At 27.9% G+C, this 72089-nt stretch overlaps 1 protein-coding gene across 1 annotated transcript; it reads right to left on the bottom strand.

The window, feature by feature from the left end:
* Nucleotides 1-20228: 20228 nt before the first annotated feature.
* Nucleotides 20229-41363, bottom strand: LOC107449765 (solute carrier family 25 member 16). Its single transcript, XM_071186899.1, has 9 exons — nucleotides 41078-41363; nucleotides 39017-39109; nucleotides 37085-37332; nucleotides 35884-35944; nucleotides 31172-31293; nucleotides 30965-31031; nucleotides 29135-29297; nucleotides 27072-27140; nucleotides 20229-20403 (listed from the first exon to the last, which is right to left on the bottom strand). The coding sequence occupies exons 1-9, from the start codon at nucleotides 41157-41159 to the stop codon at nucleotides 20229-20231; spliced, it is 1080 nt and encodes a 359-aa protein (XP_071043000.1). The 5' UTR covers nucleotides 41160-41363.
* Between the last annotated feature and the right edge of the window lie 30726 nt (nucleotides 41364-72089).

Consider the following 72089-nt stretch of genomic DNA (forward strand, 5'->3'; position numbering starts at 1 on the left):
TCCGATATTTAAATCAAAGGTTATTTATAGAGTTTTTCTTTTTAAACTCTGAATTATATTAACTCTTTACCTCTCATTCCAGTCAAAATCACGGTTTGAGCTTACGTCTCCTATTTTGCGTACCCGTGATATTTCTGGGCTAGAACATTCAAAGTTCATACACCCAAAAGGTTGAAATATATCTCTTGTGTCCGGAATTTTTAATATTACTTATTTAACACACTAGATAGCTGCACCTGACTATGTTTAATGTAGCTGTAGATAGTTTGTTTATTTATATGCATCTCATATGAGTTGAAATTTATTATGAAAGAAAAAAATTTAATGTTTATTAATATTATAAGTTAGTTTAATAAAAGTCAGTTTTAATGTTTAAAACAATTTTTTTTTTTAATTTTCTTTGTTTACTAGAAAACCAACATTCAAACTCACTAGCCCTGACTGTTGGCTGCCTTAAAAAAAAATATTGTTTCATATTTTAAGCCAAAAAAAATCTAAAACTCAAGAATGAATACATATATTATACATGCACCTTATTAAAGATAATTTTCTTGATTAAAAAATAGGTACTTTTATGACCGTTTTCTTCAAGATAGTCGTTAAGGTGTTAAATTACCGATCAAAATTCGCTAAATGCATATTTTAATTGATATAATCTTCGAGAAAAAAATCTATGAAATTTTTAAAAGTCATGAAGAGCTATTAAGACAAATTTTCTTATCTGTATCTTTTTTTTTCAAAAATACTGCGCTGCGAAATGATCATGCGATGATTCATCAAAAGTCTGCTAAGAAAAAGAAAGTCAAAAACTTTTAACCTAAAATCCAAAAAGGCAAGGGAAAAGGACTTAAATATAATTTAATAAAAAAAATTGACTCTTTTGATACTTTAAAATATTAACTTACTTAAATCAATGTTTTGCATCTATCATTAGCTGATAAATGGGATTTACTTTAAATCGCTTCAAGATAATGTTTTTAATAAAAATCCCTACTTAACGTTAAAAATTTACTTCTCTCATTAAAGTAGCAATATTAATTCATTTTTTATGCGAGAATCCTAAGGGAGATATTAATATCTCTTTTGAAATTTATTCCAGATATTTATCACCAGAAAAAAAAAATATAACGAAAATTTACATTTCGTTAAAAGGGAAAAAAATAGATAAGTAAAGGTTTTTAATAGATATTTAATTGCTATGGTAGATAAAAGTACTTAGGATATAAGGATAATGGAAAGATTTCTAGTTTAAGTCCCTCTAAAGCGTAACCTATAAAATTTTATGCGTTTTTTCACAACAAAAATAAAAGTGATTTTAAAGTTCATAAAATGTGTTTTATTTTAATCTGGGGATTATTTTTAATTTCAGATGAATATCTTTGAAGAAAAGGCTGTTTTTATCCTCCATAGAGATTGTCCTTTAAACTAAATGGAAGAAAAAGCTAAAACAAAGCGATTTTATATTAAAAAAAAGAACTTTAAAAGAAGTGTAGTGATGAAATTATTTTTAAAAGTTGTTTTTCATAAAATTGCTTCAGACATTTGTGATTTTAAAAAAAATTCTGTAGTATTTGTTTCACGCGCCTTCGAGTAAGTATTATAACTATTAGACTTCATGAAGTAAAAATCAATTAAATAAATAGCTTTGGAAAACGCATTCTTATAAAAACGATGCAGATAGATAAAAATGACCATAAAATAGATTTTTAGAGTGTTTGTTAAAAATTAAGACTAAAATTACACAAATCAGGTTTTGTAAATTTATCTTTTAGAAACGCTATCGAAATCTAACAAATCACTACCGTACAAGGCGAGACTTTAAGAAAAAATCTGGATTGCCGGTGCTGCTAATAATTATCTACCAATTCCTTTGCGTTTCTTCTCAGCATATTTTGTAATATTTGACCGGCACGCGACGTTTAAAAAAGTTCGAAATGCGTAGTAGTTTACACCTCAATGTGTCAATGTGTAGAGCTACCTGCTTCAAAACTAGAAGCATTTTCCTTACGTTATTGAAACGTATCGTAAACGTCGCAAACGCATTTCTATTTTTTCAAAGTATTCTGACGTGTAAGTTATAGTGCTGCCACCTATATAATAGAGATAAAACTAACCTACAACTTAAAAAAAATACAATAATATGTGTATTGATCTTGATTAAATTTGTGCCGCTTAAAAGTTCTAGTTCATTAATGAAAGATTACAGTATAATTACCGGCACTTTGAGTGCGTAAATCCGTAAAATTCCTTTTACCATAATTCAATTTTTACCGTAATATATAATACCGTAATTTTTACAGTAATATTTATTTAATTAGAGTGATTCTGAGATTTTAGGGCAATTAATACTGTAAAACTTACGGTATATCAGATTATTGTTCCTTGACTTGATTCGGTTACTTTTTACAGTTTTTCAGGAACTTTTTACAGTGCATTCTACCCCTTGTGTCATTTGATTCTATAGTCAGAATTCGAGCTAGTCAATGAGTGAAACTAGTCTTTAGTCTCAAGCTTACACACATTGTACTGGATGAAAAGCATAGATTCTTTAAATTCCCGAAATTTTCTTCGTTATTGTTCTTAGGCTTGATACATTTTCATGCATTTTCGAAGCATATTTTTTTCTTAAATCACTCCCTTACTTTTTCAAACGAGCAAATTACTTCAAAAGATTAAGCTTAATCGAACTATTGAAAATTTAATTGACAAGTAAGTACAAGAATCACTGCACCATCACGGCAAACGAAGCAGGTTCATAAAATAAGAGAGAACTTACTCTATATGATTGAGATTTTACTTTATGTTTGTGAATGTTAAAGAACTTATTCTAAGATGAAAGATGAGGGAGGAAATATTTCGTCATATATTTAAGAGTTAAAGTTACGTAAGACATCATGCAATTTCGTGATGGTGTGACTGTGAAAAAAGACGAAATTTAGTTCAAGGATTGCTGAATAGTCAATCGTTTTATTTCTAATAGCTTTATTTCTGCAGGAAATATTGTGATGACAAATTTACTAGAGAGCGGGCTTAGTAAGGACACGTTGAATTTTTTATTTTTATTTATTTATTAGCCAAATTTCATCTGTGAAGTATCGTAGATTAGCAGCACTGGTGTACACTTTTGAGTGCAGTTGCACGGTCACACTGCGAATACTTCAATAGAAATTTGTTAAAGAAATGTTTTTAGGTATTTTATTTACGCCACACTAGAGCAGCAAAATGGGCTATTGGCGACGGTCTATGAAGCATCTTTGAGGATGATCCGCAGACCTGCCATCTCAAATTTGATCCTCTGCAGAGGGGATGGCTCCCCTGTTTCGGTAGCTCGATGATCTGCTCGTGAAGTCGAGCACTTTACCGTAGAACAGTTTAACGAGGAACGATACCGCGCACCTTCGATCCCTACGCATTCTGATCAAAGTGGTCACCAACTCGCTTTCTGACAGCAGCCAGTGCTTGCCTTCGGTGTTCTACTGGGAACCGTGTCTTTACGATCAGTCCACTGCGGTACTAAATGTTTTTAAGATGCAAAAGTAACTTCCAAATTTTATAGATTTTCCAAAATAGATATACATATAAAAAAAGTCAAACTTTTTTTTGTTGCATATTATCCCTTTTTGCTAAAATTCTGAAAATAAAATATCTTAATGGAAATGCTAAGAGAAAATTTGGAAGTTACTTTTGCATCTTAAAAACAAAAGTAACTTTGACTAAATTTTTTGTCTTTTATTTTTCCTTGTTAGTCAAAGTTACTTTTGTTTTTAAGATGCAAAAGTAACTTCCAAATTTTCTCTTAGCATTTCCATTAAGATATTTTATTTTCAGAATTTCAGCAAAAGGGGATAATATGATAGAAATTACCCGATTTTCTTAAAAATCTATTTAGATATAAGCTTTCGTTCTGTACAGATTAAATTAGCCAGGATTAGATATAAAAACATATGTCTAAGCGAGACGAGTGTAGACAATTCTACACAGGCCCATTCAACTCCCAATGGAGAAAAAAAATTGGAATTGGTTACAAAATTAACACATTTGACGTTATTTATTTTTTTAATTAGAGAATAATTTTGCAGAAAGATATACCTTTACAAATAGGGATTACAATCTCAAGTTAAAAATTTTCTCGAAACGTTTACATTAAAGAGGAAAACTAAGTTTTTAATAAATATTTATCTTTTCCTATTCATTAGCCATACATTAATTTTGCCATAGAAGATCAGTGAATGTTCTCAGCTTGTTTGTGACTCGTTTACCATTTTCAAAGGTTTTTAAAAAAAAAAAATTGAAGAAGATATTCACTCAAAGATACTAAAAGATGAATTAAAGCAGAAAACAAGATTTTCAATAAATATTTATCTTTTGCCATAAATTAATGTTGCGATAGACAGAGAACGTTCTCGTCTTCTGAATTGCAACTTGTTTACATAGTTCCGGAGAAGCTCTAATTACATTATTCTAGTGCTGTCAATTCGGACCATTTTCATCAACTAATTAAAACTATGATTATTAAAATTCATTAATTTATTTAGTTACTTGCTTTCAAATAAACCAATTTGAATAATGATTTTCAATTGTATTGATTTACGTTTGAAATATTTTTCTCAGTATAGTAAAATGCTTTATTATGAATTTGTACTTTAACTGAAGTATATCAAATATTCATTCTCCAATAAGTATTTTAGACACGGGGCGATGAGCAAGTAAGATGTGTAAATGAGACAAATAGAAAAAGGATACATTTTATTTTTTTTTATTTATTTTAAACCACGTGATATCGAAAATTTTATTTCGAAAGAAAAAAATCACAAGAATAAGAAAGAAAAAATTATCAGTAGCAAGAATAAGTTCAATACTAATGTTTTGAACATAGGAAAAATCCTTTTGATGTTCACTTTTAACTCTATCATAACGTAAATAACGTTAACTCCATCATATCACTCTATCATAACGTAAATAACGTTAACTCTATCATATTACTCTACCATAACGTAAATAGCGTTAACTCTATCATATCACTCCATCATAACGTAAATAACGTTAACTCTATCATATCACTCTATCATAACGTAAATAACGCTAACTCCATCATATCACTCTATTATAACGTAAATAACGTTAACTCTATCATATCACTCTATCATAACATAAATAACGTTAACTCTATCATAATGCAAAGAACGTTAACTCTATCATATAACGCTATCATAACGCAAATAAATACAACACCCCCCTGAAAGACATCAACCTATCACAAATGAATTCCTTCTCAATAGTTAGAATTTTAAAATAAGAGAAAAACACCGAATATGAAAGAATGCATAGCTTGTATTACTTTGTACATCAACCTATCACAAATGAATTCCTTCTCAATAGTTAGAGTTTTAAAATAAGAGAAAAACACCGAATATGAAAGAATGCATAACTTGTATTACTTTCTAAGCATTCTGTCACAATCACTCTATTATCAGTCACCCGCAAATTCTTGTCAAAAGAAGTTACACTTAAACACGTTCATCCCCCTTTTTCGAATCAAACATCATTATTTTTTTGAAAAATAAATGTTGTAATACGAAATGAATGAAATGCAGAAAACTATATGAATCATTTGATATTTAAAAAAATAGAATCCTTGAAACTCCAATAAGCTAAAAATGGAACATTTTGATATAAACTAATATTTTGACTTAAAATTTTTAAAACAAATCTTTGAATTTGATGCCTAACGGAGTATTATAGTATATCTTCAAAAACTTGTAGGTATTGTAGTCGATTATAAAATTTAGATTTTCGGTAAATTGCATTACAAGCAAAACAAAAATATAAAAATTATATCAATTTTTTACATTTATAAAAAATCAAATAATTGTGAAAACGAGACCAAACTAAATGCAAAAATAAACTAAAAAACTCAGTGGCGTGACAGCCCATAGAGGGGCAAGGCCTACTGTGTCCATTTCAGTTATCTTGACCTTAAGCACTGGGGTGCAGAAGCAGATGTTCCGGTCAGGTGGTCAGCCGAACGTGAAACCCCCAGTCTTTAGTTCCCAAGCATGTTTGGTACTCATTTATTGACCCACTGAAGGGATGAAAGGCTGAGTCAACCTTGCCCGGCTCGAAGATCGAACCCAGGAGCGAAGAGCTACCACTCTACCACCGGGTGTCAAAATGCATCGTGGTAGAAATGCAAAAATACTTTATAATATAAATTTTAATTGTATGAAAAATAATATTATTCGGACTTCAATTGGTCATTAAATTTAAAACCAAAAGACATATCTCATTTTTGGAAACAATGGCATGCAAATGGTTAATTTTATTTTTTTCCACTTTTCTGAGCGAACTATTTATTTCTCAAAAATCTATGTATATATGTTGGACTAACATTTTCTCTATTTCATTTTTTATTTACTTTGTATTCATATTTTAAAAATTCATCGCAAAGGAAATTAATCATAAGACATTTTTTACTTAAGAATGTTTGGAAAAAAATATTTTTTAAGGACACAATTTATGTTAATTTCTGACAGAATTATAAATTTATTCAAAAATGTTGACTGCGTATTGAATTGAAACTTAATTGTTATCACTTAATTGTTGTTATAAACATAATGGACCTTAAGCTTAGATTTGTATTATGCTCCTCTTTTGAGAACTGTCCTCGGAATATTATCGTGACGAAAATATTAAACAATTGAATGCAACAAAATGTAAATTTCAAACACATAAAAGAACAAGCACGGCTAACATACCATAAAACAAACATAATTTAAAAATAAATTTGTTAATTCTACATTGAATTATAAATTTACTCAAAACTGTTGACTGCGTATTAAATTTAAACTTAATTGTTAACACTTAACATGTTGTTGTTGTACACACAAGAAGCTTGAAGTTTAGACATAGTTGTTAACTCTTAATTGTTGTTGTTGTACACACAAGAAGCTTAAAGTTTAGACTGTATTATGCTCCCGCCTTTTGAGAACCAACTGTCCTCGGAATATTTTCGTCACGAAAATATTAACTGCTTCCCAGATTATCCCGAGTTAACTCGGATATGTTTATATTGCAAATCTTTATTATCACGATAAAACTCGGGCATTGCAGAATTCGTCAGTACGTTTTGTTTTGTCAAATTTTACTCGGTCCGGAAGCAAAAAATTAATAAATAATTAATAATAATAATCTGCTGTGATTGAAAGTTTGCCAAGTTTTGGTTGGGATTTGCTATTAGATTATTGGACAGCAGGGACCGATCAAGACAAATTCAGGCCCAAGGCCCACAAAATTTTCCGGGCCCCTAACAAAATATTTTGAAATTAAATTTCTAAAGATTAGTCCTATCAATAAAAATAATCTATTAAACTGCGTGATTCAAGAGAAACATTCTGAAAAATTTTGAAAGCTGACAATGGAAGATTTTTTTTCCTTAGATAACGTTTACGAATCTAAATATTAAAGCAAAATATAATATGTTGTGTGAAAATAAGAATAGTTTGGTGACCATAAGCAAGTGAAATCAGTGATTTTTGCTAAAAGTTACTGATTAGCTGAATTATTTGAAAGATTGTAGCCTTCCATCTACAGCTTTACATATTTGTTAAGAATAAGCTTTTAGTTCTTGTTGACGCTAATCATTTATAAGAGAATTAGCGAATATGCAATCTCGGTGCGTTTGCTTAAGCAGTTGGAGTGAAATTTGCGCCAATTAAAATTCAGCTGTACTTTCGAATTTGGTAAGTGCAATGTTTACACGAGTTTGGTTTGTGACAACATAAAGAAAATTTGAAATAAAAAAGTGTCTTTTTTGAGAAAAACTGTTTCTTTCAGTATTTAAAAAAAGTAATATTTTGAACTTTTTACTAATTTTTGAGGCCTCCCAGAAAGTGTGGGCCCTAGGCCCGTGCCTATTTGGCCTAGGCAGTAATCAGCTCCTGTGGACTGCATGCATGTTTTGTGCGATTGTCTATAAGCGATCGTTGCTGAATTTTCATAGAAAAAAAAATGGCTTTCCGGTACGGAAGTAAAAGTAATGCAGATGATTTTTAAGATTATGAAGATGTGAACATTGAATATAGAGGAAGTTATTTCAAAAAAAAATATTTTAAAAGTTAATAAAAAAATTAAGTAAAAAGTAAAAATTTCAACTTAAAACGTAGTTTATTATGTTTTTGCTCCTCGGATTTATTAATAAAATAAAAAAATGTGTCGATATTTTGTGATTCTTTTTGCGAACACAAAAAAAACGGAAATTCCAAACACATAAAAGAACAAGTATGGCTAAACATACCATAAAATGTTCATAATTTAAAAATAAAAACAATAACCTTTGGATTTTCGCACCATCATCTTTTGCATTCACACAGAAGATTTATAAATATAAACATCCGAATAACTGAGTTAAAAAAATTGAAGTTCGCTAAAACTCTAAGAAAATATCAACCCCAAGTACCTAAACTTAAAATTCGAAAACGAGTCACAAATGACTAAGGTAATATCCAAATTTCAAGAAGTTTTTGCATAAATTTCTCTAAATCGATTAGAATATGTCAAAACTTTAATGTTGAGCAGCAAGACGTCGTTACTTTAATGCTCAACTCCGAGATTTCGTTTTGTATTTAAATAATCCAAGCCTTTCCTGCTATTTATTTAGAAAATACTCAAAATTCCAATTAAGGCAGAAAGTCTCCACAAAGGAAATCTTTCAGCAACATTTTAAAGCACCTCCTAACATGAATGATATTTTAAAGAAAACTCGAAAAGAATATTTTTGGAAACTTTGCGCTCATTTGGAGCTTTATGATATTTTATACTATGCTACAAATTGCAATTTTCTTTGCTTTTAGTTATAGAAATAAATATTATTTTGCTTTTTAAATAAAACTCTAAAGACAGCAAAAACATTCATCTTTTCAGAGAGTTGAAAATACTAAATAATTTTCATTTTAAGTGGTCGTTTTGAAGGAGTTTAAATGATGTTAAAAACTAAAATATGTATCCTGGATATTTTGCAATACATGGATTATACCTGAATGCATTATACATATTTAAACTTTAATTTTGATATAATTTTTTCAAATGTGTCCTTTTAAAAGCTTTTTTTTAAAGTTTAATAAAAAGAATAAATTATTTAAGCAAATTTATTTCTTGATTGAAAGATTTCGGTTCGAGAAACACCAGTATGACTAAAAATTAAAGCGTGGTTAAATCTGGCGTGTCTGATTTAGACATTTAGAGAAAAAGTTTCCTTCCCATTAAAATCATTAAAACTTTTGCAAAACTGTATATAATTTCAAAAGAGATTAACAGAAAATTTTCCACAAAACTCAAAAATGTGTTTTATTTTTATCATGCTCAAAAAAACCGTTTGAAAAGTCATAAGAAAGTTATAAGATATAGACATTTAATACTTTTTAAAAAACGCATTAATTCAGTCTGTTTTAAAATATGCTGGAAAAATATTTCATTAAATCTAAACACATAGGTCTCAAAACTACTATTAACATTGAAAAAAGTGTTTTGTTTGTAGTTAGAAATGTTATTTATTAAGAAAAATAAACAAAATTCAAAAAAAAAAAGAAAGAATGAAAGAAATAGGGAGATTTCCAAAATTTACGTTGTTTCCGTAAGCTCCTGCAATAACGAAATATTGCGTATGCGCACTTCCAGTGCGCATGAAAAATCCTCATGCGCCCGAGAGAAAATATCAAACTAAAGTATATGAAAATTAGAGATTTTGCACAAATTTGTAAGTTAAAAATATTAACGTAGTGGAATATCATTTTAACTTTGATCAAAAAATGAAAACAATCATAAACAATAATTAACGTGAAGTTAATCAAATAGGGAACCGTATGGCACATCGAATTTGCTAAAATATAATACTTCCTCGTTTATGTCTTTTACTTAACTTAGATTTATTATTTCCTGATATATTGTAATCATGATATATTTTTATTTTCTGTACCTGGCAACTTCAATGCATAATTAGTTTGTTTATGTTCAACATGACTTCATGCCTGTTTTTGAGTTAAGTAAGAAATAAATAGTGAAAGAATTGAAATCTTTGAATAAGAATGTAGAATGTGTCACTTTAGACAACTGATACTTGACGGGCTTCCATTGTTACGGTGATTGGTGATAGTTCGCAATTAAGTAAATAAATGAAAAATGTAAACGTAAAAAGCCATACAAACAAGACTTTTTTGGAAGATTTTTTGCTTTCATGTGCAATTATTTTTAATGCTTTGAAAAAATGCTTGCTAAAAAATTTTTTCATAATCGAATCCAAGCAAATTACCAAAACTGAATATGGTCAGACTAAAGCTTTTGAGTTTAATTTGGAACCTGAATATTACCGGTAACAAAAACTAATTATGCATAGAAAATTTCCAATTTGTTTAAATTAACAATCATTGCATATAACCTTGCAAATAATATTTATTTTTTAGACAAATATCTGATATGTCTTATTACATGCAACTGTTTTTACTTCTTAACAAAATTAATTTATAAGAGAATTGGATGCATGTAAGTCAATTCCCGAAAACATTAATCTGTCGGCAAAAGAACAACAATTTTGTACTTACTAACGGATAATTCGAACAACTAGTTAACAATTCAAAACTTATTTCTCTTAAGTGTTCTAAACTATCTTCGTGACCTGTTTTTCCTGCAATTGTCCTAAAGTGGATTATAACAAGTAGTAGCAAACTGGACTAAGAACATGTTTTCCTAAATCTTTACCAGAAGAACACCGATCCTTTTGGAAGAAAAAAGAAAACAAAGATCGAAATAGATTCGTAAATTGTTTGGTTGAATGCTTATGTATAAAAAAAAAATTAAATAAATAAAATAATTAGATAAAAAATAGAATATAATAATTGAAAACTTTCAGTTTATTCGATTTTGATAAGGTAAACTTCTAAGGTTTAATAAAATATATTCGGATTTTACTAAATGCTTAGTTAAATAAATAAATATAATATAAAAATTGAAAACTTTCACTATTCTCGATTTTGATAAGGTAAACTTCTAAGGTTTAAAAGAATATGTTCCGATATTTATCTTTTGCTTAACGCTTAATTAAATAAAATAAATAAATAGAATGAATAAATAAATACAGTAGAGTCCCGATAATCCGAGTCCCGGTTATCCGAGTTTCCGCTTTAACCGAGCTATCAAATATTTTAAGGATTTTTTTGTTCCAGTTTATTTTTTATTTTTAAAAATACCGCCTGAAAATAAATCTGAATTTTATCTTCCAAACACTCGGGAAAACAAAATCTAACAACTTGATCCCATGAAATGATCGTTAATATCGTAAATAATGAAAATGAACCTAGCGAAGATGATGAAAACATGGCGATGAAAATCAACATATAAAAATCTCTCACACAGATGAACTTAAAGCTGTCGAAAATGCTACTGAATACATAGAACAACAAAAAGAGGCGACACCAGCCTTCCTGTTATCCCTAAAAAATAGCGAAACATTGCTGCAGAAAAGCACCAAAGTTATGTAAAACAAAAAACGATTAAGGACTTTTTTTTAAGTAAAAACTCTTTAATTCTCGCAAAGTATACTTTTTAAGTTTTTTCAAGTAAGCTTTTTAATAATAATAGGAATTATATGTGGTATACTCGTATAACTTTTATATTTCTTAAATATATTACATTTATACCAACTCTTTTTCTTTCTTTTTTTGTACTCTTCGTTTTAACCGAGTTTTTCAGTTATCCGAGTTAGTCGTGGTCCACATTAACTCGGATAATCGGGACTCTACTGTAAATGAATAAAATAAATAAATAAATAAAATTAAATAAATAAAATTAAATAAATAAAATTAAATAAATAAATAAATAAATAAAAATAAATAAAATTAAATAAATAAATAAAAATAAATAAATAAATAAAATAAATTCATAAAATAAAATAAATAAATGAAAATTGAAAACTTTCACTATATTCGATTTTGATCAGGTAAAACTTTCAAGCTTTAATAGAATATGTTCCGATATACGGATTTTGCACAACGCCTAATTTTGATAGATCGAAAATAAATTCTATTAACATTTTCTAGGAGACTTTTCAAAAACTGGTAACACTAATATTAACACTAGATTGCCTAAGGAAGTAATTTTGACTGCTTTTAATTTCAATTAGAAAAACAGTGATGTATATAATGACACAATTTCTTTGAATTTTGTGCAATATATAATTTTTTTTATTGTTAATATTTACTAATAACTTGTTATATAACTGTAAATAATATAAAAAGTTAATTTTAAACAAATTTCTTTGCACATTCTTTATTCTTTTACAATCCAGTCATTTTGACTGCTTTTGGGCTATATAGATATTTACTAAGTTTCAGTCTTTACAGTGTTAACAGAAGTAAGTTCTAAAAGATATTTACGGGATATACATTAAACGTTTATACCTAAGGAACATACTTTCCTATTTAAAATTAACACTTCAACAACTTTTTCCATGGAATTTTAAGATAACTGAATATTTTAAACTATAAGTTAATGGGAAAAATGATAGGCGTTGCGTTCTTTACATATTTTTTAAACGATCCTATATTTCACGCGTAAGGACATGGTATTTTGATCCAGAAATATTGAATAAAAATCTGATGTAATACTAAAATATTTGACAAATTATTTTCAGGATGGATAAATAAATTAAAAATATGATTCATTTTTTATTAAAATAGTGGGGTTTCGTATGTTTTTTTTTGGGGGGGGGCATCAAAATACTAAAATGCTTTTTCTAAAATTCTTCCACACAGTAATGTAACTTATCACTGCTACTTGCTTAGGATATTGAAAGTAATTGTTCAATTTAGACTTTGTGTTCTTAATTTTATTTGTAAATATCACTTTTAAAAAGAAAATGTATAATTGGCTCGATTAACATTATGAATGTCAGAAATTTACCCTTTTGGTTTGAAAAATGCATTTTCTAAAAATCTACCACACACTAATGCATTAATCGTTGCTACTTGCTTCGGATATTAAAAGTAATCGTTTATTTAGAATTTACGTTCTTATTTTTATTATACTTTAAAGTTAAATTACTTAAAATTTACTGTGATTGTGAGTAATGTTCACATCTTTTGAGAACTGCTACTAATAATAATATAAAGTTATACAGGAAGTTTTTTTTAACGAGAATGTGGTTAAATTGCAGCGATTATGGTAATAGACATGGGAATTTTAATCGTATTTAGCCAAAAAATTATCGTCTTAAAGTAAATAAATATGACGGAGAAAAAAGTATCAAATGTAAGTAAACATTTAGTAAAAAAAGAAATAAAGTATTTAATTATTTTAAAAGATTGCGTATTCTCATGAAACGGTGTTAGTCCCCTTTTCAATTTCCAAATGACTTCGAATAATGTTGGATGAAAATAACCCTCATAACGATTGAAATCAATGGGAATAAAGTGCTCTTGATCAAATAATAGACACGTGAGTACTTCCCACATAAAAAAGAAAAAAGGTTTGAATAGCGTACACTTTATACAAATAAATATTCGATTACTTACTTAAAAGCTTCATTCCTTAAAGTAGATCTTTTATATTTATTTCTTCGAGTTTAAGAATTCATAATCTCTAAAGACTAGCGAGACAGAAAAGAATAAAGAACGTATTTTAGGCAATTGCCTTCGTTTCTCGAATTCCTATTAGAAATTCAATTTGCCTCCAACTTGTGAAGAAGTTGATGAAATTCGTTTCGAAAAAAAAATTGGACAAGAAACCTGTGTTGAATTCATTTCTCGTTTGGAAATAAGTGATTTAATCAGAGTAAGAGCGTTTCGAACAAATATCCGCAAACGATTCGAAAATTTGTCGTCAGGCAATTGAATTAGATGTCTATTTTAAGAGACTTGAAAACAGATTGATCACTCGTATTTTATTTGTTTGTTTGGACAAATGTTAAATTATAAACACTCGGGGAAAAAGACAAACATTCCAAGTAAGAATAATCTGTAAAAGGCGTTCCATTCGTATTCGCTTAATTCTGTTAGGAATTCCGAATGGTTTAGGGATTTGTCATGGTTATAAATAAGTCAGGTGAGTATGATCAAATCTTTTTCTATTTTAAAAGCAAATCTGATCAAATTTTTTTCTATTTTAAAAAGCTGACATATATATTGTAAAATATTATTAGAATTATTTTGATGTTAAATTGTAAATGCTAAAAAAAAAAAGACAAAAATTTGAAGTAAAATGTATATAATTGGTATAATATTTAAATAAGTAATAATATTTAAATAAGTAAAATGCGTTCCATTCCCAGGAATTCCGAATTCCTCAAAAATTTAGGTCAATAAATAAGCGTTTTTTTCTTTTTTCGATTGTAAAAAGTGACTAATATAATGAGTTATCAGGGCCATGTTTAGGGGTAGACTATCACCCAGTGCCACTAAAATTTCGAGCCACCAAAAATTCCAGACTGATTAATAGTTTTTCTTTACAATTGCTAAATCTTGAATATATTTTTACTATTCCTTGGATNGTTAGCATTGTAAACATAAGTAATAAGTAATCAAATACATTGTTTGCAAGAATCTCAAAACACAATGATGCCAAATGGCTTTAAAATACAACTGAAACAGTAACCCGGAAATTTAGGCAGTCCCGAGCTTGCAGCGTTCCCTAGTGTAGAAAACACCATCCATTGTAAAATATTATTACAATTATTTTGATGTTAAATTGTAAATGCTAAAAAGAAAAAAAAGACAAAAATTTGAAGAAATAATAAGTAAAATGCGTTCCATTCCCAGGAATTCCGAATTCCTCAAATATTTAGGTCAATAAATAAGCGTTATTTTTTTTTTCGATTATAAAAACTGACTAATATAATGAGTTATCAGGGCCATGTTTAGGGGTAGACTATCACCCAGGGCCACTAAAATTTAGAGCCACCAAAATTTCCAGACTGATTAATAGTTTTTCTTTACAATTGCTAAATCTTGAATATATTTTTACTATTCCTTGGATATATAATTCATACGATAGTTATTATAATTTATCTTTCTAAATGTGTCGAATTTCATTTCAGTTAAAGTTTTTTTTTAATATACATCAGGAGTGTAATTTTTAAAACAACAAATGGAACTTTTTGTCCACTTTCAACTTTTATGTTATAGAAATTAATTGTATTTTAAACTATTTCCGATTTGTGAATGTGTGGGGAGGGTAACTTTTAAAAACTGTTGCGGAAAATGTCAAGAAAAATAAAAAGCAGGGCTGGCTTGATTTAAAAATGTTTAATCAAAAAAAAAAAAATCCTTGATTTGAATCACGTGATTTTTTTAAAATCATAGATTTAACTAAAGAATATTATTTACACAGTACTCCATTAACTAATATACTATAATTTAATATTGCGGTCACAAACCATTGATATCAAATTTCATTAGTAATAAATGTTAGTAAAAGAATAAACAAATAAGTTAATAAACTAAGAAACAAAATATTATTTCCTTTTTTAAGAGCTTAAATGTAGACAAGGACTTAACTTTCAAGTTATAATTTTTCATTATTCATTTCATATTTTAATGTGCTCGTTGTAGCATTTAAAATAATTTAGTTTTATTCAAATAATGTATAAATCAATATACCCGATTAATTTTATACACATTTATTTCAATACAATTTCAAAACTTTTTAAAGATCTACTTGTAAATAAAGAATTGCTCTGCCAAGAATAATTTATTTTTGAAAATGTTTTCTGATCTAAATTAATTTACATTTCATTCGACAAGTGATTCTCTGTCTTTGCAATTCTTTAATGTTTTTAGTTTGATAAAAAAAAATAATATTTGGCTTTATATATTTAGTAATTAGTTTGCAATAAGTAAATAATAATTGACCTTTCTAGTATTAGAGATATTAAGATTTTTAGTTGCATTAACATTGTTGAATATGAAGTATTACTTAACAATTCGTCTGAGTTTTGATTTTAAACGCTAAAGCAATTTTTTTAAAAATCTGACAGAAATACAAAAAAATCCAATGTATAATATATACTTTGTTAAACAAATCAAGATATTTTTTAATCATGATAAAATTAATGTTTCCCCCACAGCCGCTAAAATCCTAAGCACACCCCGATTATTTGAGGAGAGGGACATGGAAGTTAAGATTTCATAATTTCAAGAATAACAGCATGATGATGACAATATGACGAGCATAGCGCATCGGCCGCCTTTACTTCCCAGTGGTACCCTTCGATTTAAATACAGGAATATAATTTAAAGATCAATAGCGTATAGAAAAACTTCAGCAATTCTTTATGGTTAAGTGCTAATAGCAAAACTAGCTAGGTGTTTTAGAGGTAAAAATACAGCCTAGATTGGGGTTGAAAAAAACTTCATTAAACTGTAACACTTGTGAAGATTAATATTCTGTATGAAAGTGCTAGTTTTTAACATAAAAACATGCAGCTTGGAGAAAAGTTGTTAACCTTTATAAAAGTGCAACTTCTATAAAGGTTTTTTTACCTATGAACCTATGCAGTAACTTTATAAAGGCATTTTTAGTAATAAATGCTTTTGGGTTAAGTTACATAAATGGAGTCATAAGAAAAATACCGTTTACACAGATTCATCTTTTAAATGAGATTGATTTAAATTGTTCGAGAATCAATAATTTATCGAATCATAGAATTTTATGACCGTGCTGTTTAGGCTTTTCAATGGGTCAAGCAAATTAAACTTCTAAGAAACAAATGAGTTTTAAGAAGGTGTAACAAAAATGGAAATAAAACAAGTATCTTTCTGTAAATGTTTAACTTGAGGTACTGCAACAAGATGATTTTATAACTGTTTTCAAAATGAAAATCAGTTCAGAAAACAAGAAACTTTGCAAGAAATAAGTAGAATTTCAATTTTATTCAAGTAAAAGTGACAAATCCCCCCCCCCCAAAAAAATATGTATTGTAAATTTATAACAATACTACAATACTTAACTATTGAGCATCAGCACAATATCTTTCGTATGTAATGCCAATCAATAAAATTTTTCTTATCATTTAAATAAAATGATATTAGAGTAAAATAACTTTGAACGGGATACCTGCAAATGACGTAGTGTGGGTATCTCCTGATTGGTTGTTGAAAAGTAGCCTTTGTTTACATTAGCAACTGTTTTTTCTACTCTATTTCGAGTAAGCTAAGCTCGTCAATTATCAATGCTTTTAAGTGACACATTCTATATTCTTATACAAAGATTTCAATTCTTTCACTATATATTTCTTACTTAACACGAAGACCGGCACTAAGCCATGTAGAACATGAAAAAAATAATTATACATCACAATTGGCAGGTACTCAAAAAAATATATTATGGTAACAACATAATAGATAAGCAAATAATGCATTAAAGTTAAGTAGAATGCGTAGACGAGAGAGAATTATATTTCAATAAATTCGATGTGAGATATGGCATTGTATTTAATTAACATTCCAACTTATGTGAAGAAACTATGCTCTACTTACGTAGCCATTTTCCTTATAAATGTCTTTCCTTTGTGGTTAGAATTTATATACCCCCTCCCATTATATATGTATATTTAATGAATTAATTATTGTGAAGAATGAAAAAAGTTTTTTTTTTAAAAAGTATCTTTTCTTAATTTAAAAGAAATTTAAATAATTAAAAGTATTTAATTTTCGGCAAATATTTTATTAAGTTTACTGATAAAAATATTTAGTACTTAGAACACTAATGTTTGTATAAAATTGTCATATTTGCCGCAAATATGACTAAATATGTGAACGGCTCTTTGTCAATGTACCTGCTGTGCAAGTGGCCCTACACTCAAAAAGGTTGTACTTTAGCGAGAGAAGAAATACTGTTTAGGGTAAAATAAAAAAAGGTTGTACAGCCTTACTTTAGCGAGAGAGAAAAATACTGTTTAAGGTAAAATAAAAAAAAAGGCTTATTTTTTGCTTCATTAACCAAAAATGATTATAAAATATTAATAGCAGTTCATTTTAGAAAGTACCTCTTTACCGAATCAAGTCAGTGTTCAGTTATTAGATATCTAGTAGGTATCATCAATTTTAATAATAAAGAATAAAGGAATGAGGGATTTGTTTAGTGATAATTTAATTTCTTTCAGATTACAAAAACAATATTTTTATTCTTAAATTCTTAGTTATTTAAATTAGAAATTTCTCAGTTCTTAAAATATTAATCTTAAAAGTTTACAAAGCCACCTATTTTATTTATTCTTAACCTCACAATAAAAAGACATATTTTCCTTATAATTAATTTTTCTCAAAACTTTTAGTAGATCTCATATCAAGTAAAAATATGTAAAATTAGGATTATGGAGTGGGTTTGGATTTGCAATTTTGCAAGATTGGAAAAATTTGCCCGACTCTCAAAAAATTTTACCTCCTACTAGTTAATAGTTAGTAACATAAGATTGTCACAAATACTCTATGTTACAATTACTCATCTCTTTAAACGTTTTGATCTCATCATTACTCATCTATTTAATTATTCCTTTTAAAATCTTTTATTCACCCTAATTTTATGACAGTTTTAATTTATTTTATGCAAAATTTTCAAGTAATTTTATCTTAATTTAAGCATTATATTATTTTTGTACCGCAAAATTTCACTTCTTTTTTGGAAAAGGATTTTAACTTTTTGTGACTTTCTTTGCGATCAAGGGTCTATCTCATTTTAAGTTTCCTGTGGGTGAAAAAAGTCCCTCTAGCTGTGTTGTAGCTTTTGAAGAGTAATTCGTTGATTCATAGATTTATTTTTCGCAAAATCAAAGCTTGTAGGCAGTAATTTGTTTTCCTCATTAAGTTTTGGGAGTTCACTAAGCCTAACTTAACATTCAATTTTAACCCTTTTTAGTTTTTAATTGGATATAGTCACGCCTGGGGGTTGTTCCTAACATTGAATTTTATTTGATAAGTCAAATAAGCTTAAATACTATATGATTCACCATACTATTAGGATGCCAATAATGCATAGTTAACTTTTGTGATATGTCCTAATTGAAATAAAAAAATAAGGTACTTTTTAAAAAGTAAAATTAATGACAAAATGTGCCAATTCGTTTAAGAAAAGCATAAATAATTGCTATACTACTATTTACACCAAGGATGCTTTATTAATTTTGGTAATAGGCATTAATTGGTAATAAGCATAATAGATATTAAAAAAATAATTTATGTACAAAAAGTTAAATCAATGGACAATTGGTGTTTAAAATATTAAGGAGAAATGTAAAAAAAATCACCACAGTAATAATGATGTCACGGGTAAAGTACTTTTGGTAATACGCACGACACTATTGTAATATATCATTGTAATTGGTCCAGTTTTAATAGGTACCACAGATACTAATATAAATGCAAAGTATTATAATTAGGTTTTATTTTATATCACATGTATAAGAAACATATTTCCATGACATCTAATATAAAAAAATTTTGCACAGCTAATATTTATTTTTCTGAGTATAAAAAATATTTTTTCATCATGATTTTGTACATAAAGTATTTGATCACATTATGAATTGTCTTAAAAATTTATTAGCTTTATAATCTCTTAAAAGTGTATAGATATCATTTTAGTACTTTTTGGCTAGCTAGACGCAAATCTGACCTAAAGGCAAATTGAGCATAAACAAACTTCATTCATATAAACATATAAAAGTGATAGTTTTTTTTTTTTGGAGGAATCCTAAATTATTTTGTGAGTTTGTTTCCACAAGCACTCAGTTAAACAAAAAGTACTCAAGATTTTTTACGCAAAATTAAACTGGATTATAAGATAAAACATTTGTTATCTAAATGGCCAATCGGTAGAATACTTATTTAGTTTTTAATCAAAATTACAAGTCAGTAAATTGCTAAAACACATGTGTATATGTAAGTTTTTGATCTAAAGAAGTGAAAAAACTTTAAAAATGCAATCTTTAATAACAAAATGAAAACAAAATAAATATAACTTTAAAAATCTAATAGAATCAAAAAATGATAACTTTAAATCCTACAAATGAACAAATGCACAAGAAATACTATACATAGCATATACACATTCATTAATTTTGACTAGTAAAAATAACTGCAAGCACCGATTTCATCACAGTTTTTATGGCAAAAATACATGCAATACTTGGAGTTTCGCAGGCTTCCAATGATAATATACAAAGAAGCTTCTCTCTCTTTTTTACCAGATCAAGAGTCAATACCAGTGTCTAATCCAAATATTTGTTTCCCTAATTCATATGTGGATAATGATACAGCCATCATTGGGACAACTCGTAAGTAGTTAATGGTCATTCCCCTAAAAAGTCCATTTGCTATGCCATCTTTTTTGTATGTAAGTACCAATATCTCAACAAGTCCTCTCCTGCAGAAAATTGAGATAAAAGAAGAAAGTTAACAATATAATAAGGTTGTAATAGAAAAGCAATAAGAAAGTAATGACACAAAATAAAGTTTGAACATTTAACTACATTTGATAATCTAAATTCATTGATGATCAGATTTAATTATCTACCTTGAAAGTAGTTAATTGTCATTTCCCTAAAAAAATGAATTTGTATACCATTTTTCTTCTTCTTTTTTTTTTTTNAATTTTTTTTTTTTTTTTTTTTTTTTTTTTTTTTTTTTTTTTTTTTTTTTGTAAATACCAATGTTTAAGACTTCTTTTGCAGAAAATAGAAGAAATCAAGATTTAAGAAGAAAGTTAAAAATACAATATGGTTGTAATTGGAAAGTAATAAGATAGTTTTAATACAAAATATATATTGATTGTAGAACTTTATTTTGATAATATTCATTGATTGGTAATCAAAATTTGATAATCAAACTTGTAAATAGTTGATCGTCATTCCCCTAAAAGTTAAATTTGCTGTACTATCTCTTTTTTAAGAGAGAATCGATGTTTCACCAAGACCTGGAGAAAATCAATATTAAAGAAGAAAGTTAAAAATATAATATTATAATGCAGTATGAAAGCAAGAAGATAGAAATTAAGAATAGGAAATCTTAATGAAAATTAAGAAAGATAATTTTAATTGTTAAATTACATTTAATAATGTTGTGAACATAAATTAATATATGGGTTGGTTAAATGTATCAAAAGTGCTGATATAACTAACCAGAGAAATTTAAATGAAAGTTTTTTATTTTATTTTTCCTGGCACTAGTTTTTGATCAGGTTGAAAAAAAAAAATTTTTTAACATACCTTGTTATATTACGCTTCTTTCGGCTATTGTTAACATAAAAAGAAAATTTTTTCGAGAACTATAAATGTATAAAGGACAGTTGTATAACTATTACAAAATATTAAAGGTATGGATTTATTTGAGTCGAGTTATTGATTTTCAGTAATAAAAAAGTTAAGCTTTTAATTTAACCCTATCATGCTAATTATGATGTATATTTAAAAAGTATTGCAGAAATTATTAAAATAATAATAATAATAATAATATCTTGATTAATTTTTTATCCAATGATTGCATCTCCATAACCTAGGAATTAGTCTTAATGGTTCAAGGGAGTGACCTTAACTATGCTAATTAAATAGTGCAGAAGATGTTTTAAATTAAAAATCAGAAACACAAAATGAGACATGAAAATTTTTTTTTTCTGAAAACATAATTTTTTTTTTCGTTGATGGATTTGGATTTCTAACCCTTAAAAGTATGGGGTAGCTGCAATCTTGGAAATATGGTTCAAATAGTTTGTTCAGGAGAACAGTCCAAACTTTGGGCTCCTTAATGTTAATTTAACTTTTGCCACATTTCCCCATCAAACTTTCAAAACTTATCGAAATTTTTCTAAAATTCCTTTATGCGAGATAATTCTATAAAAAAATTTATTTTTAATAACCATTTATTATTATTTTATTTAATAATAGTGAAAAAATTAAAAATTGTAAAAAAAAATAATACCTCATTCTAATGAAGTTACGTATTTAAAATTTGATTTTTCAAGAACTATACGACAGTTTTCATTTAAATTTTATCGATTGACATAAAAAATTACGTTCTTTAAAATGATGTAAAACTTTTTTGTTCCTAACAATTTAAAATGTTTTAGATAATTATAAAATAAAATAATAAAAAATTACAATTATTTAAAATCATTTCTTGCAAGGAAATATCTTAGGATAAATGAATGTTACAGTTAAGTGCAAGCATTTTTTGATTTACTTAAAAAAAATTTCAATTAGGATACAAAACACAAAATTAACATTAAGAGTGGTATAAACTTCAGACTGGTCTCCTGACCAAACTATTAAAACCATGTTAATCAGATTGCGGGAATCCCTTATATTCTGAGGGTAACAAATCTAACTTTGTCGGGGAAAAAATTGTTTATTCACAGAAAGTACATTTTTGTGTCTGATTTCCTTAACTTAAATTATTCCCTGCACTAATTAATTAGCATATTTAAAGTAACTCATTAGGACCAATAAGATTAAGTCCTTTAACTCAAAGATCTGTTCATTAGATCAGAAGTTACTCCAGGTGACAAGGTTTTTTTCCTCGCATTATACAAGAAATATACTGAAAAATTAGCTTCTAAATCAAACTCTTGTTTTAAATATAAAAAAATGCACAAAAATTTATACATATTTCATAATTTAATTTACATATTAGATTTACATTATTTAAATAGAATTAGACAGCATATCTCAGAAAAGTAAAAGCATTTCAATTTATATAAATTGCCCCTAAATGGACATAAAAATTTATATATAACAGCCCTTATTCTAAATTATTATTAAAAATACATTATTTTCAATATCACCAATATATTATTAAAGCTACAAAAAATAAATAGTTACAAACATGGAGGAAATTAGAAACAAAAGAATCTTTTCAAAAATAGAAGTTACTCAGTTAAAGCTGCCAGCTCTATTGATATTCCTCTACAAGAGAGGGCACCACCAACTATGATACAAGTGACTATTTTCTTCATATTTTTGCACTCACTAACCAGTAATGAAACACAAATTCAGGACTTTCTGTTATCATATGCAAACTATCAATAAATATTTTAAGAACATTAAAAATATTAATGAGGTATTTTTAATTTAGATTTTTACTTTTAAAACAAAATATGAACTGAAAATTTTGAGTAACTTAGTCTTAAATAAAGAAAATATTGTGTATTTCCTTCAGTGAAAGAAAATATTTTAAAATATAACAATTTGATGCTTAATTTGCTGCAATGGACATTTGATTGATGCATTTTAAGCATAGAATAAATTATAAAATTAGCTTTGAAAATAGGTAAAGAAATCTTTAAAAAAATACTAAAGCTTAAAAAACAGAAAAATTTAGAAACTTTAATCAAAGCTTCATAAGAACTGAAAATAAACAAAGTATTTATCTACAAAAGTAATTAAAAATATTTTCTAATGATAAATACACATTATAATGTGTCTAATATGTAAACTATAGTAAATAAATTATAAACAGTTGTATGCTCATTATGATCACATAATTTTGATGTGCGGTAATTGCACATAACTGACTATTAAGAGCATTTAATTAAACATTAACTTTTAAACCAAAAATGATGACATAGCCAACATATATTTTCCGATGATAATAGGAAGTAGGTATGGGATTAAAGAATGATACACTCTTACAACCTCAATCTTCTTCTTCCCAGCATTAAACTGATTGTTCTTATTTATTATTTACTTCCAGATAATATGTCTGGCACATATCATGGTAGGTGCCAACCATGATATACATATTATAAGCATACATAATATAAATATACATATTATAAACTATTTTCATTTAACTTAATAGACTTAAATATTCACTTACAATTTTGTGAGTGTACTATTTATGCAATACATTAAGTACCTGTTCACTCTTTTATATTTAATGAAGTATTTTATTTTTATATTTAATGTGATCGTGAAATTTCTACATTTATACTTGATTTTTGTTTAAAAAAAGAAATTTAGACTGATTTTAACTATCACTACATTTAAGTATTTCAAACGCACTTATATCAGGCCTAGTAGCGATCTTATTGTGTAGAAAATACTGCTCAATGTCTGCTTACATTTTAATTGACATTTCATTACCATTAGAAAGACGCTTCTTTAAAGAACGTAAAATTTGGGAGACATGCATTGTAATAATACTCATTTTATCCCTTAAAATGTATAATTTAAACCTTCCTACCTCAAATAAAGATTTAGAAAGAATAACAAAGAATTATTTTTCTTGCTTTTTAAATGCATCTTGATAGCAATGCCACACAGAGTCATACATTTTTAGATACAATAAGCTTTTCTAAGTTCTATTCCTCATAGTTGCTATGTCATAGTCCCGACTAAATAAAAAAATGCTAATTGACCAACTATTGACAAAATAAGTTTTGTCTCTGTGGTTGAATTGACATTGTTGTAGAATGCCATAGAGTTCTTGCAGAAAGATTTTTAATTTGGAAAAATAAAAATTTTTGGCCTTTTTTTTCAGAATTTTATTTTAAATATATCCTTTTCATGCATTGAACGGGAGAGAAATGCTTGTGATTTTTCTATTCTCATTTGAGAATAAAAGAAATTCCATAACAAGTGGCTTCAGATAGAGTTTCAAATAGATAATATAAAAAAAATCTGAAATTGTGAATGTTTAAAAGATGGTTGGCTTCAGAAATGATGTTTTTTTCACATTTTTTATTTCATTTAAAGAACACAATATTTTACATTTTAATGAAATATGACTGCGAGTATGGATTTTATTACATATTCAGATTTGTAGAAACACAATTTAATTTAATCAATATCGTGCATTTATCACTTTTTAAAAAAAAAAATTTGGATGTAACAAAAATTGATTCAATAATTTTAACATAGTAGATATTTTAAATATATTAAGTCTCAATTTTCTTAATGTATTGGTAGTGAAAAATTTTCTAAAATAATCACTGAACTAATAAGCCTATTCTAAAAGCTTAGAGTAGATTATGAGATTAAATGATCAATTTGTATAATATATATATTTTCTTAACAAAATGATCTAAAGAAGTTATCAATTTTCCCTTTTTTTAATAATTTAAAATATTCTAAAAATGATTTTTTTTTATATACGCATGAGGTAGAGGGTTCTTTTGATTTCAAAAAAGCATCCCAAATAATTATACTTCTTTACACAAAATCTTGAAATAAGGCACTTCTCCTGATTTATGCTAATATGAGTCATTGTCGAAAACATTAAAATTATGTTTTCTTATAATAATAGTGCTTATTGACTGAAAAAAAAATCTAGATAAACTAAAATTACAGAATTAACATTGTAATTTTACTGTGATAAATTTGAAGTCTCTTTCAAACTGATTACATAACATAACTATAAATGGGCATAGAATGTTTTATGCATTTAGCTACAGATATGCACTATCAAGAAGTAAATTAATTTGTAAATTAATTTAAAAGATGTAATTAGAACTTAATATTATGCTTAATTGCATGTGTGCAACTCATTCTGCATAAACAGGTAGTATTCATAAACCCTGTGTCAGAATCGCAATGACAGGGCGGCATAATCGCAGAACAATACAGAGTGCTCGCAGAAAGAATTTTTACTTTTGAAAAGTAAAAAAAATGTACTTTTCTTTCCTACAGAAATTTACGCAAAATATTTGAATCATGCATTTAGATAATGCGCCAATATTATCATAAATTGAAGTAATGTTTGATTATATTTTCAGCAGTTATCAATTTTCTCGCGGATTTTAAATATCCAGATACATTTCAAACAATACGGAAAATTCAAATCATGCATTTGAGTAATTACTTTTTAAAACAAAATTCCATCGAATTTTTGGCAGTTATCGCTATTGATTTCTTCATAGTTTTTAAATTCGATATTTGCTATACAATATTATTTATTACAACAACCTTATCTCAAAACAAAACACGCATTTGAGAAGTCTGATTCGAGACATTTTGTCATCAATCTTTTTTCACCAATTACTATTTCATGATTTTTAATTTTTTTTTATTGTGATGATTATTTACAAAATGGGAAGAAGGAAATAATTTGTGTGCTCCCCCCTCCAACAAAATACGAGAATATCACCTGTAATGTTGGACTAAAAAATTATTACAAGTTCAATTAAAGAAAATTACATATATACAGTCAAACCCCGCTATAGTGAACTCCCGGATATAGTGAACAAAATGCTCGGTCCCGTGCCTTGCTACACACGTATAATGTTATTTTTAGTGGATATAGTGAACCAAAAAAGTGAGGAAGTTGGATATAATGAAATTTTTTCTGTCTTCGACTGATTCCCCCCCATTTTCTTTGTAATAATTTTTAAATTTCTACTTCAAAATAAATACATATACCGATTCTTAAAACCATCTATAGAAACTACTTTTATGTGCTCAAATGGCAGATTAGACAGGTTTAAAAAGCAGAATAACAGAAATTCAGGAAAAATTATCTGAGAGTCGGGAAGTGTTTCCATATCTGATGTTGAGGATTGCTCATCAGCTAATTTTTATTTGTACGCAAGACGAAGAGTGATGAAAAATAACACATTTTTTGCAACTACATAATATTTTTCAGTCATTTATATGAATATAATGTAATAAAAGGGAGGAGTTTGGGAACCATTAGTGAAATTGCCTGCGTAACGGATATAGTGAACTCCCGGTTAGAGTGAACCTAAATTTCGGTCCCTTGAAGATTCACTATAGCGGGGTTTGACTGTACATATATTTTATTAACACAGAGCTCTTGTTATTTTAAATTAGTAACATATATGTTCATTATTATTAAAAGTATCTTGTATCAGAAAGATAGTGGTATAGAGTTTTGTCGCAGATAGCTCGAAAAAAGTCAGCCATAGGATTCATCATATGCTAGAATTCAAAAGAATAAAAATTCAATTAGGTGAAGATCACAAGTTCTGACTACAATTTTCTTCAAAAGCATCATCTTGAAATTAATTTAATACTAAAATTTACAGAAAAAAATATCTATTTTATAATACACATGAGTAAAAAAAAAAAAGAATTAACTCACCCAAATTTTTGAGTTTCAGCTGTCATTGTGCCTAACTGCATTTTTCTGCGAGCAACATCCAGTGGGTAGCTATAAAAACATATGCATTTTTTTTTTTTTATAAAAGCATATTCTGAAAACTGTGTACAGCTAAAAATTAAGAAATGTTTGTGTACAGAAGGGTAATATTTTGAGTCAAACTAATTTAGTCATAATTCCGAGATACAATAACTTCAGCAACCAAATTAGTAGCAACAGTAAATTTTAAATCTATTAAAAATATATTATAAAAAAAGCTATAAAAAATTGTGCACAGAAGCATAACATTTTGTCTGAAATTAATAGACTAATTAGTCATAAATCAGGGATGTACTAACCAAATTAGTAGCAACAATAAATTTTACAACTATAAAAAATATTTTATTAAAAAAAAGTGCTAAGAATTGTTTGTGGCAAATTAATAAACTAATTAGCCACAGCTCAGGGAAACTGTGACTGCAGAAACATAAATAATAAACTAACTACATCTGGATGAAATGGGAATTATTAAGAATGTAATTAAGAATTATTGAAATTGAATTATTAAGTATTCTTTCAACACAAATTAAATTTTTTTTATTAGGAGTTTTGCCATCATTTTAATCAGAAAAAAAGAAAATATTAAATAGGGGTCTGATAGTAAATATTTGATTTTGAATCTGTGGAGAAAAAAAAATTTTACTCTTATTTTTCCGAAATATTGGAAATCAAAGAATCAATAATATAAAAAATAACATAAGGTAGATTGTATTAAATTTTAATAGCATACATTGTATTAAATTTTGTATTAAATTTTAATAGCATACATTGTATTAAATTTTAATAGCATAAATCAAATGGTTGTATCTTGCATAAAAAATAGTAATGTCACACAGTCAATAGGAAATACAAATGTAAATACAAATGTAAATGGAAAGATTTCTTCCAAGCATAAATTTATGGCTTTTAATTCTTAACTATTTTTGCATTCAATAAAATGCTTTTTTTTCTTTTTATCTATTTTTTTACATGGCAAACCAACATTCTGTAAAAGTGATAAAAGAAAGCTAGCTCTAAATACAAATTTTAAGATTTAGAGATATTTCCTCATGCTCTGATTACAATGAAGGCAAAAACTTATATTTAAGATATAAATGAACATTAAATCCACAAATTATTTCAAAAATGAGAAAATATTTGTTATTTTTTTTTAAAAAACAAATATTTAAAAACTTCAGACTTTTTAACAAAATTTATATGAGTTGATGACTATAGAAAAGTGACAAAATCTATCTATTCATGAGCTATTTATTATTCAATTTACAATTTAAAAAGTGTCAAAAATAAGTTTTTTCTTGCTAATAGTGCAAGTGTGCTACAGTCACCAGATGGAAAAACTATTACTATGGAGCACTATGGAAAAATTAATCACAGAAAGTTATTGATAAGAAAATTTATAACATTTTTAGAAAAAATACAGAAGTAAAAAAACAAAGCAAACATTTCCAATGCTTTATAAATTTTATGAGACAATTTTGGGACCAGAGTTTTTCAGGATACAATTGAAAAATGTATCCTGAAAAACTCTTCAGAAAGCAGAATTTACAGACACTCAAGTACAATTACAAGCAAAAAAAAGAGCATAGGGTATATTTTGTGCAACATGCACCAAAGCAAAAAACAATGTGGATAAAAAATTCATAAGCATCCACAAAATTCTACATTTTGGACATCTGAATAAAAATATACAATTTCTAAACATGCAGGTGCTTAGAGCTGTCCCATTAGGCAAGTAAAGAATTTTTTAGTTGCTAAACATTAATACTTCAAATGAAGATTTAAAGAACAAAATCTAGGGTCCATATAAAATTTGCTAAATTAGGTTCTGACTGTGCTGAAAAAAGAATATGAAAAACATTTTAAGAAATTAATTTAGACAATGAATTATATTTACTTAATCATCGCAAACACACCAATTTAAAAATAGGAAAGGAAAAAATTCTTATATACAACAGTAACACAACTTGCACAGAGAAGGGTGAAAATAATATCTATATAATACTTACGATACAGTTTGTGCAATACCGCCTGCAAGGCCACCACAAAATAATTTAGCAGGTAATGTTAGAACTATGCCTCCACTGCTACTTGAATGAGATCGACCACATAATTCTGGCCTATATTCCAATAATAAAGCCTTGCTACGCTCAAACACATAGAAAGAGAGACCTAAATCGATTAAAAATTAGGTTAAAAAGTTGACTTAGAAAATACAGTAAATATTCATTAAAGTAAAAGAATTATAAAAAGTTAACTATTCTGCATCGACTAAGTGAACTATGTCAACTAATAAGTTAATCTAAGTTAACTTTTATAATAATTAATTTTCAAATTATAAACAAAAATAAATTTTCTACATATGTATAGATAAACATTAATAATATTTATAATTTTTTCAGAATGATATGCTAGAACATAGTTTTGTTATATCTTTATTTAAGATACCACAACATTAATTGCTTCATTTTTATAATTTGCATTAAATTTTGGAAAGTTAATATTTACCAAGGTTGTAAAAGACCAGTTTTTTTTTCATTTAAAATAACAGGTTAAATATTTTAAGCCGCAAATTAAAAGTAACAGTTTAACCAGATTTCCTCTTATTTCATAGAAACCTTATTTAAGCCAAAATCGATGAAAAGAATTTTCAAATTAAATTGATCTGTGGCCATAAAGTTACTCACTAGTACATTAACAAATCTGTTGTGGATAGACAAATATTTATACTGACTAAGACCCAAATGGTAAAATTGTATCGTGAAAACCAAACAGATGAATATTTAAATCTTATTTCTCATAATATATTTAGACTTTCACAAAATCATTTTATGATTTGGAAATAATGAATTTAATATAGTTAAGAGTTTTCAATGCTATCAGTACAAAACATTTTAATGAATATAAAACGATTCTCATTTATTGATTATATATATAGAAAAAGTTAATTTATTTTTACTATAGTGTGATGAATCTACCATACATGCTTTCATTAACTTGCCAAAAATTTTATCAAAAAACATGAAAATAAAGCAAGAGGAGAACAAATTGACTAGGATGAGAATACAAGGTTCCACTTCCAAAAGGCTGGTGTTTTTATATAAATCAAAACCTCTTACAATGATTTAAACATTACTTTAATGATAGATACCAAACAGTGCATAAGTAACACAGCATACATCAAAGTAACTCATAAAGATAAGATGCTGATGGATGAAAGATAATAATAACTACAGAAATCAGCAACTAGCACAGAAGTACAAGTGACAGCTCGATTTAACTTCCATGAGATTAATATAAAATCAAAGCAAATATATTTTAACAAAAGCTAAACTACTATAACTATATAAACTACTTAATTTAAAAATATACTAAAATATATGATGTAAAAAGACAGAGTTCAATGCATTCAAATAACTCTGTAACCTTGCGATAGACCACGTTTATCGAAAGAGGTGTAAACAAAAATAATAAATACAAATAAAATTAGGAAGTCAATTAATAATATTAGTTGAGCAACACAATTAACGCCACAAACAACTGGGGGTACTGGACTGGAGATCGATCGTTCTATGATTCATGTCAAAATTACGATCTTTGGATTAATGAATGGATGTATGAATGGGTTCGCCTTATAAACAGGTATGACGTATGATGTGGCGAAGTCGAATTCTTGGCCATAGATGGCGCCACTGAAAAAGAAGAATCGCACACTCTGCCTTACATTTGCTCGGTTTCACCAAGCAGGCTTGCCCGTGTGGCAAGTGGCATTAGAACCAAACAACAGACAAAAAATATTTATTCGTAACCGTAGTGTATCACACTAACAAGATAGTTACCTGCTGATGGAATCTTGGCAAGAATTGTAGGTGACAAGCCTTTATAAAGAGCAGAGATACCTCCTTCCTGAATAATAACAAGAAATAAACAGAATTATAAATATATTTTTAACTTGCATTAAATCATAAAGTAGTCTCTTATGAGCAATTAATAATAAAGCATAGATTTTATGAATTGAAAAAGAAATTAAATGTGGATGCGCTTACTCTTCTAAACATTAAACTAAGTGTATTGCAAATTCCAGAATATACATGTTCACCAGTAACTTGAAATGCCAAACGTGCTCTCACAACATCTAATGGATAAGTCATTATTGAAGCAGTTACCCCTATAAAACAAATAAAATAAATTTAATTAAGAATTATATGAAACCTGTTAAATTATTTTTTAAATAAAATTTAAAAGTTAAACATATTTCCAATAAATATTCACAAAGGAAATTCACTGACTTTCCTATATCATTTCAACGAAGCTATAGGTAAATCCTATTTTTATTCAAACCGGTCATGTTTATTAGAAAAAAGGGTTGTTTTTTTTCAATATTTAATACGGGGAAAAATTTAATACAAGAAATACTTAAACAGTTATTTCCTATACCTATAAACTTGATGTAACATAGAGTAATATTAATCTCGTAGTGAAGTTTTTAAAAGTAACATTTGTTACAGATATTATAATTCCTTGCTTTAAACCTCAATGGCTACTTATTGCTATCACTAATTCTGAAACTAGCTGTTTTTTCCAGACTTTTTGCAGGACTTTAACGAAAAAAATTTCTTGACGTTTTTGCAAGAATCAAATTCTTTGACTTTTGAAATCTTCATAAAAGAGGATTTAAAAGACCTAAAATATATTATTTATTGTAACTTTTTAAGTTATTAAATTCTTCATCACTGACTTAATAATGATTTGCTGACTATTTCATTACTTTCAAAATAAATTTACAGGTGCCACTAGACTACACAAGGTAACAATAATTGATAAACAACAGCAAATCCAAACACTATAATCTCCTAGAGGAGAACTGAGAGATTTATTTATGAAACATTTAGTAATATGTTGATATTGTGTATGTTTTGGTATTACCTAACACTCTAGATTAGCCATCGCCAATCAGTGACAATTACAGCAAAAAGCGCTATAAAAAAAATTTCCAGTTGCAATTTTTGACACTGTTACAAAACAGACATTAAAAAATAATATAAAAAAAACACGCTCGGTTAGCTTAAGTTTTTTTTTTTAAATCAATTCAACACTTCAATAATTTTTTATGCAAATATTCTAAGAATTTCAACATGGTTTTCAAAAGCTTTGATATTTTTAAAAGAATACTATGTTACCCAACTTCAGAATAAGTATTTAAGTAAACTTTTTTTGAGGGATTCAATTTACGAAAATTCCATTATCAGTTCAGATACTCGTTGGTTTTTTTTATTGAAAGCTATCACTATGGTTTTAAGAATACTAATATTTTCAACACAATATTACAAGAACAATATATCAGAAGGTTTCCTTACGTATTGTATTATGATTTCTTCATGTTAAAGAAAAGCTTAACTCAAGTGCAGGGAATTTTTACTACATTTACTGAAATAGCAACTCTTGTTATAGAAAGGATAATAGGAATATGGCAAGGAAATGCAACAATCAAACGTGTCTTATATGAACAATTGATTTTAAATCTACTACAAATTATTTTTCTTAAAAAATGGAATATTTAGATTGAAATTCTGTAAATTTCCTCATGGAATACTCAGCAATTTCAAGGAACATGCAAATGCTTGCAGAATGTGTAACAAAAATATACTCTGTTGCATGATTCGTAGCAAAGACCAGAACAAATTGCACTCAAGGAGCCAACTATTTGTGGCACCTTATTAATTCTTCGAGGTACCTGTCCAAAGCTTCAAAATTAGTCATCAAGATCGAAACATACTGCCATGTATTTCAAATGACAACTAAAAACACATCAAAACAGTAGATTTCAAGAGAATTCTATAAAGCAGAGAATCAACAAACAAGACAAAAGAGATTTACACCAACTTTATCCCTATCTTGAATTGCACAGCTGAGGATTACACTGACATTTTAGACAGGAGTAACTGTTTGATAACCCAGTCACCGATTATTGCACACTTAGCCCCTGGAAAGATTTACCAATAAAGAATTTGAAATTTCACATACGGCATTTTCCTTGCCACACCCAGAATACACATAGAAAAAAGGTAAAAATGGTGACAGAAGCTTCAACAAAAGTTTACGGCCAGGAAGAAAAAAAAAAGACTGGCTTACTAAGTTAAAAATTCAATCAAGGAAAATGGTATAAAATGTCACTACTAAATTAGATTACTTTGTACAGCCTTAAAATTTATTATTAGATAGTTACTACTTATGGATCAGTTACTAAATAGTTAAACATGCGGATTAGCATATTTTTTTTAAACACCTGTTTTTTCAATACAATATTATTTTCACATGTGAAATTCAGACGGCAAATATGAATGATTACTTTTTTATTCACTCGATTCTCAGCGCTATTACAATGCCATAATGAAATCAATGATTTTATAATGGCACTGTAATAACGCTGAGAATCGAGTACATCATTATATTTTCAATTGTCTTAACATACTTAACTTACTTATCTTAAAACTAGAGTTAGCTTAACATTTAATTTTGAAAACAAAATGTATGGAGGATTTTGATTAGAATTAGAAAACATTTCTTAAAAATTACATGCTTTTTTTATATTTATTATTGTTTGATTAGTTAATTTGTCCATTTAACGTGTTTTTCCATAAACTGCTCTAACAATTTTAATTAACTCATTCTACAACAGAACAACAAAAACATTATTTCAAATGTTATGCTGTTAAAGAAAATCTTCAATTATTATTTTATTTTTAAAAAAAATCTTTGAAATATAGCATAAAAAAGAAATTACAATTACCATTTCCTTTTAATGCTAAATTCCACAAAACCTTTTAGTACAAAAAATGCTTACAGTTTTCAGCAAGCTAATTAAAATTTCGTGGTCTGTATTTTTCCATTTACAACAGTAGGGGATATTGAAATATTACATAAGACTCCAGGACAAGGCTTTCAGCAAATAAATAAAAAGATTTTAATCTAATATATTTTTCAGTTCATAATAATCAGGGTGATGTCACTTAAGCCCTTAAGATGGAAAGAATTTGAAGTTTTCAGCAAATATGTTATAATCCTACGTTTTTCAGTTCCTATCTTAAAATATTACATTAGACATTACATATTACAATACCTAAGAAAGGAGAATGTTTGAAGTTTTATTCTGGAAAATTGCAAAAGAAATAAATTTGGGAAATTCTCTAAAAAGCATCATGCAGACACAAAATAAATATTTTAACACATATTTACAACAGTACAAAATTTATTATAAAATTTTTCTAAAGAAAAATAATTAATAAGCAGTTAAGATAGAAATGAAAGCTATTACAGTACAGTAAAAACAGAACAGAGCTGTTATATTACTAATGTAAAACAAATAATAATTAAATTCTTAAAATGGAAATATGCTATCATTTATACAAATATTTATAAAGCATAGTTGGCAACTTGCATGATCATTGTGAAAGCTTTTACAAAGAGGTAGCATAATAATAATGGGAATGAATGGGTTATGAATGTTCTGGGTTATGAATGTTCTGGGATATGAATGTTCCAAAATTAAAACTGATTCACCATATCTAACATATATATATTGGATTATGGAATTGTTATTGCAAGAGAAATAAAATAAGATTTACCTTTTCAAATTAGGATTTATACATTTAAATATAAATAATGCCCTTACCAAGAAAAAAGTATTTCAATAACCATCCAAGTTGGCAATATTAAGCATATAATATAATTTTAATTCATTAACTTGCATAAAAGTTTTATTCAATCTCTTCTAATAGTTAAAGAAAAAATATTATTTAAAAAATATATCAAATAAATTACCGACAAGAGCCTAATAGTCCTTTTTATAAATAAAATCAAAATATTATCAATAGAAAGAAAGAAAATTAGTCTATCAATACTAGCAATAGGTAAAATGGTTGCATATTTATCAGTTACAGAGAATAATTATATTACTTCTTTAAATTAAAATATAATCAATTTCCCCTAATCATTGACAGAAGAAATATTTTTAAGAAATATTTTGAATAAATCTCTGTCACTTAATATGGATCTTGTATATTTGTTGACTGATGAAGAATTAGACCACAACAATCTTTTTTCTGATACTTAAAAAAGTAATAATAAATAAACAAAAAGACACAAGAGCAGAAATGTTTGATAACTAAATTCAAAAGTTCCAAAAACATAATATTTATATCAATAATCAATTTTAAGGATTGTAGTGATTGTGGGAACTAGAGCGGAGAAAAAATTTAAATGTTGTGATGAAGAATTTTGGCTCATGTACTTCACAAGAATTTTGGCTCATTATATTAAAAAATTACAACATCAAATTTAAATAAAGCCATCACAACCTTGAGGGTAGTTCACATGAAAATGAAATGCAACTTGATGAAATTTCAAGTTCATTAGATAGCCTTTAAGAAAATTGAAAAAATGTTTGTTTTGTGACATTTACATTGGAAACAAGTGTTAGTTTCAGAATTTATTAGAGCGATAATTCATCATATAATGCCTTAAATTACATTAAAAACAAGTGCTAATTCCAGAATTTAGTATCCGTTATATAGCATTGATGGCTTTTACATACATTTTTTAAATAATATACTTTCGAAAAAAGCAAAATATTTAATTTCCATAAAAACAAAAATAGATATTAAAGAAAACAATTATCCATAAAAGAGAAGAAAAACCATTATAAAATACCATAATAATTTCATTTAAAGTAAATAAAGTTAAGATAAAAAATAATTACCAGCTGCCGAACCAGCAAAAAATTTTGAAGCATGAGATGGTCCAAACGTGTTTTTGATCACCTAAAAAAAATTTTGTTAATAAAGAAAATATAAAATGTCACCAATAGAAATTCTTAATTATACTATAAATTGTACACTATATGATGTAATACTAAAGAAACTGATCATGATGTTTTCAAAATAACTTGTAATTAGTCATAAAAATAGAAAATGATCAACCAAATAAACTCTTTAAAAAGATTTGCGTAGCCAAATTATTTAACAAAAAATAAGCACCCTTTAAGCTCTTTTCAAGCACTCAAAAAATATTTTTAAGCACTTTAAAAAATATCATAACTAGGCAGGGTTGGAAAGTTTTTGACAGTTGACGGCTTTATCTTGTTTTAACCGTCATATCAAAAATATTGTTTTTGACAATTGTCAAAAATCCTTAAATTTTGAATCATGTAAAATGAATGGCGTTTTTATACGCTACGATTGACAATATGCCAAAATAGATTAGATAGAACAATGCAAACTGTGTCTTTTGCATAATTCGAAGTAAAAATCAGCATAGTAAAGGAAAAATCTCATTTCGAAAAAGGGAAAACAAAGCACTTTTTAAAAACACTCAATGAAAAAAACACTTTTAAGGGCTTAAAAAAACGAAAATAAGCATCTTTAAGCACTTTTTAAAAATGCTACACATCCTGTTATAAAAATTCATTTGTTTATCAAGAATTATGAATAAAAAGATTAAGATTATGTATGTCAGGTGTGTACAAAAAGAACAAGATTTTTCATTAAAAGATAGTGATGAATTAATAACTGATATAAAATAATAAAAATTATATAAAAATATATTTTCAAAATACATGCAATAATATGCTGCATGAATATCACTACCACTTAAACATAATTTATTTCTTCATATGTAAACAAAGTAGATTCAGTAGAGTCTTGATAGTTTGAGCATTAATTGTTCCATATATCCGAGATAGTGAAGGAAAAAAATCATTATTGCTTCCAATTAATGATCAACACACACACAAGTAGAATGATGACAACGACTGGCTTTACAACAATTACTACCACTGAATGTTGAAAAATGCAATTATAGTTAATGATCACATCATTGATGAAGACTATTTGCCACTGTAATCAGCATGCGTGAATAATCTTTATCAGCTAAATAAAAAAAATTGCAAGTTGTGAAAACACCAACATAACAGTGGTGGGCAAATGGCTAAATAGTGATGAACAGTTAGAATTGGCAGATGCTGTCATTCTAAAAATAATCGAGGTTCCGGCAAGACCAGAGGACAATAAATAGGAGAATCCATCAGATTCCATGCAACAAATGAGCCACAGTGAGGGTGTAGCTGCTCTATAGTCTGCAATGTGATGCATGGAGTAACAGCCCCAAACAACACCAACCAACATTATGCTACTTCGACATTGCCATGATACTGCTGAGCAAAAAAGGAGCAGTGTTTTTAAACTAAAAATGTTAGACAATTATTTTAAAGTACAAATAACTTATCGCAGTAACATAATAAATGTACCCTGAACCTCTAATGCAAGTATATTTTTTCTAAATATATTTTTCAATTAATGAAATTAAAAAATTGCTTTGTTTTCATTCATTTAAACATTTATTAAATTTTATATTTTTAATAATTCAAGTATTCAAAAGTTCTGAGGTAGGATCAGCCCAGTCTATCTTAAATTATAGAGACTCGATTGTGTATAAATGATATTCATGCAGTTTCACCCCTTTACTTCTAACTTATCTTTAATTTCAGCAAAAGAGAAAAGAAGGAAACCAATATTAGAAATAAAACCAAAACCAAATAAGCAAGTAAAAACCATTAGANAAAAAAAAAAAAAAAAAAAAAAAAAAAAAAAAAAAAAAAAAAAAAAAAAAAAAAAAGGTAGATTATCTTCCTGTGCGTTGCACAGAATAATTCTTCGAACTGTTTTTGCAATTTAAACTCACTCATTGTACATACTATTGCATTTTATTCTACCTTTTTGTAAAAATTATGGTTATATTTTAAACATAAAGCTCTAAATGCAATTTCCAACCACCATCCTAAATCTAAGAGAAAGACACATCAGCAATAGAATTATAAGAACTTATCCTAGAAAGATCTATTAACAACTTTTTTTTTTCTTCCTACAACTGTAGTTTCATTAAAACACCTTTCTCTTGCATTAATTTCTAGGCACCATTAAAACTAAGAAAAGCTTTAGATTATAACATAACCCTTGTAAATTAATAAGAATATTTAAAACAAAAATATAACATTGTTCATATCACTCTTGACGCTCGGTGGCTGAGCGGTAGCGCTTCGCGCTGTCGTGCCACAGGTCCCTGGTTCGATCCTTGGGCCGGGCAAGGCTGACTCATCCTTTCATCCCTTTAGTGGGTCGATAAATGAGTACCAAGCACGCTTGGGAACTAAACACTGGGGGTTCCGCGTTCGGCTGACCACCTGACCGGAACATCTGCTCCTGCACCTCAGAGTCCAAGGTCAAGAAAACTGAGATGGGCACAGTAGGCCTTGGCCCGCAAGGGCTATCGTGCCGCTGAGTTTAGTTTCATATCACTCTGCCTAACTTCTAGTGCAGCTTCTTTAAAGCAAAAAGGAGAAAAGATATTTGATCAGTGAAAGAAAATTTACATTCTTATGACCTAACAACAAGTCTATTTTGAGAAAAAATAAAATAAGAATATTGTGAATTTTAAAACAATAAATTATTTGGAATTTTCAAGAAGAAAGTAAATTAATTAATGGTTATTTAGTTTTTCTCAACAAATAATATAACTACTTAATTTGAGATGCTGAATAAAATTCAAGATTAAAGATATGGTAATGATATATTAGGACAAGTAACGACAATTTTCGAAAAGTCAAAGTAAAACCTTTTCATCCATAGGTTAAAGGGTTTTTTTTGTGTGTGTGCGTGCGTGTAATGGCAATGAATGATTTAAAGAGTGAATGATTTAATTGAAGTAACCATACAAAATTTTTAAAAAAATAGAAATTTACTTTGAATTGGTGTTTTCATTTTTACAAGTAGATTAAAAAGAAAAATATTTTCTTAACATCAGTTAGTAAATTCAAAAAGCATTATAAAGTACCTTACCTAGATGTTTATAGTGTTGATTGTGAGCTTGGAATAATATTTTAATACGATCTAAGGGAGCAACAGCACTTTTTGAACACATGCATGCAACACCTAAAAAATAAATAGAATAGTGATTTACATAAAGCTGTACCGAATTCATTTGGAACATTAATGAACAAAAGAATCCTGGTATATAATGACTACTAATAAAATTACTGGTTAGTAAAATTAATCTACGCACGAAAAATTTTACTTTTAGTAAAAAATGAAAAAGATAATCAGCCTCTTCAAGTTCAAAAGTTTCTCTTTCAAAGCTTGTCTTTTTCAGATTCCTCCAAATTTTTTTATTTTTTGCATTTTTCCTACCAATGCAAACGCATTTTAAAAAATATATTCATATTATTAAAATCATACATCGCGATTGCTATCATCACAATTTAAATTTCCACAACGTGCTTCGTATTTTTAGGATTCTAAATCAAATGTCGCAATTTGTACTCGCGCTGTTTATAAGCCACTTTTGTAATTTGTGTTCAAGTGACTTAAAATTTATACATTGAAATTTGTATTCACGAATTTTTTAAAAAAATCTGTGTTTTTCAAACAAATTTTTCTAAAATGAGTTGGCCAGAAAGAGTTAAAACTAGTTAAAAGAGTTAATCAATACGTGCTGAAAGTTTTTAAATTGAGATTTAGTGTTTTCATTTTATCTCAGTTTTCCTATATGTATTTTAAAAAACACAATAAATAAATAAATAATGCTTTTTTTTTGTTTGAATATTTAAAACTTCCTTTGGGACTACACTTAATGGGAAAATTTAAGAGTCCAAGTTAAAAAAGTAAAAAATGGAGAGAAAAGAATAATTCAGATAAAAATTGCCTTTGAATTATAAAAGTAACTAAATGCCCATCATTATTCACAGTCAATGATCTTCACTTGTTCTTACAGTTAAAAAATATTAAAACAGCCACAACAAGAAATTCAAACATAAATAAACAAAAGATTAGATTGAATATGCACATCCAATAAGATAAATCATATAATTTAAGAACATCCTTTCTTAAAGACATCATTCAATGAAAAGAAAAAGTAGTTTAAGAATAACAAATGAACTACTTTAAGTCAGTTACAGCTTTATTACAATACAACTATGAATAAAGGCTGGGGTAAAAAGTTAAAATTTATTTTGTGTTAAATTTGTTAACTAGAAAAAATCGACAAAATGATTTTCTTTCTCTTTATTAAAAAAAGTACTGGTTCAAACAAAAATTAGAATTATTGCTACCACCATGTTGAGGCATGTTGCAATTAGCCCTTCATTCAAAATTTTTCAGTGCACTTAGTTAATATTATAAAATAGATCAAGATATCATTCTCTTATTTAACAATTTATGATAAAACTAATAACTATTTTACAATCATTAAACAGTAATTCAGTTATACTTTGTCTAAAATAAGTTGTAATTGATTTTTTTTGTATTTCTCATATAATTGTAAATTTAAAAAACTTGTCAAAAAAAATAATTATTTAAAATTTCAAAGTACTTAGGAAAAACTTTTTCAACTATTCATAAAATTTCTTAGGAGAAAACATTTAATGAGTTCTTTTATTAACAAAAAGTTAAAAAACATGTTTCAGAGGAAAGTTGGAGTGAAAATGAAACCAAATTATTATATTTAAACTTGATCCTATTAAAACCATAGATCAATCTGCATAACCAAATCTGTGCTATCGGAACAAATCATAATAATTCAAAACACAATAATAATAAAATTAAATTGAATAAATTTCAATGTTAATTTATACAGTTCGTTTTAACTGAGGAATACAAATGATAGTGAAGTATCCATATGAATCCGGTAGCGAATTCCTTAATGCAAATAGAATTACAAAAAAAATTTTAAATAGCCTAAAGCATTTATAAATTCATTAAAACTAGTAAAATGAAAAAGATCGTACAACAGAACTGCAAAGATAAAAATTTAAATTATCGAAAAAACAAGCTTAAAAAAAAACACCTTAGCTTGGAACTAAAAGCAATTTATTCAAATAGTTTTAAAGTAGGAAATCATACAACCTCCAGCAATAAAAGACTTAAAATATAAATCAGTTTTTTTCGGTTCCAAGACAGAACCGGCTTTCTTTTCCATTAGAGACATTGCACTTTTTACGGGCGAAAATTCAAAAACTAGTTATAGATAATTAAGGTTTTAATTTCTGAGACACAGATAATAGTGGCACTAAATAGTTAAACAACCATGTTTCAGTAAAAAAAATACTAAAATCTTAGAAAATTAAATAATTTTATATTGCATCATTTAAATTTGACTTCAACTTCGTCTCTTATACATTTTTAGACCGTTGAACACAGATGATCCATAAATTAAGGACCGTTGTCGCTGTATGCGATTCACACACTTCCAATCGCTGACAACAATGACCAACTAGTTTGATGCGCCTGAGGAACAAATTCAACCAATCAAGTTCTCATTCACAGTACTATAATGTTGGCGACTTTAATCAAGTAAGAATGGTCCTTTATTAAATCACACTTTAAAAGGAGCAATCTAACAGAATGCGTTTGCCGCACCTACAGTCCCAGTAGAGATGAGGTATCTGATTGGTGAGTTTTTCACAAAAAAATCAATTTCACTAATCAGATTCTCGCATTCCTTCTCAGGTAATTGAAGGTGCACATATCATTTTAAAAACTTCTTTAATATATAAATATTATCAGAACTCCAGCGATCAGTAAGGTTGGTTGGTTGGTTGTTAATTAACGTCGCACTAGAGCTGCACAATGGGCTATTGGCGACGGTCTGGAAACATCCCAGAGGAGGGTCAGTAAGCGAATGAGTGACTACTTTGATCAGCCTGAGTAGGGAACGGAACGAGGATGTGCAGTACCGGTCCTTATTAAACTGTTCTATCATAAAGTGCTCGATTTCGCGCTCAAGTCGTTTTGTTAGCAGGGGAGTCCTCCCCTCTACATAGGATCAAAAATGCGATGGCATGTCTTTGGATCATCCCAAGCATGTTTTGAATTCAAACAAAGCATTTCTCTTTTTATACTATAAATATATTTAACAGACATAATTTTTTCCTTTAAAATTCTATTGTTTCATATAAGAATTCGATTAAAAAAACTGGTTTCTTGTAAAGCTTTTTTTTTTGTAAATGGAACAGAACATTTTATTTATACAAACTTTCATGTATTGTGGGGCCATTTATCTATAAAATAACGCTGTTCTTCTCCTTTTTATTAAATTAAATTTTATTTAATTAGTACATAATATTTTCAACATATTTCGAGAAAAAATTTGCTTTATAGTTAAATTATTCCTGTTTTCTATTAAAATCTTGCAATTTACTTAAAAATAAAATATGTGAGTTGTAGTAAATAAATGGAATAATTACAATAACTATATCACAAATAATATAAATGAGAATTATAATTTTAAGTTGTATTCTGAGTATTCATGTAATTTTAAAATCTAAAAATCGTTATTCGCGTTTACGCAGTTACAAAATTATACATCACGAAGCGTATTTATGTGATTAAAAAATAAAGCAACGTGATTCACATTTACGCTATTCAAAAACGCATAGTGTGATTCTAATATCAAACATCATGATTCGTATTCATAACGAGGTTTAAAAATTATGCACTTAATTCGTATTCATGTGATTATAAAATCAAGCATCGAGATTCGTTTTCTAGTGGTTTAAAAATCAAACATTACGATTCATATTTAATTTTAAAAAAAAACAAACAACGAGCTTTAAATTCACGCTGTTTGAGAATTAAACAACCTGATTCATTTTCACGCAATTTTAAATCTTGGTTGAAAATTAATATCACTGTAAATATTGCTATGAAATTCAGGTATTTTAGTTTTTTTTAAATAATATGGCTCATGATGTTGATAAATTTTGTTCATTTATACTTTAACATGTAAGTGTAAAAATTTCCTGTAATAAAATTAAAGATGAATAAATCAGTTTCGCTATTATTAAAAGTATAATTAGAATTTACAGTTTTCTAAACGCAGAGATTGTTCACGATAAATGAATTTATAAATCTCTTACGCCCACTTTTTTTCTTTCCTAAATTTCTCTCTTTTTTTTCCAGGAAGCCACAATTACCTCTGTTAAAAACTGATGATAATTTTTGTTATACTGATTTATCTGTGTTCTTAAATATTTTGAGATAAAATCATTAAATATCAGTTAAAATGATAATCATTTATTAAAACGCAGTAGAAATATTTTTGTTTAATTTTTATAGATAAACACATACTTTCCCGGTATTATGTATTTTAGTAGTGTGATCACAATCTTTAATATTAAGCTTAATTAATTTGAAATTATAACTGTTATATATATCTAATACTTTCTCTCTTATGGGTCATTCTCACTGAAAAGGTATAAATAGATTAAAAAATTTTCTTGAATTAAAGTAATTAAAAAAGTGATAAAAATTACATAAGTGCCTTTATTTATTTTTGTTATATGTCCTTATAATAATGGTCAAGTTCTCTATTTTATTTTTTACAAAATTTAAAATATTTTAAATTCTGCCTTTTCCACGGAGGAGATGTAATAATCAACGGAGGATACATTTTATGTTATAAAATATCAATGAACACAGATTCATTAATTATTGTTTACATCTGATATGAGTTTAACATTAATAAGTAAATAACAAAATATTTCATTATTAGAGATGGAGCTACTTCCGATTAATCATGCTGCTATATGAAGGGAAACATCCATTTTTAACCTAGGTGTACAATTTTTAAGTAACTCTTAAGTAACTTTTACTGAATATTAATAAATTAAAATGTAAAGACTATTGAAATAAAAATACAGACTCCACATGAAAGTTGAGTGTTGAGGGTACTCTTTTATGAACATTTTATGCAAGTTAAACATACTGTCATCCAAATAACGTTTTTGTCTTTTCTCATTTCTTCTTATTATTGTTTCTGTTTTCCCTTTGCACAAACGGCTTGCTCTATCAATTTCTAGAAATTTAAGTACATTTAATCACGATTTTTCTGTTAAATCTTTTTCTGATACAGATTTTAAAGTTTCTTGCTCTTTTTTTTNTTTACGAAAAATGATGAAGTAAAATATTAAGAAATCTGTTGTATTTCCTAATATTTATTACTAAGGGACTTAAAAAATCACCTTTTAGTGAGAATGACCCTTATATATATCTAAAAAACTTATAAAAAACTGTATTGATTTTATTTATTGCTATTCAGTTTTCACTTACACGTAATATCGTCAAAATTTCAGCATAATGCCCATCTAGAAAGCACCTAATATTATAGATAACATCAAAAAACCAGTAAAATCTAACGTTATCTTACGCAACTTTCTAATATTAGAAAGATACAGAAAGTCGTTGTTTTCTCTGGATATAACATTAGATTCCATACAAACTAATATTATCAAGCGCTAGCCAAAACATTAATTTGGTTTGGTTTTGATGCTTTATAATATTGTATTTTGCAATTTCTGGTATTATCTGCGTTGAATTAGAAAATTTCGCACTCATATTTTAATATGAAACCAGTTTTAAGAGATTCGCTCTTTTCAAAAAATTTAAATAAATTCACAAAGTGTCTGCTTTATTCCTTCTTTAATATGGACGGTAGATACAACATGTTTTGTTAAAAAAATACCATTGAAGGACATATTTTGAGCATTTTTAGATAAATATGGGCATTTTCAGAGAATTTGACTCATATATTTTAACACGGAGCAGCTCTAATGCTTCTCTTAAACAATTCTATTGCCTGCATTTCCCTGATTATAGATAATGCGTTATGAACATAAATAGGTTTAAGAAAAAGTAGGTGCAATATGTAAACATTTCACGCGGAGCTTTTTATGAAAAGAAAATTCAAAAAATTAAGCAGAGATGGAAGTCAGGGTTTTGGTATTGATGCACAACAAAAATAGGTGCCCATTTTCAAGGCTTGACAGACTTGAACGTAACAAAACAAAAATAATTTGGAAAAAAAAAACGTGAAGTTGTCAGTTAAAAAAGGAAAAAATAAAGGCAAAAATAAAAGTTAGAAAAACCATAGAAGTAGAGAGAGATAGAAGATGAAAAGAGAACAAGAAGGAATTGTTGTCGAGAGGCAAATCAGGGTAAAATGTATTTCCACGAGTTATAGAGAGTTGGGGGAGAACTAATGTCCTTAACGAAGGAATCAACCTTCAAATGAATGAAATAAGATTCCAGAGTATCTAAATGAGCCGACATGACTGTGGTGTAAAAATTTCTAGCAATATCGAAATTGAATTTATGCCACGATTTCAACAATGTGAAACAATTGAAGATTTCTCAAGTTCTTGACTACGGACTCATCTATCGTATTATTTAATTCTAAAATTTAAAAACGCGTTTTTCACAGAGGCATTTACCCCACCCCTTGTCAGTACGAACTTCGCTACATCGGACAAACTAAACGTGATTTCAAATTTAGAATTAAGAAGCATGATGGACATGTCCGTTATCAAGAACTCGAAAAATCTCCAATTGCATCCAATGGTTGAAATCTTGGACATAAATTCAACCTCGACATAAATTCAACCCCAGTCAAGTCGGCTCATCTAGATACCCTGGAATCGTATTTTATTCATTTGAATGTTGATTTCCTTGATTTGCTAGAAAGTTTACTTGTGTTTCGAATGATTTTAGTTTCGTTACATTCACGTTTGTCAAGTCTTGAAAATGGGAGCCTATTCTTTATATGCTTGAAACATGTCAACATGTATATTTTTGAAGCGTATAAAGAATAACTAAGGTTATAATTAGGTAAAAACTAAGCTTGATGTTTCTGTAACTAAAATTAGGATAAAATTAGGATATTTAGCTATAAAAAAACCAATATTATACTTTTAAAAGACTTGTTTTCACAAAGGATATATAGCACCTTACAGATGGAAATTTAAGCAAGATTCTTTTCTACATAGATCAAAATTTTTTGTTTTTACATTATTAAAAATGTTCTTCAGCTAAACTTTAAGTATTAAGTTAAATATTAAAATATTAAGCCGAAGAAATTTATTATTACCGTTATTTTACTATTATATTATTTTAAACATGATAAAATTAATATATTTATACTATATATATATATATATTATATGCTTCTTATCTCAAATTTCCACCGAATAATTCGAAATTAATGTAATAAATACAATATTAGTGGTATAAATACTCTTTAGCTTGAGTTAACGCGCTTAACGACAATGCTAAAATAAATTTGTTTTCGATAGCTTGAAAATTTAAAAGTAACCAAATTTTAAAAATATCTTACTGTTTTCATAATACTTAAGCATAACTATAAAAAAAATTTCCATAATTTTATCTTACTAAGTTTTATTAATGAGCATATCATGTCTGCCAGCCCCCTTTTTCTAAAATTCTGAAGATTTATTTCGAAGTTGCAGAATAAATTACACAGTGCATTAGTTAAGAAAAAAAATCATGATAAGCATTTTCTTACAACATAATTATTTTATTCGCAATATAAAAATAAAACACTATATAAGAATTAACTTTATTCAACTATAAAAGTAATAATAACTTTATTCATATATATTCTTACCATATATATTCTCAATAATAAATTCATATATATTCTTACCGTGATTGTTTAATATAAACATATAGATAATATTTTGGAAAAATACAAGTTAAAAGCACATATTTGTTATTAAATAAAAGAATTTTTTTCGTGCATTATAAAAAGCAACGGCTGGACTATGTGCTTTTATTTTATTATTATTTTTAAGTGAAATTTTTTTTGAGACTTTACAGCCATTTCATGCAGTTTTATTCCTTCAATTGCAAGTTATTGTTTTCTTGCAATAATAGCGATAAACCGAAGAATCTTTAGATGCTTTATTGAGAGATTTTATAAAATGATTAGCAGTAGTTAATATTATGTATATCGCACAAAGTAGAGATGAACCACACAGGTATGAGCCTTTCTTCAAACTTCTACACAACAATCAATAAGAGGACTTTCAGCTACGAGAGATTTAAAGTACACCTTGCAGCAAATACACACTAGTTGTTTTCTGCCAGGATCAAACTTAAGACCACCAGTTTTCTATCTGTGAGTGTTATTTTTCACTTGCAGTGTCCAGTACCCTAACTCAAAATTGAATTTTCCCTTTCTGGCAGATGAGTTCCAGCAGACGAAGCTAAAATTGCAAGTGAAAAAAGTAAAATTTTACATTAGAAACACTAAATTTAAGACTATTAAGTAATCAATATTCTTTTAAAACTTTAATTATTTAATTTCAAAATGTCTTTAAGAAAGTATGATATCCTTTATAATAAAATTCAATGGGTAGATTTCCGTATCAATACCTACTCAAAAAAATCTAGATATTACACAAGAATTGAAAAATGTAACAGAGGGAAGGCGATTAGTTAAAAGAGTTAAAGAGTTTAAAGTATAACCGCTCTCAAATAAAAAAAATTTTTCTTCAAACAAAACAAAAAAAAAAACAAAAAAAAAATGTNAAAAAAAAAATAGCACAAAACCTTTATGCTTTTGTGAACATTCGAGTTCATACTGATACAAAAATACAGTGGAGCATCGTTTATACGACGATCACTTATACGACGTTTACATTTATACGACGTTTTAGTGTGGTCCCAAATCATTCCTATTCATTTTAATGTAAAAATATATCGTTTATACGACGCACAGAATCGGTTATACGTCGGTTTNAAAAAAGAAAAAAGAAAAAAAAAATAGCACAAAACCTTTATGCTTTTGTGAACATTCGAGTTCATACTGATACAAAAATATCTCAAATTCAATAATTTTTAATTTTTTTTAAATATAAAGCACCATGACACTTAACTATCAAAATATTTTTGTACGTTGCATAAGCTTATAGAGTAAACAGGAAATTTTTTTTCAAACTTCCGGAATAAAAATTCCCCTCCGCCAAAATCACTGTTCTTGGCTTCATCAAAATATTTTCTCCATTCATTTTCCAACAATACATCGTTGGAAGAACTATGCGAGAGCTTCCAGCTCTATAACAGAGTGTTTCAAATTCTTTATGACGGATCTATCTTCTTTTAATATAAGTTATAAAAGCGCGTGTGCTTTGTCCGATGTAGCCAAGGTTGTACTGGTTAGGTGACTACAGGTGCCCATTCTTGAAAGACACATTGCACTAGCAGTTGTCTCTTTTGAATGGGCGCATAATTTTGAGCTCTCAAAAAGTGCCCACTTTTATTATCTGTAATTATATTTTGAAAGAAATGAAGTATATCAAGTATATCTTTCCGCTTCAGTTTATTTGGATTTTTCATTTATTTCCTGCTTCAATAACGTTTAGAACTGTCGTTGTAACCAATAGCATTACTTAAATGCTCTAAATTATATCTCTTTTATATAGTATGAATAAAGCAATTCATTGAACATGTTTGAGTCAATATAGTTTATCAGTTAGGCACATGAATTATAAAATGAAGATAATAAAAAAAGGTTTTATGATATGCTAGTAAATTTAAAGCATAAATTGCTTTTTTAAGGCAGATTTTATAAGAAAAAGATATCTTAAATAATAATAACAAAAAAATCATTTTCTGAAACGTATATTTTTAAAATTAAATACAGTGTTGTGTTAAATTTTTCTTAATAACTACGTATTTTTCAATCTATATCAAGAAATTTTATGATACTTTCTTCAAACAAAGAGGTTCAAAACTAAATTATACATGCTTGTTTTTTTTTTCATGAAAAATTGAAACGTATATTGTATGTGCAATGTGACATAATATAAGATTATATACATAAAACAAATACCTCAATATTTGCTACGATTTTGTATTGGAACTAATCCGAGTAGATTTACAAAATTTTAAATTAAAACATACAAGTATTGTTTTCTTCTGACGAAAACAATGTTCCAAATACATTAAAATTTTCTGCAAATTTTTTATTTTTTAGCTAGGTTTCATTTTTTTGTGGTGTTCTTTCATCTCAGCATTTTAAATTTGAATAAAAACAAGTCTAAGGATGTTTTAAAAAAAGAGTAATATATTTTTCTCATTTTTATGCTTGCTTTTTAAAGATAAATTGAAAGTTAGTTTAAAAACAATCCACAAATACTGTAATAAATTCCAGGGCCCTCTTCCGTGTTGGTGGTTTTCTGCTATCGAAGCTATCTGAGTTCAACTATCAACTATCAGAGCTGCTCATCTGAATGCTGTTTTGCTCTAAATGACTTAAATTGCGTAGTCAAAAAAATATTGGAGAGCGTGTTGCTTGATGACATAATAGAGTTATTGGCTGGGAATTTGATACCGGGGCCGGGATAACCAGGTTGGTAGGGCAGTGGGGCAATGTCCAAGAGGTCGTGGGTTCGATTTTCGCCGGCTGATGTCTCCCGGTGTAGTAAATGGTGACTCATGCACGTTAAATAAATCGAGTCACAAAGTCCTCCATGTTCCCCTAAAATTCATATCTCTGGGGTTACTGGTCCAGGAGCTTCCAAGTCTTCCGGATTGGCTCAAAATTTCAAGGTTACGAAGTTGAACATAAGTAGTCGCAAACCCAAAATTGGTCTGCTGTTCAACGACGGATATAAAATAAAATAATTAATATAGTTATTGAATTATGTATAGCTTCAAGTTTAAGATGACTGCTTAAAAGATAGTCATGATAAAAATACTTATTCCTTCCCACTAGTTACAAACAGTTTTTTTAAGAATGGTTTGACGATTTTGGTTCTGAGATTGTTTCCAAACTTTTTATATCAGTAAATAAAATGTACGTTACATTACCTAAAATGTTGTCAGTTTGTAATTAAAAAGTTAAAATCACAATTAAAAATTAATTCCAAAATTTTTGTTACTGCAAATAAAATAATTTTTTTAAAAATGCTGCTAGTTTACATTTGAAATATAAAAACGTAATAAAATTTAAAGTAAAATTTTTAATATTTTTATTACAACATAATAAAAAAAAGTTTTTTTTTACGAAATATTGACAGTTAGTGTTTAAAATGGTTTGAATGAAAAAATTAAAAGCAATATTTCTAAAAGTTTTATCACATAAAAAATCTATAACGAGTTTTTGCATTGTTGTAGTTTGTATTACTAAAACAATATGTTAATCAACCCTATAAACTTCTTCAAGCAAATATTTCTCTGTCTGTATTTTTCTATGAAAAGCGTCTTTCAAAACATTTATTACTTTTTTTCCAGTTTTACGACCTCGTCAGCAACAACGCGAAAAGTAAAATGCTTACATGAGGTAGATAAGAACTTGGTAATATGCTTTGTCAGCTTTTTAAACGAATTATGACCAACAAAACAAAATACAATTACGTATGTTCTTTAAAATTAGCGTTTTGTCATTAAATTTGCTGAAAATGAACTTTTTTTTAGTTATTTTGAAAAAGATTTTTATTTAATTTCAATCTTTTTTTCCAACTCTCTGATTTTTTTCATTTTTTTTCAATTAATTAATTTTTTTTAATAAAATTACTAAATTTTTAATTAAAATTAAAGTTTGAATTCCGTTTTAAATGTTTATTCTCATGAATATATCATGCATAAGTTTTTGTTTTTAAAATTGTATTATGACCAATGTGACTGTTTTTATACTTAAATTATAATATGGTTGAGATTTGTTATTTAGAATAAAATATTTATTGTTACATTTAACTTCAAAATTGCGAAATGATACAATTTATAAAAAATGTGAAATATGTAACTTAAAGCAAAATATTTTACTAGCAAAATATAATGTATAGTTGAAAAAGGAAAAAAAAACATGCAATTTTCTTTAATCAAAAATGTTTATTTTTTTGGATCACTGTTAAAATTATGTTACTTTGCTCTCTTTTTCCAAATGCTTTAATAGGCAGAAATATATTATTTTCTTCTTAGATATCTTTCACATCATAAAAGAATAAGTTTTCCTTTTAAAAGTTGTACTTCAATGCACTCTATTAAGTATAAAAGTTATCTCAAAGCTTGGTGTAGTTTGGAGGGGTTTATAATAATTGCATTTAAACTCCTTTTTGTTAACTTCAGAAATGTAATAGTTTTTGATGCTTTTAATCCTGCCTTCATCTAAGCAGTTGCATCAGATTTTGATAGAGCTTTTCTTTTTTCTCGCGTTAACAATAATTTTCTTTTCTTGTTGTGCATATTTTTGACATGAGTCCTGTATGTTTCTTAAATCCCCTTTGAAGTCAACTCCATTCTGTTCAACATGTTTTGATGCTTCAAACATGTAAACATGTTTTGATGTTTTTAATCCCATATTTGTCGTCAGAGTTTAATTAGATTTCGATAGTATTTTTATTTATTCTCTCCTCGAGTGTTCTTTTTTTTATTTTATCTTTTTTATTTTATTATTATTTTTCATTTATTTTGTTTTCGACGAAAGCTGTAAAAACATATATAACTGGATAGTTAAATTCAATTTCTTTGATTGAATATTAATTTTCTATATTTGATTACATTAAATTTGTGTCTCACAACAAATGAATCAAAAATTAAAAATTACGTGACAAATTTCGACGGAAAACTTGTTTTATTATATTACAATTTAACCAATTTTTTAAAAAAATTTTTCAGTCGACTTTAATCTTATTTCCAATAAAACTAAAAATGCCATTTTAAAAAAGAATCGATGCTATGCGATCATCAACTGTGATTAATGGTTTTTTTCACTTTAAGGAAAAAAGCAATTTTTCGACATATTTCAGAGCAATCGATTTTCTTCAGTAAGGTTTGTTTTGGAATTAATCGCAAAACATTTCTAAAACATCGATAAGTATTTCGTAATGTGTTTGATAAATTGCTCCATCTGCTTATATGGTTATCTTTCTGCTATATCTCAAGCTTAATGTTTTATAGCACTTTTTATTTTTTTTACCTAGTTCTTGTAATATCATATAATTTGTGTTTGACAGCATTTAGCTTTTGGGTCATTAATCCTAAATCCGAATAGAACTCAACTAAAATATTTTTATTTAAAATAGTTTAATTTTTGACTTTATTATTTACGTAGATAAGTTTGTAAATAAGTAAATAAATGTCATATATTTTTCTCGGACAATACTGAATAAAATATAGAGTATATCATATATTAGGAATTCTAATTGTAAAGAGTTTTCACAGTGATTTGAACTTACGATACGTTTCCCAGTAGATCACCAAAGCTAAGCATCAAAGACAGCTGTCAGCGAGCAGGTGGGTGCCTAAATCAGCTTGAGAAATAATTGAGAGTAAAGGGCTCAACTTGACGATGCGGTCCAAAGCGGAGGAGCTATCTTCATCGCAGAAGATTGTGATTTCATGTCCTCAAATCATATTCGAGGATGTTTCCCAGACCGTTGTCAATAGCAGCTCAAGCGAGATGTAAATAAACTACTATTATGCTTTCATGAATTAACATATATTTTATTTTTATTCCATAGCCGTCGTTGAACGACCGACTCAATTTTTGGGCTTATGACTGTTAATGTTTAATTCCTTAGCATTGTAATTTTGAACCCAATTCAAAAGACAAGGGAACTCCTGGACCAAGCATTGAGGAGAAATTTGCTTTCGTGGAGGACTTTTTGATGGAACTAACCCGCATTTGCTTTAACGGTGAAGAAAATCACAAAAACCTCCCACGGCAGACTCTAACAACCCATGATCAGTCATATTAGAGGATATTTTACGTCAGCACTGTGGTCGGTGCAAGCCAGATGCGGAATTCGTATCGACCAGTCATCGTTGGGGCTCGAACCCGGTTCACCCCTTCATAGGAAGGCGAACGCTCTATTTTCTGAGCCATCACGACTCTGAATTAACATATAGAAAATTTATCTTATTTTCAGAAAAAAAGGGCTGAATTTGTTTCTAAATAAACGAAAACTTAAATAACTTATGAAATGTAAGTAGCATGTTGCAAATTTATAACTTCATACAGTTATAACTTCATTTTATACAGATTTATAACAGAATGAAGTTCAAGTATTAGGTCACAAGATGACGAAATAATCTAGCATTCGTCATATTTTAGGTGACAAACATAGGTGTATGAAGAATTGTTATATTTTTCCTTCATTTAAAAGACAACGAATAAAATGCAAGCGATTGAAATACGCTTACATGAATAAATAAATATTTCTTATATCTTTTGCAATATTTATTTTGAAATGGATAAATCGGATATTTGAATTTTAAATAAATAAATAAGCAAACATAATGGAAAACTAATGCTGAAAGTTTGGTAATGCTATTAAAAACTTTGAAATATAAATAAGTAAAGTTATAAAAAGACAAAGCTGTATAAAAAAAAATTACGTCTGACAAATGATGCTATTCTAACAAATGGTCAGTGTGAGCAATCTGACATTTGTTTTCCTTTTATATACAAATACGTTTTGCTCTCTCACAATAAAATCAGCTTATTTTCCTGATATTATTAAACATTTTAAACCATGTTAAACATGATGGTAGAAATGGCAAAATAGTTTTCTCTATTTTCATAAGTAATACATTTCTTGCAGAAATGTATGTATATGTTCAATGTATGTATAAGCTGTAATTTAAATGTACATGTTAAAAGTCTTACTATATTCTTTGACTAACTTGTAAATGCATACTGTTTCTCTAAATTGGTAATTTTTTGTCAGAAATGTGAATTTTGCTTCTTTTATTAAATGTCTGCTTATTAATTTCAATTTTAATTTAAAATACTTCTGTTTTAAAAGCAGGCAGTTCTATTATTTGCGTTTTCAAAGGCAGAAAATGATACAAAAAATTGTAACTTAAAAAAAACATTTAAAGAAAAATTCTTATCGAAAAATAAGTAATAAAAGTAAACACTGTGGCTGCTAATTTATACTTAAACGGGGGAAAAAAACTTTTATCAAAATCCAGGAAAATCAATATTGAGGAATCCTGTACAGAAAACTTTAAAACCCATTTGATTTCCGGAGGAAACAGAAACGAGTTAAAAGGCGATTTTTAGAGATATGTACCTTCAAGTTTCAATCAAACTGGTTTCATTTCTTCCCGCCTGGTTTAGTAAAGATTCAGAAGACATCGATAGCGTTTATGTTTTTCACTTGCTTACATATTAACTTCCATCCTCTAATGCATGTGCTTCTTTGACTTAACTTTCGACAAGTATAGTGAATATATGAAGGAAGGTGTTTGGGGAACACCGTGTCAGTGTACATATCATTAGATTAGAAGTCTCTGCAGAAATGATTGAATTAAACAATAATAAGGGTTGAATAAATAAATTTTTTGTTACTCTTTCAGCTATCATCTTATCTGCTACAGTATGCTACTTAATATAGTATTTTACAAAAGTAATTTTATGCTGTGTGCATAAAAAAGAAGGAAATTTAATAAATTATTTTTATTCCAAAATGATCGAGGTTTTTTAAATGTAGAAAAACGATTAAATAATTCGCGGCTTTTCTTCATTGGATTTAACAGAATGTGTTTAATTATAGAGGTTGAATTGGAATACATCTATGTCAGAAAATTTTTTTAATAACTTTTTTTCTTTTTCTATCTGGATGTTTAATTGATTTTTCATGGGAGAGAAAATTTTTGTCAAAATGATTCCTAAGGCTTAAACGAGATGGCGCTCTCAGTCATTAATATTAAGACGCAGAAAATACGAAGAACAAGTGAAAATTCGGTTTTGGTTGGGAAAGTTATGCTTCGAACGTTTTAAATTTTGCCGCCATGCGTTTTATCTATTTATTTCGGTTGTGGGATAATCAAACATTTTAGAAAGGTAATCAGAAGACGGGCACTGCAAACAATAAGTGTAATTGTTTAGTTATCAGTTTATCGAATTTACATCCGTATATATAATATGGGAATATTAAAATACTGAAAGCATATATATGAAGAATTATATGAGCCCCATATCAGCTGTAATTTGAATCAATATAAACGATAAATATGATTGTACAGGAATATATAAAAAGTTGCTATTGTATCTATAAAAAATAGATTAATAATAAGCACATAATTAAATAAATAAAAATTTACAACTGAAGTAACATTGCTTGATAATCTAGCATTTTATAAATAAATATATATTTTCAATTATATACAGCAGCGTTTCTCAACCTTTCAGTATACGCGGCCCAGTTTTCAATCATAATTTTCATCGCGCCCCCCACTTGCAGTAAAATGTATACAACAATAATGTACATTGAGTATTTTTAATTCTGACTTTAAATTATTTTTAACTAACTACCAAAACAAAAGAAAAGTAAAAATCAGCAGCAATTGAGATTGTAGAAACTATGTTTGGAGTTAATTTTTCAAAACAATTACAGTCCATACCTCTTTCAAATGATACTGTTGCTCGTCGAATTGGTGATACAGCTGAAAATGTAGTGTCAGTTTTTCTCGATGTTGCGTGACAAAATGTTTTGAATAAACTTTGAAGCAAGAGATATTAATAAAGATGCTCATTTCATTACCTATGTTTGATTNCTCAGTAATAAAGATTAAAAGAATCGCTAGTGACTTCACACAAGAACTATCAATGTAAAATCAATAAACAAATTATACACTCTGAAAAAACAAATATCTTTTTCAAAATCGGGAAACTTGTTCCTACCAACAAGACACTTAAAGTGCCTTTTTAAAAGACGTTTGCCAGTCTAAATGTTTTTTCTAAGGATAATTTGAGTAAGTGAAAAAGTGATTTCAATATATGGCTCACCTTTGGAACCTGTGGGAAACTTTAGGCGCAGAAGCTACAATTTTGAAATTGTACTATAAAATAAATGAAATTTTATTTTACAATTAAAAGTATACGTGATATATATTAGAGATAGGTGTAAGATGTTACCGAAAAAATTCAGATACACAGACTTAATCAGAAAATTATAAAAAAATCCTTAAGGCCAAGCCACCCTTGGCTCCCCACCTTAAATTTTGGTTTAATAAGTTGTTTCATTTTAATAAGTTATTAAATATGTCAAAATGTATTTTGTTTTCTATGTATATGTGCGCTTTCCTTTCATCCAGTTAATCAATTTTTTTAAATAATATTTTCTCTTAAATATTCTCGCGCCACCCCTCTGGTGTGCTCGCGCCCCCCTAGGGGGGCGCGCCCCACAGGTTAAGAATCGCTGATATACAGTATTCATTTTCTCAAAAATATTATTACATTTCAAATCCCTTTTATCTTTGTAGTTCAAACTTTAAGATTTTGAATTTATTTCAGTCAAAATTTCGACATCCGAATTTAAAGCTTTACAGATTGTCATTATTTATACAAGCAAATAGGAATCCCGGAAATAAATGGATAGTCAATTATCTTTACGATAATAGGTTATTAAAGCAGCAGGCGATTTAGCACTCTAGTTTGGGAATTAGTTCTTAGATGGCACCATTGCAAATCTTGTGCAAATTTTGTTTTTGGATTTTTTTTCGGTTTCTTTAATTTTCTTTACGGTTTTAAAGATTGATTAAACATTAATTAGTTACATTAATAGCATTAATTAAAATGTTGATTTATTTTTTAATGAGTAGTATAATTTCTTCTTTAAGCATTTTTTAAACAAAAAATAAGGAAAATAATAGTGTATGGAATATGTTTATTATTGATAATTGCATTTTTTTTTACTTTTTGGATTTATCAATACAGATATATGTGTACCAGTGTCTGGTTTATACTTCACTGAAATACCGTACATTGGTATATTTTAAGGATAAGCGCCCCTACATCAACAATGAAGCTTTTTTTATTGTTTTTATTTTTTTAATGGTAAGAGCCACTGTCTCTTGTACTTTTGCCCGAAATACCCTACAGCCTACACTGATGTTTCTGAAGGTTAAGTACCACTGCTCGGTATACATTTGACCGATATATCCTGTGCTGAAGTATTCTTAAGGCAAAAATTGTCTCTACCTGTTAAGATTTTTTTAAAAAAAGAAATAGACTTTTTAAATTTTTTTTTATTCAGGCCATTGTGTAGTGGTCTGCCTTTAAGACCATCTAGCGTTTCATAGGTGGAAATCACCAAGGCACGATTTTATCGACTTGCAAGTAGCAAATTGCTAATTCAAAAAAAGAAAAAAAAATAAGGCAGAAAATCATAGAAATATATTGTTGCAGAAAATGCTAACAACTTCTGATGGTCTGGATTTTCATTGTTTCTTCGTGTTAGTTCACACGAGTTTTTTAATCCCGATATTTTTAATTCCATGTTATCACTATACATTTGAATTTTGAATTCGCTAACTCTTATCCTTGACTATCTGACGACAATGACGATTCCGTCTTTAATTCTCATTGTTTTCTGATAATTTTTTTCGTTAGATATTAATCGTTTAGCTCATAATTTTTCAAACTTCGGTATTTTTAACACCCTTTATTTTTTTTTTCAAACTTTCCGGATATTTGTAACCACCGAAATTTAAATTTGAAAAGTAACTTTTTGATGCTATGACTCAAGGCTAATCCGTCGTTAATCCACATCCTTCTCTGATTGTTTTCTCGGCAGTTATTTAAGTTTTTTACGGCATTTTCCATTGGTGAACCAAATTCCAATACTTTTATTACAAAATTTAGTTTGAGTTATAATTTCTTGACCTACTCACCTCGCTACGATTGAGTCATAAATTCACCTAATTTTTTATCGTTATTTTTTTTATATCGATTATAGATTTTTGGGCTGATTTATCAAGGTTTTTTAATCTAAATTTTTCAAGACGATTTTTTCCCCGACACTCAAAATTCAAATTTGAGTGATAACTTTTTGATGCGCACGATTCAAAGCTATTCCGTCGTTAATCCACATCCTTTTCTGATTGTTTTCTCGGTAGTTATTAAAGTTATTTTTTATTTTTACGACATTTTCATGTGGTCGCTAAATTCCAATATTTATAATACAATTTAAATTATAACTTCTTGACATACTCATTTCACTACTATCCCGTTATAAATTCACAGCGTTTTTTTTATATATCGATTATCGGTTTTTTAGTAGATTTATCAAGGTTTTTAAATATTAATTTTTTAAGAAGGTATTTCCCCGACACCCGAATTTCGAATTTTAATAATCACCTTTAGACGCACTCAATTCTTCACTACGCCATCGTGAATCGATATCATTTTCTAATTGCTTTCTCGGAAATTATTACAGTTAGATTATCTTACATATGGCACAGCAATTTTCACATTGTTTTTAAATTATCGATATATTAACCCCTTCCTTCTCGCTTCCGTGAAAATAACGGGGTGAGGTTTCGTCCTCTATTTCTCTCTCCCGTGATATTTCCGGGCTAGAGCGCTAATAAGAATAAAACTAATTCATTTCTTTTGCCCGGAAAACATTCTATTTCTCATTTTACACACCAGATGGCAGTACCAGGATATTTTTAAGGAAATTGTGGATAGTTAGTTTATTTTAAACTAGATGTCAGCACTAAACAAATACGTGTATTTGTGATTGGATAAGAAAAATAGGCACTTTTATGAGCGTTTTCTTGAAAAATAACCAATCGTTAAGGGGTTAAAGAAGATATTACTAGCTGACGTATCCCGGAATCACGCATTTCGTTGTTTAAACTTTAATGCGAAAATAAACATTTAATATTTATCATTCAGCGATCGTATTGTTCAGCAAAAAATGCACTGCGATACCGCTTTAACCCACCGGCGGTTTAGCAAATGGGCAAAATTGGGGAAATGTTTCTTCCCAATACACTATTTTCCTATTTAATAACATGGCAAAACAGTACTTGCTATGCGGAGAAGACCGCAGGTTAAAATACGACTTTTTAAGTGCAAAACAGTCAGTGGGTTAAAAATTGCTTGTATAAACCCTGATTTTATTAATAGTATTTCTCAGGAGTGGCAAACTTTGCTGTTGTTTCTGAAAAAAATGAAATCATCATGCCCTGAGTATTAGCTTGTCTAAAAAGTATAGGCAAAATGCCCGCAATGGTGATCATATTATTATCACAATGCTGGTGACTATTAATTCTTAATAATCACCATTAATTGTGAAACCTAAACCACCATGCTCTTTTTAAACGACTAGTTCTTCGAGGATTGCTTTTACTCTTTTGAAATATTTAAAAGGATAATAATAATAATAAAAATAAACAATTAAGTTAAATAGTAAATGTTACTTTGTTAATTATATAGTAAATGGTTAGTTATAAAATTACAGAAATTATAATAATAGTTAATTATTTAATCAGTTTCTGATAAAAATACTTTTACAGGCTACTTTTAATTGCCTAAAAATTAAAGCTCAAAAAATACTATTAATTTAAAAGATAAATTTCCAGCGAAAACACAGTTTATTTTCGCATATCAGTTTACTCAAGAATAGAGAAAAAAAATAAAGTAAAAGTTTTTGTTTAATTTCAAAATTATACGATTAAAATACAAAAAGGTGAGTTGACACTTTAAATGAGAAATTCTTGTTAAAATCACACTCAATTGAGTGAAAAATTTAAGCTATTTGAATAAATATTTTAATGAAGTAATTTTTTTTTTTGACTTTACATTTGTTGAAATAGGGAACGCATAGAAGTACAATCTTATTAACTGTGTGTCTTTACTTTTTTTATAAAGATTGCTTGTTTAAGTTAATGACGAAGCAAAAGAACTAATTTCGTAAATTTAGAAAATTATTCGTTAAAATATTTTTTTTTTCAACTTTGAAAGCAAACAAACTGTTGAGGATCTTCTTCCGGGATTTGATTGGAAAATTTAAAAAATGATCATGACAAAAGAAGAAAAAAAACCTGCACTAGCAACACTGTTTAACAGAAATATATTTTCTGTTTTTACTAAATTTAAGTTGACGTTTTAATTAATATGAGTAGCCACAATCGAGAAAAAGTTGAAATAGTAACAAATCACCCTTGGACATTTTCTATTTCAAAATGAGTGCTTAAGGAATGGACATAATTCGAAATACCTGCATATTTTCGAAAATGTACATTGTTCAAATTGCGTATTTGAGAAAACGTACCTACAATTTGATACCGTTCCTATTATGTGCATTGTTCTTTTGTAAAATAATTAACTAATGAATCCAAATGCATATATGATTTAGTAACAAATTTTTAAATTAAACTTTTTTGCAAAGACTTTAAAAGTTAACAGTTCTTCTTACGAAGTTGTTCCGGGCCATACAAATTTCTAATAATGGTAGTGAATGTAAGGTTAGGGATTTCGATTTTGAAAAACCCTTTTATTGTATAGATATATGAATACGAAGATATTACATAAAAAGTTTCATCTGCAATGTATCTATTTACCATAACTCTGAAGTGCTGGAATATGCCCCGTAATTATTGTGTTTAGTATTTAGAAAGTAAGGGATATTCTCAATATAATTTTCTAAATCTGGGTTAAAATTTAAAAAGGCACATTTTGTACAATGTTTATTGTCTTAAATTTTCATTTAATATCATTTAAATATCATTTTGGACCATGTCCATTTTCTTAAACACGCATTTTGAGTCATATCCATTTTCTTAAATACGCATTGAGCCATATTCATTTCCCTTAATACCCATTTTGAGCATGTCAATTTTCTTACATACCGTGATTTCCAGCTGTATCGATTCTCTGACTTACGCATTTTAGGCCATGTTAATTTTTTAAATACGCATTTTGAGCCATATCCATTTTCTTAAATACGCATTTTAAGTCTGTAAATTTTTTCTTAAATACACATTTCGAGTTACGTCAATTTTTTGAATTAAGCAATTTGAGCTATGTTCATAGGCATATTGAAATAATTAAATAGGCATATTGAAACATATCCATTTCCTTAAATATGCATTTTGAGTCTGTCAATTTTCTTAAATGTTCACTTCGAGCAACGTTGATTATACGAAATACGCATTTTAAGCTCTTTTCATTTTCTTACATACGCCTTTTGAGTCATATCCATTTTCTTAAATACTTATTATGAGCTATTCCAATATTCTGAATTACACAATTTAAGCTATTTTCGTTTTTTTAAATACGCATATTGAGCCATATCCATTTCAATACACAATTTTAGTCAGTCAATTTTTTAAAATACAAACTTCGAGCTATGCCGATTTTCTGAATTACACGTTTTAAGTTATGTTCATTATCTTTACGCATTTTAAGTCATGACCATTTTCCAAAATACGCATTTTAGCCACATATATTTTTTGAACATGCATTTTGAGTCACTTCCCTTTTTCTCAAATTTTAAGCCATACTGATTTTCTTATATACGCAGTTTTAGTCTGTTCATTTTCTTAAATACACATTTTGAACTATGCCGATTTTATGAAATATTCATTTTTAGCTGTGATAATTTTCTCGAATACGCAATTTTAATAATAAACATTTTATCAAACACGCACTTTTAACCTATGTTATGAATAAGAATCTTCCCGAGAAAATATTGTTGGAAGTTTTGTAAGTTCTAATTTCTTTTTAATTTCAGAAATTTAGTTAGTTCAGTTTTAACAATTAGATATTTCTCTTACAAATATATTTTTGTAAATGGGCATCATCATATAAAATTAAAAAAAGAAAAAAAATCTATAAGAGTACCAATCATATAAAAAATATATATGAATTAATTCCTCGCACTATTAGTGAATCATTCCTCGGGATAAAAATAGTAAATGAGTTTTTTCAGTAGTCAAAAATAAATTAAAAATTTTAAAACACAATTGTATATTAAATTCCAATGGTAGCAGTGCAAAATGATGAGGCTTAAATTTTATCCAAGTAGTATCAATAACTAAATCTTGCTTTTACAATAAACCATTTTGGAATCTTGAACTAAATGCTTTTAATTTGGACGTAAGAATTTGTTTGTCATCAAGAAACAAAAACTGATTGTAGCATGGGGGGTGGGGTTGGGACTGATAAACAAAGCCAGCTAAAAGCAGAGTTTTCTCAGTATCTAGAAAAGCCTTTAATAGAATACATATATTAAAACTGAAACAAAATAGAAATATATAAACTACTTTTTTGTTTAGAAGCGTACGTATTTATTGTTTAAAGATTCTTTATGATTTCCAATTTAGAAAAATACATAATAAATTCTAAGTTTTTTTTCCAGCTTTTGTATTCATTGTTTGAAACAACAAGATAAATTTACAAAGTATGAAATTCTACAAAATACGGTTTACCTTTCAAATTTTCGGTAAAATTGAAAAAAAATTAATTCAAAAGCTTGTTTACTGAATAGCGATAAGTGTTACTCAGAATAAAATCAAGAAGATAATGATCAGTGTAAAAATTAAAAGAAATTCTTTCGAATGTTAATTGTTCTCAACGCCCAGCTAATTAATTTTGTCAGGAGAGACCTCCACTTTAAATATTAACATAAAAAAAATTTTTTTAAAAGAAAAGCAAATAAATTTTAATTTAAGTACATGTTTTTCTTAGGCTCAATGTTTTATGATTCGTCCTTTTCAAATAAACTTTATTTGCTTGAAAATTAAGTTACTTCGATTTCTGTTTAATTTTTTCTCTTGAGCTTGCGGATATTTATCTTTTAACAAACTTTAAATTATTCAGTAAATGCTCAACCATGCAGGCTATGCAACTTTATGTTTATCTAACTTTTTTAAATATTGACTACTTTTTGTTGTTTTACAAACTTCTCGATGAATGTTATAAATTGACATTTTAGAACAAATTTGAATAATTTACATTATAACCAGTGTTAAAAACCCACACATTTTCGGTTTTACGATAATCAAGTTTAAACACAACCCAGAAGACAAAGGAACTCCTCGATCAAACATTGGAACAAATTAGCCGTCACGGGGAATTTTCAGACGAAACTAACCTGTATTTGCCTTAGCGAGGTGTTCGGGCTCGTTTTTGGAGACATGAGAGAGAAGAATTTTAATCCGAGCCAATCTAACCGGAGCTATACATGATTACTCTGAGTTCGGGTCCACTTGAGCCCATGATATATGAACAATTCTACAAATAAACGCCAATTAGGCGGCCAAAAAAAATTTTTTTTTTGGGGGGGGGCACGCTATTTCTACATGAAATTTCTTCTTTTCTACACCCTAAAAAATTATGAACATGAAATTTTTTCTTTGTGAAATACTTTAAATGACAAAATACCAATTTTAAATTCTTCCCGATTTTTTTCAATTTACGAGCTTTGATTAAATTTTTTTATTTTTGTTTTTTATACTAAAGGCTCAGATAAATCTGAGCCATTTATTCAGATAAAACGATTTTTACATAAATATAATATTATTATAATGTCTCTCTAAAATGTATTTACAGACATTTCATGCTATAAGATTATATTTTAGTATAAAAAACAAAAATTAAAAAATTTAATCAAAGTTCGTAAATTGAAAAAAATCGGGAAGAATTTAAAATTGGTATTTTGTCATTTAAAGTATGTCGCAAAGAAAAAATTTCATGTTCACGATTTTTTCTTGCTTTTTTAGGGTGTAAAAAAGAAGAAAATTCATGTAGAAATAGCGTGCCCCCCCTTTTTTTTTGGCCACCTAACTGGCGTTTATTTATAGAATTGCTCATATGTTGCATAAAGGTCAAATTTTGTGGACTCACCACTCGGCCATTAATGTTTAAGCCAGGAAATTAGTCATGAAAACCTTCTTCATCACTAACTAGAAAAACAAAAATCTAGAATTGAATGTGAAAGAGAAACAACGTTTCGCAAACCCATAATTAATTTTCATTGATATTGAATATAAATTTTTGCCTACCTGACTTAATGCAATTTCTCATAAGTATCATATTATTCATTTTATTCATATATTATTTATTATTATTCTCATAATTCTCATTTGAAAGCCGTAAGATCATCACCGTTACTCTATTTGCATTTATTTCCCCCCAACCGGTCAGGAAGCGTTGTCCATCGCATGGACTAGTCCCAACTGGAACTATACAAAGTGACTAAAACAAAATTAAGAAAAAAAGGAATAAAAGTCTTATGTTAAATAAATGTAAATTGACGATTAGTGTTTGTCTCACAAAGCAAAAGCCCCGAACGGAAATAGAAGATCGTTATAATGACGAGGCTGGAGAATACCTTTGCATCTTTTGAGATCCTGAGTTTTAAATTAAAGCCTTCAGATAGGTACAGATTAGCGCTTTTTAATCAGGAGGAGCGTGGTAGTGTTATGAGATCAAATAATTCTCCTATTTAGAACAAAAAATGCTGAGTCTACTGCTTTCCCCCCATGTAACCATTGTTTCTGGGAACATTAAAACCTTATTTTGCTTTGACATCATAATAATTGCACTTAATATTTTTCGAGTTTTTAGTTTCTATATTCATTTTTGGTCTCGGTCATATAAAATTCGACAAACTATACATTTGTCAACGTTTTAAGAACTGTTCATATTTTTCAAGGAAGTAAAATAGTGACTAATTTTAGTCTGGATAGAGTCTTAAGAAATGAAAGTCCACATCTTGCTATAACTGATTCTTCTAATAAGACGTAATCGCAAACTGGACAAGGAGCTGGCTAACGTTTGGGGAAGCTCCGATACGTAGAAAAAAGAAGAAAAAAATCCCTCAACGCAGCTGTTGTTTGTCCTGGGTAAAAAGAGATCTTAGGAGAGTTCATTCCATTTCAGATCACAAAATAAAGTGGTAATTGAATATTAAGATAATTAAATTATATTTATAGTTGTAGGTATTTTAAAGGTGGCTTTCGTGTGGTAAAGATAAAACATTTGAGATACTTCTATAAATTACGTCTTTTTATGCATTAACATTTGAGGTTGAGATGTGGCTGAGAGGCATCTTTCCATTGCATTAGAATAAAAATTTGAGATACTTCAACAAATTACGTCTTTCCATGCATTAGAATTTGAAGTTAAGATGTGGCTGAGAGGCATCTCTCCATTGCCTTAGAATACAAATTTCAGTTACTTCTATAAATTACGTCTTCTCATGCATTACAATTTGAGGTTGAGATGTGGCTGAAAGGCATCTCTCCATTGCATTAGAATAAAAATTTGAGATACTTCTATAAATTACGTCTTTTCATGAGTTACAATTTGAGGTTGAGATGTGGCTGAGAGGCATCTCTCCATTGCATTAGAATAAGAATATGAGTTTCATCTACAAGTTATGTCTTTTTATGCGCCACAATTTAAGGGTGAGATGTGTCTGAGAGGCATCTCTCCAGTGCAAATTAGTAAAAATATATGTTTTATCTTCAAATTATGTCTTTCCATGGGTTATTATTTGAGGCTGAGAGGTAACTGGGAGGTACCTCTCCAATGCAAACGAATAAAAAACACGAGATTCTTCTAGGCATAATGTTTTTTCGGGCTTTACAGTTTGAGGCAGAGAGGTGATTGAGAGGCAACTCTCGAGTGCTAAGTAATACAAATATGAGTTTCATCTACAAATTACAAATGCGTTACAAATTATGTCTTTTCAGGAGTTACAATTGTAGGCTGGCAGAATCAAAAGGTAGTTTAGAAGTACCTCTCTAGTGTAAAAGTTTAAAAATATGATATTCTTCTACAAATAACGTCTTTTCATGCATTACAGTTTGAGGCAAAGAGGTGACTGAGAAGTAACTTTCGAGTGCAAAAGGATTAAACATAAGAGTTTCCTCTAAAATTTTTTTTCATGCGTTGCAATTTGAGGCTGATAGGTTCAAAAGGTGGTTGAGAAGTACCTTCCTAATGTAAAAGATTAAAAATATCAGTATCTTCTACTCATTTCATCTCTTTAGCCAGGATAGCCTGTTTGGTAGGGCACTGGGCCCATGTCCAAGAGTTCGTGGGTTTGATCCCCGCTGGCCGAAGACTCCCCGTGTAGTAAATGGTGACTGATGCACGTTAAATCTGCCGAGTTACGAAGTCCTCTATGTTCCCATAACAAATCAATACCTCTAGGGGTACTGATAAAGGAGTTTCCTTGTCCTCTGAATTGGTTCAAAATTACGAGGCTATGGAGGTGAACAATAGTAATCCCGAAATTGGGTAGATTGTTCAACGACGAATATAAAATTACATCTATTAATGCGTTACAATTTGTGGCTGACAGGTTACTGAGAGACAGCGCTTGAAGGTAAATAATTAAAACTATGTCTTTCATTTACAAATGATGTCTTTTAATGCGTTACAATTTGAGGCTGAAAGGTTCGAGAGGTGGCTGAAAGGCGGTGCAAAGGATTAAAAATGCGAATTTCGCCTGCAAATTACGTCTTTTCGTGCGTTACAATTTAAGGCTGAGAGGTGACTGAAAAGCAACTTTCTATTGCAAAGGGTTATAGATATAAGCATGACTTTCAGTCAGCTACAAATTAACGTCTTTTCACAGTTTAGGTGCGCGCAATAAGGGGAAAAATAACCTTATGTAAATCCTGCAATACAATTTAAATGTTAAAGTTTATTTTTATAATTTAACGCTGACATATCCATTCATTTTAACAATTTAACAAGAGTTGAACAAAGCAAATATTTGAAAAAACACTTCTCTTAAAAGAGCAATACAACATGAAAGAAAAAGATTCAAAGCAGTTTGTTTACTCTCCATTTCCCTAGTCGTGTTTGAGTTTAAAATGAATTTCTCAATTTGAAAATAAACATAACGAAAGAAAAAAAAATGACTGTGTAAACATTTGACTATCTTTTGTTGCACTTGTGTTTTTAGCAGTGAAAATATTGTTTTTAAGAAGGAATAGTTATGAATTCCTTTGAAGTAAACAAATACGTTTGAAATACTTCTTTACTTTCAATAAATAATACAATGGAAAATAAACTGCATCTTCAAAAAAGAAGATCGTTATTCAAGACTCTAAAATCTTCTTGAATTTATTTACTTTCAGAAACGTATCCTTAAGCAGCATATTTAAACAATTTAGGAATTTGTCGTAAATTTATAATGAGAGAAAATATGTATTTTTTAAATGAAGACTTATTCTAATTTTTAATTCTTTTAGAAAAATGGGTAAGGTATAACTGTTTTAAATTTTGCTCTTTGTTTGAAACATTTTAAAGTTTTTTGAAGAAAAAAAAATTCAAATATTTGTAATTTTTGTGTTAATATAAGTGACTGTTAATTATAACTGATTATTAATTAAGAGTAGAAAACCGTTTATTCACAATCACTCAAATATTGCTTAATTTAACTTATTGCTCTGAAATAGCTGTAAACAAGAAGAGGAATACAAAATAGGATATGTTAGGCTTCTTAAAAAACGTCGGAATCGTTTTCTTTTGCTCTGAATTTTAATTTTGTTGATGAATATAATGTTTGCAAGTTCTCTAACAATTATATTTAACACTAGAGCAACTGACATTTTTACCTTTCCGGAACTACCATTGCTGTTAATTTAGCCGGAATGAGAAAATTATGATAAATATTAGATTTTTAACTCTTTGACACGGATGAGAAGCGGGTGTCCTTTTCATACATTGTTTCCTGGCTCTCTAGTTACAAGCAAATATATATTTTGGTATTTTTAAGTATAAAAAACAGTCAATAAAAGCATCCGTCAGATTATTGGAATTATATTTCTACTGAAATATAAAATAAATAAAAGTAGTTTGGCAATTCTTTTTCCATTCATATTCAGAAATCTTTTAATAATTGATTTTGTAAGGCAAAAAAAAAATTAATTTTGAATTATGTTTCTCTTAGATCTAAATAACTTCAGATAAGTGCAAATTTGAAAAATTATTGTTTGAAAGTGAGCGGTGTTAGTAATATTTTACCTCTAACGCAGAAGAAGACACAGGTGTTTCATGCTGTACTTGATAATTATGCATTTTCAAAATAATAAATGTAATATTTTTTCACTTATTTTGATCTAATTAAATGCAAAATAAAGGAAAAAAGGAAAAAAAATATGTTTATTCAAAACGCTAATTCACGGATATTTTCGAAGGCATATAAGCAACGATATTAATAAATGATTTGTTGTTGTTTCTAATCCCACTTACGAATACTATCAGGCCTGCTAGGTGAAACCAAGCAAATTTAAGGCAGAGGGTGCATTTCTTGTTTCTCAGTGGCGCCATCTATGGTCAAGAAAACGTCTTCGTCCACGCACAATACAGGTATGATAAATATTTGATTTTTAACTCTTTGCGGCAGATGGGAAACCGGTGTCCTTTTTATACGTTTTTCCTGGCACTCTAATTACAAGCAAAATTAAATTGTGGTATTTTTAATTACAAAAAACAATCTTAATAGTTAATAAAAATACCAGTTAGATTATCGGAATTGTATTCCTACTAAAATGTAAAATCCAAAAGGAAGTAGTTTGAAATTTCTTTTTCATTCAAATTCTGTAATGGATTATTAATTGATTTTGCACAGTAAAAAAAAAACAACGTCAATTTATGTTTCTCTTAGATCTAAATAAGTGCAAATTTGACAAATTATTGTTTGGAAGTGAGCGGTGTATGGAATATTTTACCTCTAACGCCGAAGAATGCACTGGTGTTTACTCTGTGCTCGATAACCATGTATTTTTAAATAATAAATAATATTTTTTTCATTCATTTTTTTCAATATTACTACAAAACAAAGAATAAAGTATGAAAAATATGTTTAGTAAAAATTCTGCAAAAAAAAAAAGGTTAAATTAAATGTTATTATAAAATGATAGAAAATATAATTTTTCATTGCTTTTAGCATTCTGAAGCATTTTTATTGTATTGTGTTCACTATGCCCGGAATTATTATTGTTTTTTTTATTTACTTTTTATTTTTATCTTTTTTTTAATGGCGGGCACTTGGGATGTATTGTCCCGTTGGCCAGGAGTGCCAGAACTGCAACTCTCTTCTCGTTACCCAGTGGGCACCTGTGGCGAAGCCACGGCGGTGGAGCAGCGTCGCTTACGTCACGCAACCACAAACCCGTTTATAGGGCGCATTCACACAATCACATTCACACAATCACACACAGGAGAGAGGACATAGAACACAGAGAGAAAGAAACATCCATGCCCTGAGCGGGATTCGAACCCGCAACCAGCGGCTATGATACACGCCTTATTTTATTTTTAAAAAAAATCTTTTTACGAATTACGATTTTTCGGAATTGTTTTCGAATTTTCAATTTATCCCTTTGCTGTTTTTAAGTATTATTTTCTACAACAATTAATTACATTGAAATCAGCGTTAATATTTCGCCCAGTTTGGTTTATTGTTTGGATATAATTTCTAACAAAATAGATGGCAATGAAGATAATAAGCCTTATTTTGTTTAAAAAACCTCTTTATAGTGACCAAAATACACAAGCTTTTGAGAATACCTGTACTATTAATGAAAATTTAAAATAATTTTGTAATTTTTTTACAAAAACTTTAGTTGTTAAAATTGTATAATATTCATATTTTCTATAGGGATAAACAGGAACTCAAATTTTATTCATTTCTCGAAAATAATTAATTATAAAAGGAATAACATAAAAGGTAATATCCATTATTTCACTTATAAAAAATCCTTTTTTAGAACTAGAAAAGAATGCACAAGCTTTTGAGAAAGCAATTTTACAAATTACGATATTTCTGAATTGTTTTGAAACAAGTAATAAAATTTTTTTTTGCTGATTATAATATACATATTATTCTACAGTTACTTTTTTAAAAAGGCATAATAAAATAAAATCATTATTGTTTGCCAATTGAAAAGAGCAGTTTCTTAAGTAGGCTAAAAAAATATAATAAAATTTTTTTTTCAGTCAGATCTAGGCAAAAAATTTGGGACACATCCGCTTTCTTAATGTATTTCGATCATAAACGAAAATTTTCCCCTCAAATTTCAAAATTTATGTAAACTAATTTTTATTTTAGACCTGAATAAAAATTTTTTTCTCATTTTAAGTTTTAAAATTTTTTTATATTTTAAAAGTAACAGGATATGTTCAGTCAAATTATTTACAAAATTATTAAACATTTTTACTTGTTGTTTCGTTATAAATGCAGTTCCCTTTCTCAAAGTCTTACTGTTTGAAAATCGATTTCACGAAATCTTTGAAGTCTTATCATTTACTAAATCTATCGGTGTTTGTGACTCTCAGATTCTCTGTCCGTAAATTCTAAGAAAAAGGCAATTATATTCTTTACTTCAGAATTAACATATTTCAAAGTCCTCAGGGAGAAAGAGTCTGAAACTTTAGCTTCATGAAGAAAATTAAATCCATTGGGTTTTTTCCCCTCAAAAGTATGTAAAAGTACGTTTTTTTTATTCAAATTTTGAACTTAATTTTTGGACATGATTCAATTTTATTCAAAGCAACTACAATAATACCTTCACAATGTACTACCTTGTATTGCTTTCAACCTTTGCATTTTTCTTTTATTTAATGCTTTGGAGTTTCATTAAACTAAACTTTGTTTAAAATTTCTTATTCAAGTTATTTTTGAATTTTAATCCGTGTAATAGTAATAAGGAATATTTTAAACACATATAAATACATTGCATTAACTTTTTACTAACTGATAACATTTTATTTAGTAAAAGTTAAGTTAATGTTATGTTTTTATATGAATTTAAAATATAATGTAATATGTTTTTCGAAAACTATGTGAAATTTATACTCATATTCAGAGTATTAAGAATCAAAATGAGCCTTTTTATTTATCACAGAATATATAATTATTCTTTGTAATCTAAAAATGCTAATTTAAGGCTGTTTTCGCAGACATATAAACAACGATTTTAGTAAATATTATGTTGTTGTTTCTAATGCCACTTATCAATACTAGCAAACCTGCTTGGTGAAACCAAGCAAATTTAAGGCAGAGGGTGCATTTATTGTTTTTCAGTGGCACCATCTATGCCCAAGAACACATCTTCAGCAACACACACACATCACAGCCCGTTTTAAGGGATGATCCATTCATGCATTTATTCATTCATCTGTACATCGTAATTTTGACCTGCGACAGAGAATGATCAATACGTTGTAAAAACATTCAATTTAGTAACGCCTTATTAATGTTGCAACTGATTGTTCTGTATTGCATTCAGGATATTGATATTTTGATACTGAAGAAAATATCAATACCTTCATAGATTTGATTTTGAGAGGGAAGTAATTACCTTACACTTTTGCAGATGAAGTTAAATAATTATTTTAAATTGATTCTAGTTCTGCTCAATTGGAAGATCCTGAATGCTTGCAAGATTCAAGTCCTGCTTTTATTTTATTTCATTTTTTCCCTTCCCTTATACCTCGTTATTCCCTTATACTTTTTATATGTCTTTATACTTGAAATAACACGCTAAAATAGTATTTTCACACTGTGTATAGATGTTTTATTGTAAATCAAGCAGCATATAGTAGCTCTATTTTTATTTAACCCGAAACTAATATTGTTTGAAAGAGTATGAAATTTTTATCTCATTGTAGGGACTTGAAACGATGATGTATATAGGAAAGGAAGAAAAGTAGCAAAAAGAACCATAAAACAGTGCTGAACTTGACATACAAAATATATCACAAAATATATATATTTTGTTCGAAAAACCCCAAACATATACTCGTAAATTTAAAATAAGATTTTCCTTGTATACATGAATCAAACTGTAACCTTGTGTCAGGGAAGGTTATATTTCAATGAGATTTAAAAGTATTGCTAGTCAAGAACCAAAACACAATTTTTCTTTCATACCGAAAAAGGCACAAAAAATCCGGATTAAGATAAGTTTGTTTCTTTATTATTTTGAATACTTACTTCAAATATGCATGGTGATTTAACTGAAATTTTGATTATTTTTTAAAAAAATAATTAAGAGTAAGTTACGAGTCATTACGAGCTAAAGAGAAGTTAAACAAAATACAACCTTAAAAGTCTGAGAAAAGTTTAAACTTATAATAAATTTAAAATTTTTGTAAATAAATATTTATGTGGCATTTTTTCAAAAGCTAAATAAAAATTAAGGCAAAATATAAATTTTATTTTGTACATTCTAAAAAACATTTGAGTAAAAATAAGTTTTTTTTTTCAACATTATGCCGACTCAAAATATCAACACGAATTAATACAAAATTCTAATTAGTGTTACATATTTTAGGCATTAATTGTTTAAT

Source organism: Parasteatoda tepidariorum, chromosome 10, assembly GCF_043381705.1.
Source record: "Parasteatoda tepidariorum isolate YZ-2023 chromosome 10, CAS_Ptep_4.0, whole genome shotgun sequence".
Classification (NCBI taxonomy): Eukaryota; Metazoa; Arthropoda; class Arachnida; order Araneae; family Theridiidae; genus Parasteatoda; species Parasteatoda tepidariorum.

Coding starts and splice junctions, on each gene's coding strand:
- LOC107449765 (XM_071186899.1), bottom strand. CDS start 41,159: ATGTCTCTAATGGAAAAGAAAGCCGGTTCTGTCTTGGAACCGAAAAAA. Junction 39,110..41,077: donor TAAGTCTTTTATTGCTGGAG/GTTGTATGATTT, acceptor TTTATTTTTTAG/GTGTTGCATGCATGTGTTCA. Junction 29,298..30,964: donor TGCCAAGATTCCATCAGCAG/GTAACTATCTTG, acceptor TAATCGATTTAG/GTCTCTCTTTCTATGTGTTT.